General features: G+C 50.5%; 5 protein-coding genes across 11 annotated transcripts in view; 1 reads left to right on the top strand and 4 right to left on the bottom strand.

Annotated features, from left to right (window-relative positions):
* The window catches only part of CIB3 (calcium and integrin binding family member 3), a 5,681-nt gene extending 3,607 nt beyond the window's left edge, over positions 1-2,074 (top strand). For both annotated transcript variants that reach the window (XM_016209329.2, XM_016209328.2), the window contains 2 exons: positions 663-858; positions 2,053-2,074. In XM_016209329.2, coding sequence (XP_016064815.1) covers positions 663-858; positions 2,053-2,074 — 218 coding nt within the window. The remainder of the gene's footprint in view (positions 1-662; positions 859-2,052) is intronic.
* A 1,626-nt stretch (positions 2,075-3,700) lies between these two features.
* Positions 3,701-9,781, bottom strand: HSH2D (hematopoietic SH2 domain containing). 3 transcript variants are annotated; one of them, XM_087816039.1, is made up of 5 exons: positions 9,657-9,781; positions 7,321-7,410; positions 6,175-6,340; positions 5,463-5,621; positions 3,701-4,267 (listed from the first exon to the last, which is right to left on the bottom strand). In XM_087816039.1, the coding sequence occupies exons 1-5, from the start codon at positions 9,779-9,781 to the stop codon at positions 3,701-3,703; spliced, it is 1,107 nt and encodes a 368-aa protein (XP_087672165.1). The 3 variants fall into 3 exon arrangements, with proteins under 3 accessions (XP_087672165.1, XP_016064813.2, XP_087672166.1); XM_016209327.2 differs by having other exon boundaries at positions 5,463-5,597; XM_087816040.1 differs by having other exon boundaries at positions 5,463-5,597; positions 9,732-9,781.
* A 6,838-nt stretch (positions 9,782-16,619) lies between these two features.
* Positions 16,620-35,464, bottom strand: RAB8A (RAB8A, member RAS oncogene family). The gene is made up of 8 exons (XM_016209366.2): positions 35,337-35,464; positions 30,890-30,950; positions 28,784-28,844; positions 24,808-24,885; positions 23,234-23,323; positions 22,662-22,727; positions 21,122-21,172; positions 16,620-18,025 (listed from the first exon to the last, which is right to left on the bottom strand). The coding sequence occupies exons 1-8, from the start codon at positions 35,458-35,460 to the stop codon at positions 17,933-17,935; spliced, it is 624 nt and encodes a 207-aa protein (XP_016064852.1). The 5' UTR covers positions 35,461-35,464; the 3' UTR covers positions 16,620-17,932.
* A 3,046-nt stretch (positions 35,465-38,510) lies between these two features.
* On the bottom strand, positions 38,511-59,627 carry TPM4 (tropomyosin 4). 4 transcript variants are annotated; one of them, XM_016209364.2, is made up of 9 exons: positions 59,514-59,627; positions 54,804-54,929; positions 49,717-49,850; positions 47,435-47,552; positions 46,800-46,870; positions 45,807-45,882; positions 44,008-44,070; positions 43,856-43,925; positions 38,511-39,789 (listed from the first exon to the last, which is right to left on the bottom strand). In XM_016209364.2, the coding sequence occupies exons 1-9, from the start codon at positions 59,625-59,627 to the stop codon at positions 39,707-39,709; spliced, it is 855 nt and encodes a 284-aa protein (XP_016064850.1). In that variant the 3' UTR covers positions 38,511-39,706. The 4 variants fall into 4 exon arrangements, with proteins under 4 accessions (XP_016064850.1, XP_087672907.1, XP_016064851.1 ...); XM_016209365.2 differs by lacking the exon at positions 38,511-39,789 and adding an exon at positions 40,145-42,849; XM_087816781.1 differs by lacking the exons at positions 54,804-54,929; positions 59,514-59,627 and adding an exon at positions 54,274-54,431.
* Positions 59,628-65,822: 6,195 nt separating this feature from the next.
* Positions 65,823-67,079, bottom strand: LOC107534283 (olfactory receptor 1f45-like). Its single transcript, XM_087816177.1, is given in 4 exon segments — positions 65,823-66,596; positions 66,598-66,693; positions 66,695-66,731; positions 66,934-67,079. Coding segments are annotated over 4 exon segments (1,053 nt in total).
* Between the last annotated feature and the right edge of the window lie 2,046 nt (positions 67,080-69,125).

Here is a 69,125-nt window from a genome sequence, read left to right as displayed (position 1 = left end):
CTGTCCCCAGGCCTTTGCCTCTGCTGGGTCTTCGGCCCAAAACACCTTTCTCCTGGCTCCTCCTTATCTTTCGGTCTCAGTCAAAAGTAGTCCCCGCCCCCCAGTCATTCTCCATCCCCATTTTATTTCTCTCCTAGCATGGAATAATGCTGCTAATTTCTTGTTCATCAACCTGTTCACTTCTTATTGACTTTCTCTCTGAGGAGACCCAGGGCAGCAACAGTGTCTGTTTGGTTCACCTCTGTCTCCTGTGCCTGGCACACAGTAGGCACTCAATAAATACTTGAAGAAATGAACATTTATTATGGTGCCTGGCACATAATAGGCACTAAATAAATACTTGTTGAATGAGTGAATGAATAAGTTAGCATGGTGTCTGGTACATAATAAGTGCTCAATAAATACTTGAATGAATGAATGAAAATTTACCACAGTGCCTGGCACATAGGTGCTCAATAAATACTTGTTGAATGTATGAATGAATGAACAAACTTGTCCCTGCCTAATTCAAGCAAGACCCAATTTTTCTCTGAGGGTCTTGGCTTCCTTCCAGTGCCTCAGTTTCCCCCTCTGTAACATGGAAACAAGATATGCCCACACTGGCCTACCTGCCTGCCACCTGCTGTCTGCTCACCCCACGTCCCATCCATTCTGCTGCACAGACTTTAACAACGATGACTACATCTGTATGTGGGACCTGGAGCAGACAGTGACCAAGCTGACACGGGGGGAGCTGAGCACTGAGGAGGTGAGCCTGGTGTGTGAGAAGGTGCTGGATGAGGCTGACGGGGACCATGATGGACGGCTGTCCCTGGAAGACTTCCAGAACATGATCCTGCGGGCGCCCGACTTCCTCAGGTGACAGTCCTTGCCGCCCCACACAACCCATTTCCATGTGGAGAAAGGATCTTATGGAACTAGTTCATAGACTCCATTTGTGAAAGTTTCTTTGTTCATTCATTCGTGAGCTTGGGGAACTTTCCCAACCTCCCTGGCCCCAGTCCCTGCATCTTTAAAGTAGGGATAATTAGGAACCCCATGGGCACCTCCTGTGGGTGCTCACAGCTCTTTGGGTGAGTGGAACACGGATGAAGCTCAGCCCTCACTTGCCTGAACAGTTTTCAGTGAACAGACTGTACAACTGTACTTGGCAACCCTGGGGAGAATCGCCCCCACTGTAGGGTGGATAGCAAGGGTTACATGAGATAGTACAGGAGGTGGCCCATTGCTAGTTTTTATACCTCCAATGAAAGAAGAATAGTTTTTACATTGCATTTTTAAATGGTTGGGGGGCGGGATCAAAGAATAATAATACTCCATGACACATGAGAGTGATAGGAAATTGAAATTTCCAGGTCCATCAATAGTTTTACTGGCACACAGCCATGCCCTTTTGTGTACAGATTGTCTATGGCTGCTTTCAAGTTACAAAGCAGAGTTCAGTCATTGTGCAAAGTTGGAAATATCAACTATTTGGCCCTTTCCAGAAAAAAAGTTTGCTGACCCCAAAGTTAGCACATGGAACAAATTTAGAGCAGGCCTGGCAACACAGTAGGTGCTCAAACCTGTGTGCCGTAGTTGCTGGTGTGGCTGTTATTATTGGTAGTGTCCCTATATGTACAGAGGGCCTCCTTTCTCTACCCTGGATAAGCAAGGCTGGTCTCTTGGCCGATGGAGACCTGAATAATGACAATGCAATGATGGAGCACCTTCTGTGTGCTCCACTCTCAGCCCTCAATACAGCTCTATGAAGGGGGGACAGCTACGATCCTCACTTCAGAGGGGGGTAAACTGAGGCCCAGACAGGGGCAGCCACTCACTCAGAGTCCTACAGCAAGTCTGAATGTAAACTCTGGTTCAAAGAGATGTGCTCCCAACCCCTGGGGAAAGGGGTCAGGAGGGCCACAGCCTAGGACTTCTTGAGGGAGGGGGTCCCTCTTCCTATGTGATGACTGGCCTGCCTAGGGGACTTCCAGTGGGAGTGTTGGGGAGGAAGATGCAGGAGGCCATCCTCTGCCTGATGACACTGACCCTTTTCCTCTTTGCACACAGCACCTTCCACATCCGCATCTGAGGACACCATGGAGGAGGAGCCGGGCTGAGGGCAGGGCAACCCCTCACCCCGCTGTAGAATCTGAACTCGGAATAAACACGTCACTAAGTCACGCCTACCTTAAACCTGGTGGCTGGGAGGGAGGGAGGATCCCTGGGATCGCATCTCTGCTCAACCTGTGTGACCCTGGGTGTGGCTGCACCCTCTCTGGGCTACCATCTCCCTGATTGTACAAGGAAGAGTCTGACTTCTAGATCTCTCCCCCACTGTGAAGGCCGGAAGGGCTTTGCTGTGGGTCTTGGTGAGCAGAGATGAGGTGTGCAGATGAGGCATGTTGTCCTGCCCCAGGGCCCCCCAAAGCCAAACCCTAGTCCCCCTTTCCTTCATCCCTGAATTCCTCAAAGGGACTGAAGGTTTAACTCCTTGCTTATTTATTCAAGCTGCCAGAGGAGGCCCCTGAGGGGGTGGCAGGGATGTCACTCACTGAGATGGGCACTATACTTTAAAGTTTATGAAACACCTGCCCCTCCTCCATCTCATTGGATGCCTGTGACATCCCAGGAGGGCTGGCCAAGGATCAGTCATACTTCATTCAGAGGGAACAGAGTGACTTGCCCAAGACCACACCTCAAGTCATCTACAGAGGCAGACTTGACCCCAGGCCCAGCTCACTCCGGCTCCCAGAACTTTACACTTTGTGGATTTGGGAAACCCTACACCCACTCCACCCCAGGGGCCCCAACTATGGCCCCAGTCAGTCCAAAGAGTGGGGCAACTGAGAGCAGCCCCAGGGACCTTCCCAGGGACCCCCACTGTGTAGCATTTCTAGAGAGCCCACTCCCACCCTAAACTCCTACTGTGCACCAAAAACACCTACTGTGCACAAAGCCCTAGGATTTATACACATCCTACTGCTTCATCCTGAACCAGAGGGCAGTACTGCTCTTCTCCCCATTTTCCAGATGAGGAAATAGGCCCAAAGAGGTCTAGTGACTCGCTAAAGCACACAGCCTTGCAACCCAGGATTCACACCCCCGCAAGAGTCCACTCCAACCACAGGCCTGGGCTGCCTCTCCCTTTTTAAAGCAAAGGACACATTTCCTCCTCCTAAAGCTGACATTGACGTCTGGAGTGCTTACTGTGCACCAAGCCCTCCATAAGTCTCATCTCCTTCATTTGCATGAGAACCCAGGAGGAAGGCCCGTCCAGAACTTAGAGCTGAGCCTGGGTGCAGGGGATGTGGGAGAGAGGACTCCAAATGACACAACTTCCAATGCTGGTACTGGTACCCAGTAGCCTGGCGACTTTGACCATGTGTCTTCTCTCTAAACCTCAGTCTCTTCTTTAAAATGTGCAGAAGGTGCCTACCTGATGGGCCTGCTCAGAGGCATAAAAAAAATGATGACGTGGAGAGTCTTGGTACGGGACTGGCACCCATTAGGTGCTCCAGACCCTTGCTGTAACTGATTAACTGATTATTACTATTCAAAGAACCAGGTCACCCCATTGGCAATTGCAGAACCAGACCTAAGCAACATCTTTATTACATTTCTCAGGTTCCAGAGGGCTGGTGGGTAGAAAAGGAAGGGGTCCAGGTGTGAGCAGCCCCTGGCACCAAGGGTCCCAGAGCCAGGGTGAACCTCTTCTCTAGCAGTACCCAGGGGCAAAGGGTGGCGGTGGGCGGTACTCCTCAGGAAGCCAGTCCTCCGGGGGTTCTTCTGCCAAGTCCCTTTGCTCCAATTTGGATACCTGTGAGGACAGGGCCCTCACTACTGCTTGGTGCCAACCCCTGGTCCTTGGCGTCACCTCGCTCCAGCTGACTGACCTCGAGGCCTTCTTGGAGGAGTTATCTCTGTCTTTTGGAGCCTGAGGCTGTGAGGGGCCTAAGAGTGACACAGCCACAAAGGGGTCTGTGTAGACGTTAGTGTCCCAGGCTGCATCATCGGCTCTTGTGGAGCTGTGAGTCACCTCTGATCGCTCCGAGTCGCGGAGCGACGGCAAGCTCACGGTTGCCAGGTGGGATTTCAACTGCTGCTGGACCCTCTTGCCCGCCTCGGGGAGTGTTTTGAGGTTTCTCCATAGTTTCTGGCAGGCCTCCTCCAGAGGAGCTTTTGGGGGACAGGAGGAAGCAGCTTCTCCCGTGGGCACTCTGTTCATCTCTGCTGATGACTTCCTTTCCTTTCCCCGATGGAGCAGGACTAGCTTTGCGGAGGCCTGAAACCAAGAGCAGGTAAGACCTGTGGCACACCCACCAGAACTCTGGATCTGCCCCAGAAATTGGGATCTGGGTCCCACCCAGATGCCCTAGGGCCAACAAACATCCCCCTAAACCTAACCTGATGCCCAATCCTTTCCATTTTTGTTCCCAGCTTCACTCGCTCCCCAGCAGTCGGCAAACCTTTTCTGAAAAAGGGCCAGAGAACAAATAGTTTCCGCTTTGCAGGCTCTACAGTCTCTCATTACTCAGCTCTGCTGTTGTCAAACACGTGGGCCCGGGTTCCAATAAAACTTCATGGACACGAAAATCTGAGTTTCATCTGATTTTCACGGGCCATGAAATTATTATTTTTCTCAACCATTCAAAAACGTAAGTGTTCCTCCCATAACAAGTTCTGAGGGCCTAGGCTTCACAGGCCATACAGAAGCATGCACTGAACCCAGACATGGCCCTCAGGCCGTAGTTTGCTGACCCCTGACCTACCATGGTTCAGGCCAAGTGGGTGGCATGTGTGGCAGATGCTGATGTTGACCCACCCATATCCTCTTTGCTCCCTTCCCACTCCCAAGTGCCAGCACAGGGGAATCTGCCTGAGGGCCTTCTTTGGCCACCAGTGCCCACTGTGTCCACATGGCAGACCAGAAATGCCAGAGAATCAAAATCTCCCAGGAATAGTGCCTGACCAATGACTGAGGGAATTTGGAAGGTAAATACCCAGGATCCCTTGCCCCTAAGTGGTGATAACTGAAGCGGTAGGCAGACAGGAAACATGAAGACTCATAAGTAAACAAGAATTTTCACATTTTGAGGAGTGGTCTGTTGCAAATAAATAGGGTGATGTGATGGAGAAGGTGGGGGGGGATGGAGATGGGAGGGAGACATTTGGAGAACTGATGGAAGAAGCCAGGCATGGGAGATCTGGGACAGAGCATAGAGCACAACATGTGCAAAGGCCCTGAAGTTAGCTTAATGTGGGACGGCAGAGGGGCTGAGGCTGGGCTGGTGACGGGCAGAAGAAGAAATTGAGGTTGCAGTCAGGATTCTAATCTTGGTTCCTTGGGAAATCACTGAAAGGTTTTAAGCTCAGAGCTACAGGATCTCATCTTCATTCTAGAAAGTCTCTGGCAGCTGTTGGCCACCTCTGCTCCTGACCCTCCCCCAGGCTGGAGGTGCCAGCTTTCTGTCACATACCTCCTTGCGTGCAGCCACAGGATGGGAGGAAGGTTTCTGATGTTCACTAGGGCCAGGGGGGAGGCTGGCAGCTTCCTCAGTCAATGTGTGGTAGTAAAGGAAGAGATCCTCGTAATCCACGTTTGCTGGATCCTCCTGCGGGACAGAGGGGAAGTGCAGCTCAGCCCCAAGGAGGGGGACAGGGATAGGGATGGGGTCCCCAGACCCTGGTAATTGGGGCTCAGCAGCTGCTCCCACCCACAAACCTTGTAATAAAGATGTTCCTCTGACAGCAGCTTCTGAGGGCCTAGGCCCCGCCCACAGCACATTGTGTGGGCCAAGGCCACACCCATAAACCCTTATAAGGAGGCCTGCCCTTCCCACAGCAGCTTCTGAGGGCCTAGGCCCCGCCCACAGCACATTATGTGGGCCAAGGCCACACCCATACATCCTTATAAGGAGGTCTGCCCCTCCCACAGCAGCTTCTGAGGGCCTGCCCACCCAGGCTTATGCTATTCCTATAGATCAGCTAGGGTTATACCTGGCACGTGAAACCTTGTAGAAAATCAGCCTGAGGGGAAATTAGGACCAGGAGGAGCGGGGCCCTGGGAGGACATGGACCATGAGAGGACAGAATCACAAGAGACTGAAGGGGACTGGTAGAAGCAAAATGAGTCTGGGGGTCTTGGCCTCTGGGAAGACAGATACTGCCCACCCAGGTCCCAAACCTCACCTGCGGACAGGGCTGCTTCAGAAGCTCCCCGTGTGGCCGAATCGGCTGCTGCTGGTGAAAGGTGATCAGGGCATCCAGCGAGGCATGGGCCCTCTCCTCCCCAGGGATTATCAAGCTCCCATTGTCCAAAAGCTTCACCATAAAGTGACGGTAGCAGTTTTGGGCTCTGTGGAGACACTGCCAGGGCTGAGACATCCCACTCCCCTCATTCCATCCCCACCCCCCATCACGGCTGAAGTCAGACCACACAGGTTCCTATGTCAGCTTCTCTACTCATTAGGCATGTGACATTTGGTAGGTGACTAACAGCATTGTGCCTCAGTTTCCCAACCTATGACATGGGGCTACAAAGACTGACCTCAGGAGTTCTTGTGAAGATGAAACAAGTTACTGCTGGAAAAGCTTAGCTCGGTGCCTGGCTATGGGTAAATATCAACAGAAATGATAATGAAAATTTGAGTGCCTGGCACTCTGCTCCATTAATGAATGGGTGCATTTATTAATGGCCTACTATGTGCTTGCTATATGTTTTAATCCTCACATAAAGACAATTAATTTTAGCATCCTATGTTAGAGATGAGGACTTTGAAGGAAGCAAGAAAGGTTGAATAACTTGTCCAAGGTCACACAGCGTGTAAGTAGCCTTGTAATGTATGACTTAGGTCCTGAGGTTTTCCCACTGTGGGTAATTCTGTGATGGAACCATTGGATTTTTTTAAATTATTATTATTCCTTTGGCTTGGAATCCTTTCAAAAAGTAGTTTGTTCTGCTGAATCCTCTAACTGGGATGCCAGCTCAGGCTTTGAGGCCTCAAGCAGCTGGACTGCCCTGAGTTTCCAACACATTCTCCTTAGTGGGGTCAGAGTGTTGCCAAGTAGATGGTGGAAGTGAGGTGGACAGTCAGGGAAAGGGCAGTAGCCACTCTCAGGACCCTAGCAGCCCCTGTTCTCAGACACACAGTCTTAGTTACCACCAGACTGAAGTCTGCTTGTTACAGCCAGACCTGCAGCTGCACTCTTCAGCCAGATCTGTCCAGAACTTCATACCAGTTGCTCTCTGAGACCTGTGGTATGAAGCACCCCTTGTACCTCCAAAAAATCCTGGAACCCTCCTGCCCCTGCCCTGTCCCCTAGCCCAGGCCTTACTTGTAGGAGAGTGTGTAGCCCACATGACTGTGACTGACTCTGATGAGAAAGGATCCCAGTGGCTGTGACTCCAGCAAATTCTCCGCATCCCTGGAAGGACACAGACAGGAGGGAGATGGCTGAGGTCCAGCCACCCAGGGTACTGTCCAGACCCTTGATGTAACAGTCATTCCAGGACTGAACCAACAACCTAAAACAGTTGCTTTTCCTGGTTGTTTCAGACTTTGGGATATTCAGGAATAGGATGTTCCCCCAGAAGTGACAGAAAGCCTCTGATGACCTTGACTCCAGCGGACCTCCCATCTCCCACAGCCTCTGCCTGCCTTCCCAATGTCCGGAATCCGCCCAGGAAGACACCTTTGGGTGGATCTGGGTATGACAGGTAACAAAGCAGGAGCTATTCCCAGATGCATTTGAGATCAAAACCCAACTCTCTTGTTCATTCACTGTGTGACCCCTGGAGAGGGCCAGTCCGTTTCTGACCTCAGCTTCTTCAAGGGGACAGAAACCCCTCACTCTCAGGGCCAATGTGAAGACAGACAAAATGTATACAACAGGAAAACTTCTACGTGGTACGTGCTTTCAAAACGTTCACTATTAGTACAGTTGACCCTTGAACAACATGGGTTTGAACTGCCAGGTCCAAGCATATTTTTTTCAATAAATATACAAATCAGCCCTCTGTAGAGTATTTTTGATCTGAGGTTGGGAATCCATGGATGTGGAGGGCTGACTGTATGCACTGACCTACACCATTTTATAGAGGGGACTTGAGCATCCACAGATTTTGGTATCTGTGGGGGGTCCTGGGACCAATCCCATGGATACTGGGAAATGACTGTAGTTAAGTTTTTGAGGAGTCAAAAAAGTTATACAAAGGATCTAGAGTTGGCACCCCATAAACTCTGCATTGTTCAAGGGTCAACTATATTACTATCATTATTACTACTAATTTCTGGGGCACATAGAGAGTAAGGTGGCTTCTATGGGGAGCCTTTGGACCCATGTTGTCCAGTACAGAGGCCATTGCCCACATGTGGCTACTGAGTGCTTAAAATGTGGCTGGTCTGGCTCTGGCCAGTGTTGCTCAGTGGTTAGAGCGTCAGCCTGTGCACTGAAGGGTGCTTTCGATTCCCAGTCAAGGGCATGTATCTGAGTTGGGGGTTCACTCCCCACTTCCAGTGAGGGTGCATGCAGGAGGCAGCTGGTAGTTGTGTCTCTCTCACATCGATGTTTTTTTCTCTCTCTCTCTCCCCCTCCCTCCCTCCCACTCCCTCTCAAAAAGCAAAGGAAAAAATATCTTCAGCTGAGGATTAACAAAAAGAATGGGGGCGCTGAATCAAGATGTGCTTTTAGCATACAATACACATTGGATTTTAAAGACTCAGTACATAAGCATGGAAAATATAGTCAATATTGTAATAACTATATATGGTGTCAGACGGTTACTAAACTTCTTGGGGTGATCACTTCGTAAGTTATATAAATGTCTAATCACTATGTTGCACATCTGAAACTACTATTGTATGTCAAATGTAGTTGAAAAAAAATTTAATTATAAAATATAAAAAAATAAAGGCAGTACAAATAGAGGAATATATATTCTGCCTCATGAATGATTTTTTTAGTATTAATTCCTTGTTAAAATGATAATATGGATATACTGGGTTAAATAAAAGATGTGATTAATTGTCCCTTTTTGCTTCTTTTAATATAGCTACTGAAAAATTTAAAATTGCAATGTATAGCTCATATTAGGTTTTACTGGCATGCCCCAGAACTCAGAAATCATTTCTAGTTCTGCCTCTCTGCGGCTTTTGCAATGTTCTCTCCACTTTCTGATCCCCAAGGGTAGCAATAAATGTCCTGTCTTTCATTTATTTAGAGCCAGACCCTGGGGTGACTAAGTAGGTGAGTCTGTTCATCTCCTCAGAGCTCAGTCTGCTGTAGAAAGCGCATGTTAGCTAGATACCCGACAGACTGAGAGGAGTTGTTTGGGGCCCTGTTAAGAAGGATTCTGAGGCTGCATTCTGCCATCACCGATTGGTGACACCTGACCTAGTGAGGGGCTGGGGCAGGGGGCGGTCTCTGGCAGTTCTGGTCTGGTGGCCGCTTGTATAGAGAAAGCCAAGGTCCAGAAAGGGAAAATAACTTGCCCAAGGGTGCACAGCGAGCCCACAGACGAGATAAGATTCAAGCCCGAAACGCCAAAGCTATTTTCATCCTCTAACACACATAGGTGAGCTGAGCCCAGAATTCCACAGTGAAAACCTGCCCAGGGTGGGGGCAGACAAAGAGGGTGAAAGGCATGGTGGGAAGTGCGGGTGTGTCCTCACTGTCTGGAGATGGCACCATGGAACCACGAAGGGACTTCTCCTTGGGCCAGCTGGCCCACCTGTGTATGCACGAACCAGTCCAGTCGTGGGGGCAGCGGTGGGGGCAGCTTTCTGGCCTCTGTCATGGTTTCCTGAGGGAGAAGGTGTCACCTGGGGGCAGGAAGGAGGAGAGAGTCAGGCCTGGTCCACCTCCTATCTTTATCTTATTCTTGCAGCTCATGGTGCCTCCTCTTCTGAGAAGTCCTCCAGGCTGGACAGAGCAACGGGCTTGAAACTGGCTTGTTTCTTGAGCACCTACTATGTGCTGGCACTTTATGTACATTCACTTATCGATTCCTTCCAAAAATCCTCCAAGGGTAATAAGAATAAAAGGAAATAATGAGAATAAAAGGGAATAATAAGAATATTATTTCCCAGCCAGCATGGCTCAGCAGTTGAGCATCGACCTACGATCCGGGAGATTGGGTTCGATTCCCGGTCAGGGCACAAGCCCAGGTTGCTGCTCGATCCCCAGTAGGGAGCGTGCAGGAGGCAGCCAATCAATGACTCTCTCATCATTGATGTTTCTGTCTCTCTCTCTCTCTCTCTTCCTTCCTCTCTCTGAAATCAATGAGCGTGCAGGAGGCAGCCAATCAATGACTCTCTCATCATTGATGTTTCTATCTCTCTCTCTCTCCCTTCCTCTCTCTGAAATCAATGAAGACATATTTAAAAAAAAAAAAAAAGAATATTATTATTCCATTACTGTGAGAGTTAGAAAGTTCTCTGTATAGATATATGTACTTGAGCTTAAGAATCGAATTTATTTGAATACTAAGTAACTACCTGTCCCTGGTGAGATGTGGAGACGGCAAAATGATAAACAAATGAATGAAATAGTGGACATTCAGTGAGTTGCCACGGTTGCCACGGTTGCCTTAAACACCACAGAGACGTGGCCCAAACAGTTGCTTCTGCACCAATGTTGCCAGGCATGATGGCCACGAGTGGCACACCTATAATGTGTCCGGTGCATGGTTAATTCACACTCATTCTCAACCATTTTAAGCTTAGGTACCACTGGACTTTGTGAGCTAATGACACAGAACAAGAAAATAGAGGGGGAAAAAAAGCACCAATTTGCAAAACAGTATGACGTCAGTGTAAAGCCAGCAAAAGGGTTGTACCCTGCTAAGCTGACCCCTCACAGTCACCCTAATTCTGTCCCCAAACTGGCCCCACTCCCCACACTGGGCAAGTCTAATTTTTCAATACTGCAGAAAGTCATTGTTACCAGGCCGTTTCCACACAGAGGGACCCTGTTGATCAAACCAGTCAATACTGACTTCCTCTTGTGAGAAGACAGATGGCAAGCACACCCTCCAGGGAGGGAACCAAAGGAATTCTGGGGCAAGTGAAATTAATCTATTAAGAAATGTTTAATAAGTCAGGGTGGCAAAGTGGTTAAGAGCCTGCAATCAGAGCCTAGATGCAAACCCCAGCTCTCCCACTTAGCTGCTATGTGATCTTGGGCAAATCAACTTAACCTCTCTGTGCCTGCATTTTTTACTTCAATTTGGAGATAATGATGGTATTTACCTGGTGTAGTGGAAGCCCTGACAGTGTTTTTTTGTTTGTTTGTTTTCTTTTTTGTAATGCGAGTGTAAGCTTTGATTGCTGAGGCATCCATTTCAGCAATGGCAATCTTCAATAAACATTGCCAACCTTATAACTGAAGAACCAAGCTGCCTTCTCCCACTGAGGCTCCTTTGTTTTAGAGATCCTGGTTGATTTGAATAATTGACCATTTGTGCATGCTTGCTCTAACTTTGGCCTTGCTGAGTGGTCCCAGGCATGCTAAATAATTTCCAAGTGCTTAAGTAATAAATAAACCTTTATTTTTTTAACGTTTCCTGATGGCTATTGCTGAAGGGTGTCTTGAAACCATAACAAGAACCACAAGGGCTGGTCCAGTCACAACATTGGTATTGATTGGCAGAGACCAGCACAAAACACTTGTATATATAATAAATACTCGTAAGTCCAGTAGCGACCCAGCATGGGATAATGTTTATAGACTTGTTCTTTTTTTCTACCTGGGAGACCTCCTACTTATCCTTCAAGACCCAGCAAAAATATCCCCTCCTCCATGCAGATTTCCTGCCTCTTCCCCTAGAAGAGGCACCCTTCTTTGTCCCCCAACCTTCCCCACAGTTCTTGCCTCTGGCCTAGCCTTGCCTCATGGAGCTGGAGTGTCTGTGTTTAGTTCTGTCTCCTCCATATTAGGGGCTCCCAGGGTCTGGGCCCAGGGCTAGATTTTTGGAAAAATCCAAAAATCTTTTGGATTTTTCTGGGTCCCCAGCATCAGCTGGAGCTGGGTTGGCACAGAGGAGGGTACAGGGTGTACCCTGGCACTGGGACCCTGGCACTGGGACCTCCCCACCCCCTATCCCCTGTTCCAGCCAGAACAGCATCCTTGCTCTACCCCACACTGATGAAGTTCTCCTTCCCCTCCACACCTTTGCCCATGCTATTCTTTGCCAGGAATGCTCTTTCCCCAACTCCAACTCCAACTCCATTTTCCAATGGTCAACTGCTGGTGCCTCCAGAAAATTGCTCATGTATCTCTGGTCCCCGCCAGCCCAAACCCATCCTCTGGCTCAGCTTGGACCCCATGCTCTGTTTTCTAGAGGACTGGGGCGGGGCTGAGACTCTCAGGGGCCCCAGTTTCACCCAGCACAGGTGGGCATGTGGTTGACTGAGGAGTCCCCACCCGAGGAACATACCTGGGAGACCCCTAGGCGGCCAAGGCCCTCGCTGTGGCTGTGCTTGTGCCCGTGCTTGTGCCCGCGCTTGTGCCAGTGCTTGTGCCCGTGCCTGTAGGAGCCTAGGTTTCGGTTCAGGGTCCGCAAGTCAGCAGGGCGGGGCCCCAGGCAGTTCCTGTTTCCTTAAGCAGGTGAGCCCTGGGGCGGGACCAGGACAACCCCTCTATCTGCACCACCCTTGCTCCACCTAGATCTGGACAAGCCTCTACTGAACATCTGTTGTGTGCCAGATCCTCAGGGGACAGAGGAGACCTCAAGACAGGCACAAGACCCACCCTACACTCTAGTGAGCAATGAAGAAGAGTAAGAAATTATTAATGTTTCAAAGCAAACAGCAGGTCAGAAAGTGGGAACTGGAGTTGCAAGAACCCCCAGAGGGGACCTAACTGATCTGGAGGAAGGGGCACCTGGGGCGAGGTAGGAGTCAACTCGATTAGGGGTGGGGTTGCAGAAAGAGTGCTTTAGGTAGGGGGAGTGGCACAGACAAAGGGCCTGAAGCAGGATGGAGCCTGGATAGGCCAAACCTCGTGTTTTGACTTCTGTAAAAAAACAAAAACAAAAAAACCCAGCTCTGGCTGGTGTGGCTCAGTGGTTAGAGTGTCAGTCTGTGCACTGAAGGAGGGTCGTGGGTTTGATTCCTAGTCAAGGGCATGTACCTGGGTTGCAGGTTCATCCCCAGCCCCCAGCTGGGGTGTGTGAAGGAGGCAACCAATTGATGTGTCTCTCTCACATCCATGTTTCTCTCTCTCCCCCCCCTCCCTCCCAACCTTCCACTCTCTCTAAAAATCGATGGAAAAAATGTCCTCAGGTGAGGATTAACAAGAAGAAAACCCCAAGCCATTTAAAATTGTATTTTATGACTCCATTGGCACCATTACATATTCATTATTATTGTATTAAATAAATTTTTCCTGATTTTTAAAACACTAAAACATTTTGAGGGCCCCTATACACATCGTGGGCCCTGAGTATGAGAACCTGCGCCTAACAAATCAGCCAGCCCCAGATATATGCTGGCTGTCCCCCCTTTCCTGTCCCAGGACACGGGCAAAACCACTTCCTCCTCTTTCAGGCAGAAATGGCCCAGATCCTCCTGGCTGAGCTGGGGGGCAGGGCTCCCCGTGGGCCTATGGCCCTGGCCCAGCTGGTTTAGATAGCCTCATGGCAGGCTCAAGATGGTTGCCTGGAGCCTGTAGTTCAACAGCCCCAAGCAGAAAACACAAGAAACTCATTTCTCACTCACCCACTATGTGGCCTTGGGTGAGTTGCTCAACCTCTCTGGGTCTGTTTCCTCATCTGTGAAGTCACACGGTAAGAACCCTCAGATAGGAGAGACAACTGTCAGGCAGGCAGCAGGGGGCTCAGTTAAGAGTAATGATATCAGGACTCATCGCTGTGACTTAATCTGATGCCTTTGTGGCTGGCTGGGGAGACTGGGGGAGATGCAGGCTTGGGCTCCAGGCCTCCAGGGCTGGACAACCTTGGGCAACTCATTTCGCCACTCTGATTCTCCATGCCCTCCACAGCCCAAAGGGCTGGCTCCTGGCCTTGAGGATGATGAGCAATGCTGTTGGAAGAGGAGTGGAAGTGCCCAAGTGATCCTTGTCTGTTAGAAAGCCTGGCCGTTGGGGTATCATTTGCATGAAGCTGTCTACAGGAACATGGGGCCTTATCAGTCCACCTCCAGCCTGGCCCCCTGAGGCCCTGCCACAGAGGGCTCCACCCTGACTCTCCCAGCCTGCTTGGCGGATGTGGTCTCCCACAAACTAACATCTTACGGAGAATGTTATGACAGAATCACCCCTCACCCTCACCCTTCAGTGACCACGGTCCTGGAAACTAAATGGACAAGTGGTCCCCAGAGGAACGTCTGGAATGGGACCAGCAGGGAGATCTGGGGCTGGGACTCCGAAGCCCCTTCTCCTCGACACTAGGTCTGGACTTTTCACTGGAAGCCTCGCTGGTGATTGAGATTTCCATGGCCCCATGTGGGATGGATTGCCCTCAGGGTAAGTGACCACAATGCCATTTTGCCTTAGATGTCAGGGGTGGGGAAATCAGGTTCATGGTGCTTCCATGATGGGGGGAAGACAAGAGTTGGCCATGAGAAGTGAATTCCCATAGATACTACGACGATGAGACGGGAGAAGAGACGGGAGTGGGGGGGGCCTCTCTGCAGAGGCTGTCCTGGATGGTCACGACCTGCACAAGTGGGCTGTACAGATTTTAGAGGACTGCCAGACCAAGGGTGCAGCAGGTGCAAAGGCACTGGGGCAACAGTGAGCATGGGGTAAAGCAGGAGAGTAAGGCATACAGGGGCTGGGGTGAGGTAAGCCAGGGGACAATGGCAGAGAAAAGGGAAGAGGTGGGCAAGGCCTGGCCAGGCATGGCTCAGTGGTTGAGCATCAACCTAGGATCCAGGAGATCGAGGTTCGATTCCCGGTCAGGGCACATGCCGGGGTTGTAGCCTCAATCCCCAGTCAGGGGCATGCAGGAGGCAGCCGATCAATGATGACTCTCATCAATGATGTTTCAACTCTCTCTCCCACTCCCTTCCTCTCTCTGAAATCAATAAAGATATATATATATATATATATATAAAGAGAAAATTGACTAAAATATTTAAAAAAAAAAAAAAGAGGTGGGCAAGGCCACAGCATGCAAGAGCTCATGGTCCATGGTGGAATGTTATATCTGAGTACAAGGAGTTGGGGTTAACACCATCTGATTTCTATTCTTTTTTTAATATATTTTTATTGATTTCAGAGAGAGGAAAGGAGAGGGATAGAAACATCAATGATGAGAGTGAATCATTGATCAGCTCCCTCTGCATGCTCCCTGCTAGGGATTGAGTCCACAACCCAGGAATGTGCCCTAACTAGGAATCAACCCGGGATCTCCTGGATCTTAGGTCAATGCTCAACCGCTGAGCCACACCAGCTGGGCTGATTTCTATTTCTTAAGCATACTTTGAAAACAGACTGAAGGACAAAGGGAAGTCTGGGACAGAGGTCCAGGAGGCAATGGCTCCAATGTGGAATGGGGGGCTACAGGGCATGATGGAGGACAGAGGCCAAAGTAAGAGCTCTCTCCTGGCTATTGCATTTATGGTGCTGATCAGACATCTGCATTGGAAGACTGCAGGCAGGTGAATATGGGGTCTGGAGCTGATTGGGGTCTGGGCTGAATCTGCAGTGTAGAAGTCACCAACATGTCTAAAGGCCTGCTGGCCATATGCTGGCATTCAGGAACCTGTCTGGTCAAGTTCCCTATGCTGGAATAAGACCTTCCTTACATGAAGAGTGGCTCACAACTATGCCTAAACGTTTGTACAAATAATGTAGTTTATGCTAAATGCCTGCTTTCTTTCCAGGCTGCTGGAGTTTTGGTACATACCAGACGGAGGTGCCTATGTGACCAGCATCAATAAAACCCTGGGTGATGAGTCTCCAAGGAGTGCCCTGCAGATAACAATTCACACAACTTGTCACAGCTTGGTGATGAAAAAGTGTGACCCCACACTGAGAGGACTCCTGGAAGCTTGTGCCTGTTTTTCTCTGGACGTGGCCCCACGAGCCTTTTCCTGAGCCCATTTTCCTGTCCCCTTTGGCTCTAATACATTAGCTATATGCTGAGTCTCAGTGAACTGCTGACCTGGGGGTGGTCTTGGGGACCCCAACGGAGTAGAGGAAACCCAATGGGGCCAGTCTGGAGAAGAGGCAAATGGTGGCTGAGCCATGTGGCAGACACCAGGGGAAGTAGGATCACAGGGATGGGGGGTCGATGCTCCCGAGAGGTGAGAAAGGGGTCTCAGAGCCCTGTGCAATTTGGCAAGTGGATGCCAACAAGAGACCAAGACAAGAATCTGGTGGCATGTGGGGTCTGACATTGACCAAGCAGGTTCAGCATGGGGCATGGTAAACCCAAGTGGTGCTGAGCATAGGGTCCCGTTTTTCTATGGGGTGGGAACAGAGCTGGGTGTGGGTAGGAAGCTTAATTTTCCAAGTGGGGCACGCACCACCTCTACTTTGATCCTGTCCAGACCTGAGGCCCCCTGCTGGCCAGGGGTGTGTTTTAAATAAAGGACATTCTTTGAACCCACCACCCAACACCTGGCCACACCTGTCTACCTACAGATAACTGTGGATATAAAAATCTGTGAACTTTAAAACGAGCTTTAATTTGTTTTCCTTAAGTGCGTTTATTGATGTAAACAGAGCACATTAAGAGATTCCAGGAACAGACTATGGCTGGTACACTGGTTTTAATTCAAAGAAGAAATTACGACGCCAATGGCTTGGATGGACAGCAGCCTGGGGTGAGGGGAAAGAAATAGAAATATAAAGGCTCCCTGGTGACACCCCTTGGACCTGCTCTCAAATGCACACTCCCTATGGGAAGGCAGAGCTGTCAAAACAGAACCAATGACAGCAGTTAAAAACCATCCCAGACAGCTCTGTAGTCAGTCTGTCGCCAGGGACGCTTCATGCTCTCGGCCACACCCAGCCACAGGTGCATACATGTCCCTGGTCACCTGGGTCTGCCACTGGAAATCAAAGATGGAATCACTTCATGGCACTACAGATCTGGAAAAATAAAAATCTCGGCTAGAAAGAATGTCTGATTTGGAGACTGTGGGAGGGCGAAGAGGAGTGGGGGGCTGTTTGGGGGCCGAGAGGCAAACACCCTAATTGCAGGTGAACGGTTTGTGGTTGTCTTTGGGGTCACCCATGGGATGCATGGTGTCCCCTCAGTGATCAGACAGGGCCTGCCAAGGGCCACTGACCATGCTTGAGGCCTGGCTGGACTACAGACCGAAACCTGGCTGTGAACAGGAAAGGTCCCTCTCCTCCTCCTTCCCTCTGAACGCTTTACACAGGATTTCCTTAATTTGTGCTTCCCTTTGGTTTGAAAGTCAAAAAGAAGAGGGAGAAGGGGAAGAGAAACATAATGGTTTTTGTCACTTGTCCAAAACTTAGAGAAAAGGTAAAAATGGGCATCAGACGTGTTGGCGGACGCCTCCTGGGCCTGATGTGGGTCACCTCACTGGGGGTGCGAAGCTCAGCACTCCTGGAACCATCGCTGGCCGCTGGGAACTTTGCTTCTGTGTGGGAGATGTAGACAGGCTTTGCGGTGGAATTTTAGTTATGTCACACCTCAGAGATGGAAGCCCACCATATTGGTCACTGCTGCCAGTCATGTCGTCTCCATCTTTCTCTCCAGGTACACAATGTGTGTGCCAGTTCAGTGGACATCACAGGAAAAATAGCAAATTCTTAACTTACTCCATCTCCAAAGTTGAAAAAGATCAGTTACTAAAATAAACAATTTCTCAATTGTGTTCTGGTGGCCCTGGGCCCAGTGGCCGTGGCAGGGGCGTTGGAGGGGGAAGGGCCCCAGCTGAGTGAGGGGCTCACTCAGGACAGGCACAGTCAGCTTGGCTGAGCAAGGCTCAGAGTAAGGCGGCGTTCCTCACAGAAGAACACATCGGAAAAAGCTGGTCTTCTTCTGCTGGTCTGGTGTGATTTTGACTCCCTGGTTGCTCCCCTGGGGGCTGTTGCCTTCCTGAAGTCACAAGAGGTTTTCTGGGGTTATGGCTGAGCATCAGCACTATGTCTCTTAACCAATCAGCCAGCCAACCAAGGAAACCACCAACCAACCATTCATCTGCAAGTGTACCCATCCCCTCCTGTTTATTATCCCCCATCCATTCCTCCCCTTCCATCCAACCATCCAACTGCAAGTTTATCCATCTCCTACCCATCATCCATCCCTTCAACCATCAATAAATCCATCCCCTTCCAACCAACCACATGCCCATCTATCCATCCTTTCTTCCTCCCTTTCAAACTAACCATTTCTCTTATTCTATCCATCCATCCCCTTCCTATCAACCATGCATCTGTCCATTCCCTTCCATCCATCTATCCATCCAGCCACCCCTTACCATCATCCATCTATCCAATTATCGCTTCCAAATGACAATTCACCTTTTGCAAACCCAGATATAATTTTTTCTACTACCCACCAACCCTTCCAACCACCAATCACTCAATGACTTACCTATTCATCCATCCCTTTCCATTCATCCCCTCAATACCTTTCCATTTATTCTCCCATCTCTTTTCTCTACTTCCTTCTCTCCACCCACCCTTCCCTCCTTTCTACCCCTACCAGTGGGACAACCAAAGGGCAGCAGACTCTGTCCCTTGGAATTTGGGGGTCTGGGGTGCTGAATTCAAGGTCCCAATTCCACTCACACCTGGATGGTCCCCATGTCTCTGTGCTAAGGTTCTGGCTTACCACTTCTCCCCGGTCCACGTTCCACTCTGCTGTGGGTGACATAAACTGGAAACCTTAACCTTGCCCACTCAAGCCTTACTGAAAACACACCAGTGCCCTACACTGTTTTCAGAGGACTGCTCCAAATCTGTCACCCAGCATTTGGAGCCAACTCTGGGAATGTAAATCTTTTCTCCCATATCACCCTGTTTGGAAAGGTTCAGCCCCCCTTTTCTTTGACTAATTCTCACCTTTCAGTTGTTAGGTAAAACCTGAATTTACTTAACAGTAACTCTGAGTGCCTATGCTGAGTCAGACACTTTTGTGGACACTGTGCATGCACTGGTGAGCAAGGGCCCCCACCTTGGGAAGCTCACACTGGAAAAAGAAATTATGTGGGTAAACAAAAAAGTGGGGATTTCCCACCACAGCAAGGAATGACAGAAAAGGCAGAGCAGGAGGTGGAGGTGTGCTTTGATGGCGATGTCAGAGACCTCATGAAGCAAGGCAGTGAGACCTAGGTCAGTCCAGGTGTGTGGTAAGCAAAGTAACTCCCCCAAAGACGTCTGCACCCTAATCCCTGGAACCTATGAGTATGGTACCTGACGTGGCAAGAGGGACGTTGCAGATGTGACTAAGGTGAGACGGGGAGAGCATGTGGATCATCCAGGTCAGCCCTATCTGATCCTGGAATCCTCAAAGGCAGAGAAAACTTCTTAGCTATGGTCCAAGAAAGAGAGGTGATGACAGCAGGGTCCAAGATGGAGGAAGTGGTTCTAAGGCAAGGGATGCAGTGCCTTCTAGAAGCTGACAGGCAAGAAAATGGATTCTTCCCTCGAGCCTCCAAAATTGAATTCAGCCCTGCTGACACTCTGATCTGAGCATGGTGAGGCCCATTCAGACTCCTGACCTCCAGGACATTAAGATAATGAATGTGTGTGGTGTGAACTGTGAAGTTTATTACCAGAATTTGTTGGGGCAGCCCTAGGAAACTAATAAGGGGGGCACCCCAAGTGGAGGGGAAGGAAAGGCGAAATAAATATGGGGTGCTTCAAGAACAAGAAAAGGCCAGCATGGCTGGAGCACAGGAGGTGACACAGAAATAGCAAGGTGACAAGGTGAAGCAGGTGGGAGCAGCCAGTGCACAAGGCCCAGGAAGTGTGGCACAGTATGTGGAATCTGCTTTCAGTGCAATAGGAAGCACTGGGTCCCGCTGAGGGGGAAAGCGCCAGAGGTCTGAGAGTCGGGTGGGCACTAGCAGACCCTGGCTTTCTGTGACACTTTCAAGAGAGAAGAGGGGGTGGGCAGAGATGGCTGTACCAGTGATGAAAAGATAAACATGAACCTGCAACTGGTAGATAAGTCCTGGGGAATCTAATGAAAAGCACTGAAATCAGAGTCAACAATATTGTATTTTAAACTTCAAAGTTGCTAAGAAACTAGACCTTAATCTCAACACAAAAAAGAAACAATGTGACAGTGATAGAGGTGTCAGCTAATGCTACAAGATAATCATATTGCAGTATATTAATGTATCGAGTTAACACTATACCTCAAACCTACACTCTTGTAAACTTACACTAAATATAAACAAAAAGATGGTAGCAAATGGGTAGGAATTTAACTGTTGGTGATTTGCAATTCCCTTAAAAAAAGAGAGAAATCGTAAGAATTATGGCTGTGTACTTGAATGGCATTTTGTGCTAAATGAGCTACACATAGAATGCTGGGGAGCGTCACCTGATTGGGAAAGTGTGGCCACACTCACAACAGCATTTAGGCACTGAACATGCCCCAAGTACAGTCAAGATTTCAGACTCGACCAAGTAAGCACTAATTATGCTGAGTTAAAGACTAGGAAATGCTTGTGTGGTGAGCAAAAAAGTCAGAAATAAATGAAAGGGTGGGTGGGAGGGATTCAAGTAGGACCTCCTAGAGTTCTCAGAGCCCTGGGGTCTACTAAGAAAGATCATAGAGCCATCACAACCTGCAGAATTTGGGGCTGGCAGGGGGAAAAAAGGCTATCAACCTGCTAGACTCATCAGGACAAGTGCTGCTGGGGGCTGTCATCCCCAGAGAAGGATGGAAAAGGCCATGTGTCCCTTACTAGCCACTGCATTCAGCAGGCAGGGCTTTGTCTGCCTGGACACAGCCTGGAGCTGAGCAGCTCTGTTCCACAGAGAATGAACAAAATAGATGAGCATGTCCGGGAGCCGATGCCCCAACTACATCTGCTACCTCTCCCTGGTCCCTAGCCACACCCTACTGGTCTGGCTGGGCCCTGAAACGCAGGATCTGCCCAGGGCTGAGTTACACAACTGAGGCAGAAAACAGCACCATTAGAGAACCATTCAGGGACTAGGAAGGACACACACTCACCAATTTTTTGTCCATTTTTGCTTTGATGTCTCTGGCGAGAGTGAAAAATGCCTGTGGAATAAGGATGTTATTAGTGCCCCAGCAGCAGGAAGCAGATGAGGGCTTGCTGGTTCCTGGGCACCACTACGGAATGGGTATGGTGGGATGGCAGGGCAGTAGCCTCATCTGTCTAGCCCCATTTCCTACCCCCACCTTCCAAGACCACTACTTCCCCTGAGCCAACAACCCTGGGAAATGAATCAGCCTTGATTGGTCAGGGAGAACACTGAAGCCCAGAGGGACCAAGTGACTTGTCCCAAGGCATCCAGAGGTTAACTGACTAATCTGGAAGGATCCAGGAGAACCCATCCATAACTCCTGTGCTCTGCCTGCCCACTTCGTCCCTTTCCTGATGGTCAGGCAGGGCAGAGAGAAAGCCAAGCAGCTCTTTGGCCAAACAAGCTTCATTTTGGGTCCTTGCCTGGCAGAGAGCCTGGAAGGGCTAGAAAGGGTTGTCTTCCAGGGATGGTGAAGGCTCAAGCTGGCTTGACCCCAGGCTGCTGCCTCTGTTGCAGCCTAACCCTTTCTTCCCTTTCCTTGTCTGCTCTTTCCATGAGCACTTATAAGCCACACCCTAGGCCCTGGGCCTCACACAGAGATGACTTGGCCTTAGCACTTGCACATGAGGGGCTCCTTGTTTGGTGGGAGGGGCGGAGTCTCAGCAAACACCTACATGACGTGGAAAGTTCTATTGTGGAGGGGGTACAGGGGTGCTGGTCACCCCAAGTGGTGGGCCTAAGGGTCTACGGATGGTGGAGGCTTACTTGGGGAAGGCCACTTGGGCCAGGCCCTGATGGAAAAGGGGGTATGAGGGAAAGGACCATAAGGAAAGGCTTGGAGGTGTCCTAGGATGAAGAGTGGTGGATGAGGCCTGATCTGTGGGCTGCACACATGGTTGGGGCCTGCTGGGGAGGGCTTCCAAGCCAGGCATGGGGGGATGAGATTGGGAGTGACATGGATGATATGTTTTAGAAAGGTCACTGGGGTGGTGGGAAGAAGGGGAAGGTAGGTCAGCTGCAAGGCTGGCATTGACTGTGGAGAGGAGAGGGTGGCTTGGGCCTAGGCTTAGCCAGGGCCCCCTACTGCATATGGGCTTGTGACAGGGACCTGCCTGTGTGGGTGGCATGGCCCAGAACACCTACCTAATGCTGGGCCTGGGTGCCAGCCAGCTGGGACTCTCAGTTTCCCCATCTGCAAAACCCTGCCTACTTCCCAGGCCTCCGAGAGCCAGTGAGATAATGTCTTAGGTGCCCAGCTGAGGCTTGCACCTGCTGACATCAGAACATGGGGCAGGGAAGAGGCTGGGGGATAGGGGGTAATACTCAGGGCCAGCTGGGCATCTCAAGTAGCTTGGCAAATGGCCCTGCCGGGAAGTGCCTCTTGGCCAGATGGCCGACAGTACAGCCCATAGCCTGTGGCCAGACCCTGCAGCAGAGCTTCCTTGGAGAGTGTAGGTCAACCCTCAGCCAGAAGGGGCTGGTGCTGTGGGCCTGGGACTCACATTCTCCACATTGATGTTGGCCTTTGCACTGGTCTCCATGAACTTGATTCCATAGTCCAGGGCCAGCTGTAAGGGAGACATACATATGCACATGCATCAGCTGCCAGGTGCCCCTGCCCCCCAGGAAGCACCCTAAGGTGGGAACAGTGATGGGTAGAGGAGCCTGGCTCAAACCATGGCTCCATCCTCTGCTCCCTGTGGCCTCGATGGGTTCCCATGAGACACCATGAAGGAACAGGCATAGCACAGCCCAGGAGCCCTCACTGCTTGCAATCTTTAGCCCGAAGCCCAGCTGGGCATGTGTTTCCCACTCTCTCTTCCCATGGCATGTGTCCCACTGGGGCAACCAACTTTGCCCAGCAAAATCCTGTATTCTGGGACCCCCAGTCTTGGACAAGCTGGGATGGTAGGTCATCTTATGCTCATGAAGATTCTGAGGGGTTTAGCGAGCAATCAAGGAGCCCTGTGGGGCACGAAAAGCTGGCCTCCATGCAGGGAACCCTAAAATCCTGAGGTCTCTCTGCCCTGAGGTGCGTGGCAATGCCAGGCCCCAAGCTGGCCACCATGCCTACCTTCTCTCCCCGTTCCTTGGACACTTGTCTCTTGTCGTTCACGTCACACTTGTTTCCAAGTATCATCTTTTCAACATCTGCAGAAGCATGCTGCGGGAGAAGACAGACAGAGGAGGTGAGAGGTGCAGTTAGACTGGCCCACAGGCCAACCTGTGGCCTGATCCACGAAATCAGAGTGGTAGGGTCAGGACTGCTAGGCACACCCTTGTGTGGATGACAAGCTGAAGCCCAGAGAGGCTGAGTAGCCTGTCCCATGTCACAAAGCCAATGCCAGGGTTCTGGCTGCTTCTCTGACCAAGTGCATGCGTTCTAGCTGCTAAGGATGGCTTCTCCAGGGGCTGCAATAACCAGGGTCCTGTGTCTGTCCCTGGGTTCCCGGTGGGGTCTAGGGGAAGTAGCCCTGCTCACCTTCCTCTTTTCCTCCCAGGTTCCTCTGCAGGGGACCCCAGCTGCTATCCTGGGAACTTCTACTCTACTCCAGCTCACTCTGGGCTCTGGAAATGGGTCATGCCTGGGGTGATGGCAGCTCTGGATGTTTTGCCATCACCTGGCATTCCCTTAACTCTGCCCTCGCACCTGAAAATGGCACCTCTGCCCCACCCGCTAACCCCCTCCTCACTGCAGTGGCCCTGGCATCCTCAAGGCCCGAGGCACTGGATGGGACCTTCTTGCTGCAGCTCAGACCTGATCTCACTAAAATGCCCTGCGTGGCTCCCTGCCTAACTTCCTGCCAACTGGAAGGCATTCTCGCCTGATGGCCAGAAAAAGAGCTTCCTCAAAGACCACCATGAGTGTGGGCAGTTCTTCCTCCTCAGCCAGAAACAGCCTACTGACAGCAAGTGCCGAGTCACTGGGGAGCAGTCTCAGTGCAACTGCTCATAACCATTGGGCAGGCAGTGAGTAACCTTCTGCTGTGGCTGTCTAGAAGGGTAAAGTCTTCTGGCCACACCTCAGACCTGACACCCCACCTAGTGAGTCATCAAAAGCTGCAAGCACCTCTGTCCAGGATGGCTTTGGGGTGAGATAAGCAATTTGGGGAGCAGAAAGGTGGTGACACTGGCTTTGGAACGGGGAGTTGGGGCTGGCCACCTTCCCCTCCCTTCATGGTTCAAGGTCTCTCTTCGAGCCAGCTGTGGTCTAAGTGCTGCTGGCCTGAACATGGTGAGCTCACCCCAGCTCACACCCCACTATGCTGTAGCTCAAAGTACACCTGATACAGCTTCTCACCACACCCTCCAAAGACAAGGGTCATACCAATTCTAGAACTTTTCTTTTCTAGAAAGCACCAAATGCTCACTGAGAGCTTGGGTATCACTTCTCTTATGACCAAGATATCACCAAACTGAACAGCTCAGGTGGGGAAATGGGCCACTCTCTGACCAGGCTAGGCCAGCGTGGTCTCTAAGGTCGACCGTCTGGGTTCCAGTCCCTGTTCTATCTATGTCCCTCGCTATGGGGCTCTGGACAAGTTCCTTGTGGGTGTCTCTGTGCCTAGTGATCTCATCTGTAAACCAGGGGGCTTCAGGGTGAGAGCTGAGGAGAGGACAAGGTGGGAAGTTTCCCTCAAGCCTTACCTCCTCAATGTTCCGAATCCAGTTCCGGATGTTGTCAAAGGACTTCTCATTGGTGATGTCATAGACCAGCATGATACCCTGAGCAGAGGAAGAAAAGAGATGCGCTCTGGACAAGCTGCGAGTTCTCTGAGGGGGAAACCCAGGACGCAGGGCAGCAGGGACCCTGACATGACACCTCTCCCCACAACTCTCTCCTCTCCAGCTCTGGGGCTCTTCTTCTGCTGGGCTCCAGCACCAGCCTATTCCTGGTCTCCCAGGCTCCAGTCCTGTGCCCTCAGCCACCAAGGTGACCCTTCATCCCTAGACCAGACCCTAACATATCCATGCTCACAAACGACCTTGCAGGCTCCTCACTGCAGGCAGGGTAAGTACGGCCCACGTGTCCCGGCAGACCCCAAGGTACTGCCAACCTCCCAGCTTCACATCCTGCAGCTCCCCACCCTATACAGTTCCACAGCCCTGGTGCCCACTGTGCTCCCCCATGCCAACCCTCTGCTGTGCCTGGCTTCCTCCACATCCTCACTCATCCCCCTCCTTTGGCCCAAATCACCTCCCGGTTCAGTCAATGCCACCTCCTCGGGGTGCCCCAGCACTGCCCCTCATCTGGCACGTTCTATGTGCCAGGGACTGGAGTGGAGTCTCCCTAAAGCCTCATAGGCCCGGGTCAGATGGTCCTACCATTCCCACTCTGCAGATGGGGAATCTGAGGCTGTGGGGTGACAGGGCTAAGTCCCTGCCTCTGGTTCCACGAGAGTGAAGGACACAACTGAGTTCTGAATCTAGGAGGTCTGATACTGACATCCCTGTGCCTTCCAGTGACCCCACCAGAGCAGGGGCTGGCTTCAAGCATGGGCTGAGCAGCACTGAGGCCCAGTGGTTCTATAACCAATATGTGCATGCCTGTGTACGGTCCATAGGCCCCTAAGAGCCACAGAGTGACCCTGCCTCCACCTGAGCCCATGATTTTACCATCACTGTGACAGGCAAATATCCCCATTTATTAGAGGAGAAACTAAGGTACAGAGAGAAGTGACTTTTAAGATTCAATATCAGCTCAATGGCGCGGCTCAGTGGTTGAGCACTGACCTATGAATCAGGAGGTCACAGTTCAATTCCCAGTCAGGGCACATGCCAGGGTTGCTGGCTTAATCCCCAGTTGGGGTTGTGCAGTAGGCAGCCGATCAATGACTCTCTCATCACTGATGTTTCTATCTCTCTCTCCCTCTTCCTTCCTCTCTCTGAAATCAATAAAAACATATTAAAAAAAAAAAAGATTCAAGCCCAGGTGGGGCTAACCCTGAAGGAGCTGATGACACTGGCTCCTTCAGGAACCTATCTGGGCCCTCCTCAGGACCAAGCACACTCAGGCTACCCTTGGTTGGTCCCCATGTTGCTCCAGACATCTTGAGGGGTACCCACAGAAAACCAGCCTGTAGTGCCATTGCAACTCCCCTGTGCAGCCTAGCATCTGGGCTCCAAGGCACACAGCCTAAAGCTGTCCTGCCCAGGTCTGGCTTGCTCCAATCCCTCATACTACCTGCTCCCAGGGCCCAGCTCTGCATACACAACCTCTGGTGTAACCAAGACCTTGTCTCTGAGGTGGCCTGAGTTTCCAGAGTAAAAATATGAGTGACGTGCCCTGGGCAGGGAACCTTGGGGGTGAGGGAGTGACACCAAGGAAACAGGGCAAGAAAGCCATAGCACTTCCAAATCCCCACTATGACCTTAAGGATATGCAGGGGCCTTATAGCATACCACTGCCCTGGCCATGACCCCTCAAAAATACCATTTGGGGCCCTCATTCCAGGGTCTCCTGGGGAACTATACAGAGACCATTGACAAGAGGCCTCAGAGGAGATTTTAGGGAACTTGGAGTCTACCTCGACCCAGTCAAGGCCAGCATGAGCAGAAGACACTGGTGGGCAGACACTGAGTCAAGTATAGTAAGGGTCTCTGCTCAGCAGCTACACTCTTGCTACCAGGGGCAAGAATGCCACAGGGCTGTGAGGCCTTTACACCTTGACCCAGGGACTGGCCTCTCTGATGGCCTAGGAGTCTCACTGCCACCATGAAGTTGGCACCATGTGCCAAGATTCCAAGGTCCTAGATTTTTACCTATAAGGTAGTGGTAGTGGGGGGAGAGGGGGTGAAGAGGGCAGTGGATAGAGCTCTCTATCAGGAAACAGTAGAAATACCTGGAAAACATGGTGTCACCCTATTCCAGCTTCTCCCTAAAACTCCCCTTGGGGCTCCCAAAGTCCAACTGGGCATAGCTCCCCATAGCTGTTTGTAAGTTCACAATGGGACACTAGACATCCAATGCTCCCATTTTTGAGACCCCATGGTCTAGTACCACACAGACAGAGAGGATGATGGGGCAGCAACAGTGGCAATGTTCTCTGCACTGTCCTGTAAGGTTACTGCTGGGGCACCTGAAATGTGGACGATGAGACTGTGGAGCTGGATTTCCTATTTTAACCACTTTAAATTCAAATAGCCACATGTGGCTAGTGGCTTCTGTATGGGTTAGTGCAGGTCTAGGAGGATTACAAGCCACAATCATCTTGGAGCTGGACAGTGCCTTACAGATGGCTCAGTCCAGCCTGGTCAGGGGTGGGCCGAGAATGTGGGCGCTGAAGAACCTTCTAGAACCAGCCCAGCTATGTACTCTCTGCATGAACTTAAGCCAGGCATGCAATGGTGCCAAACCTCAGCTTCCTCATCTGTAAACAGGAATAACAATGGCATCCACACCCAGGGAAGTCAGGGAATTATGGTCGAGACCTGGGCCCAGTGCCTGACACAGGGTAGGGCTTGAAGGGGGCGGTGTAGGGTGTGCTATTTCAGCCTAGAGAAGGACAAGGCCTACTTGAGGCCACACAGCAGAAGATCCCCTAGGACCCCAGTGCCCTGACATCCGTGCCCCACCAGAACACAGCAAGGTGAGGGGAAAGTTAGTAAATTAATTTTAATGAGGAGAGCTAAAGTTGCAGTCCTTGTGATTGAATTTCTATTATGTTTCAGACGCTGTGTGGGACACACTTAAATACTTAATGCTTCCATTCATTTCTGCAGTTCACCAGCATTTCCTGAGCTCCCACCTCACACTCAGCACAGTCCCAGGCACGGGGCATATGGCAGTGACCAAGACCTGGTTTTGCCCTCATGGAGCTTTTGGCCTAGTGGAGGAAACAGATGTCTAAGCAGTTAAATGATAGGATGCACCATGGAAAGGACAGGGTATGGTAGGATCTTGAAATGGAGAGCTGGTCATCTACCCTCCCAGCTGCCTGGGACATAGTCCTGTTCTCTGTTCCACTTTGCAAGTAAGGAGATGGAACTCAAAGGGTGATCCAGGGTGCTGAGCCAGGTCCCAGGCATCTATGTCTGCTCCCCCTGGCCCCTGAGCACCCGCTTTGTACATACCTCACACATGCATGACCTACTCAGGGCCCTCGTGGGGAGGAACCTGGCCCATTCCAGGTCTCCCCCTGTATCCAGTTCAAGCCTGGCCTGGAGAAGGCTCTCGGTAAAATATTTGAGGGATGACAAACCAGTCTTCTGATCACGTCACCCTGTCTCAGCCACAGCCAACAGCCCAGAGCAAGTCAGCTCATGGACCATCTTCAAGTTTTCGATAGCAAATTCCATAGAGACTGACGCAGGCCGAGTGAACGCTCCTAAGTGTTGGGGCATGCCATCTCCGATTTCACTGACCTCACCTGGAAGAACCGGCTTCCTGTGTCTTCTTTCATTCCCAAAGAATTAGGTTTCCTTAAAACCTGCATTGTCTCTGAAGCCAGAAGGGGATGTACGTATATGGGGGAAGGGCACAAAGCCTTTTCCTAAAGCCAACCCCCCAAGAGCCAGATGATGGGGGTCCTCACAAACGGCCAGGTTTTGGCATCCAAGCAGTGACTTTCACTTTTACTTAAAAATAAACAACCAACAAAAAAACCCCAACACAAATCCATACCATTGCACCCCTATAGTAGGCTGTTGTGATCGTCCGAAACCGTTCCTGGCCGGCTGTGTCCCTAAAGACAAGAAGAAGGGATATTAATGATGCTGCCACAGTGAGAACGAGGGGCATTTACCCGGGATGGATACCTGGCTTGCTTCCTTTTAAAAAAAAAATCTTCACCCAAGGATATTTTTTCCATTGCTTTTCGGGAGGGGGGGGAGAGAAACATCAACATGAGAGAGATACATCGACTGGCTGCCTCCTACACAAGCCCCAACCAGGGCTGGGGATTGAGTCTGCAACTGAGGCACGTGCCCTTGGCCAGAATTGAACCTGGGACCCTTCAGTCCGCAGGCCAACACTAACCACTGAGCCAGACCCGTTAGGACTGGATGCCTGGCTTTCTTATGGGTCAACTCTGATTCACTCTCCTGCTATGAGCAATATCCCTTATTCTCCCTATTCTCAGAGAGAAGGAAACTGTGGCTTAGAAGGGTTAAGAACCTACTGAGGTCTCCCAGCTTGGGACACAACAAAGCCACCTCCTCTGTTTTCTGGGAATTCACCCTGGAGTTCCTGTGTCACAGAAGAGCCACGGTTGGATGTTATTATTTGTGAAGATCTGGGACCACAAGTGTGGAAGGGGCTGATCATGTGGCTTTGGAACATAGCCCTCATTGGTGGGCTAAGCCGGGTGACCTCAGTGGGGACTCAGGATGCACTTTCACACCATCTCAGTGGAGGCCAGGGAGAAAGTCCTCCCTCAATGACAGGCCTGTGCCCAGCCCAGCTCCTTGCATGGAAGGTATTCCGTGCTTGGCTTAAAGGTGACTTAACAGATCGGTGCAGAGCCAGGGCCATGTCTTTTGTCTCTGGACCCAGGGCTCCTCCTATAACTCTGTACCCCACCATCTCCCAACCCTGGGAGGGATCTGCATGCCTAGACTTAGCCTCATGTGGAACTAAGCAGAGCTTCTGATGCCAATAGCAGGTGACATTTGTGGTTAATCAATTTATTTTCAATCATGGCCTAGAAGTTTTAAGAAAGTCATTGAGATTGCTAACAGCAGAAGCAGGAAGACAGGAGGGAAGGAAAGTAAAACTCTGCTTGCTGGTAGTGTCACTTTGGACTTGGGCACCAAGGCTGCTGGGCAGCATAAGTTGGAAGTGGAGGAACTTGTATGGCTTATAACTTACAAAGCAGCCAAAGCTGACAGACTAGGAGCTCTGTAGGATGGGCAAGGCTTTAGGCCTCATCCAGATATTGGTTCTGAAATCGGATTCAGATGAGAACACCGCTGAAGTTGGTGGTGACTGTGAAGCAAGCTGGGACGATGCTCATGCTGAAATTTGAGGATGGGGGGTTCGAGCTGCAGGGGGAAGGGGGTAGCTTTATAGCCTATCTCACAGCACTCCCTCCCACCCACAGGCGCTCTCCTGGACTGAAAGGATGGTGCCACCCTACAAAAAAATAACTTTTATTTTGCTCAGGGATCTTGCTTCCTTGCAAGTGATGTGGCTGCAAGACAAGGCTCCCCTACATCTCTCTGACCACCTGAGCTCAGCCCAAAGCCATAGCTCCCAGACCAGCATCAGTGCCAGGGACTCACACTTCTCTAATTTTATGTGGCATAGAAGTCAGCCCCAGGTGAGGCCTGGCCTCAGCTTATTTTTGGCTCTGGGGTTTCAGATCTGCCTGTTAGGAAGTGAGGCCTGGGTTGCCCCAGAGAGAAAAGAGGAAGCAACATAGGCCTTCCTCTGTGAGCTGATAGGCTCAGAAGGAAATGCCGGCCAGGGCATCTTGCCCTCCTGGCAGCCTCTACCACCGCCAGGCACAGAGGGCTCTCTCCAAGTTCAACAGGAGCAGGCCACTCTGAAGCCAGAACCAGGCTGTGCACACTGAAACACTGAGTTAGTGGGGACCTGTAGCTATGTCCCCAGAAGGTGCTAACACAGACTTTAGCCTCAACAGCCAGCAGAGCACAGTTCATGAAGCTTCTGAAGAAAGTGTTTAGGCTGGGCACAAAGAGATGGAGGCAGCAGTCTCGGGGAGTGGGAGAGGACACCAGGGGCTTCTGCTTGAAGTATTCTCCAGGTGAAGAAGGGAATGACTCTTACCATATCTGTAGTTTAATTCTCTTGCCATCGAGCTCTATGGTCCTAATTTTAAAGTCAATTCCTGATAAAAAAGAAAAAAAAAAGCACATCACTGTCAGCCCATTTCCCAAGCTGCGTCTGAGGTGGGCACCTCCAACCTGTGCAGGCAACAGCTGCCATGGCTAGGACTGGGCACATAGGATTTTAGAATCCTCACAACAAATCAGGAAGCACCTGGAGAACTTTCTCCTCTCAGGAAAGGGGAAGCTGAGGCTCAGAGAGCAGACAGAAGATACCCAGAGTGAATCTGGCAACTAGAAGAGCTGGTGGGCAAACCTAGGTAGCTAGGTGCCAAAGCCTTGTTCTCTTACCTCCCTCAACAGACAGCCTTAAGGAATGTGCCCAGGAGGGCCCTTTGGAGGCCAGAGACTCACACTTCCCACCATCTCACCCCTGGCCCTCCAAGCACCCAGGGCAATAGGTCCCAAAATACCCGATACAGGTAGGCTCAAGCTTTTGTACATACTCTGTTCCTTCTCTGTGGTGGTCCCCACCCTGCCCACCTATCGGCCTGGCAAACTTCCCTCTCCTTTAAGAACCAGTTTAAGGTCACCTCCAAGAAGCCTTCCAGATCCTGCCCTCTTCTCTCCCATCCACCTGGGCTTCAGCCCCTTTACCCAGCACCAGGGTGACCTCTCAACATCCTCAGCTGCCCTCCAGACTCCCACCGTTGCTCCCTTAGTCCCTTCCCTAGCTTCTAAAAACACAAACTCAACCACATCACAAACCTAACCTGCTCCAAACCCTCCAGTGGGTTTACCAGTAGATCAATGGATAACCAAAATGTGGTCTATGCACATTATGGAATACTACTCAGCCATGAAAAGAAACGAAGCACTGACACACACTACAACATTGATAAATCTTTAAAACACCATGCTGAGTGGAAGAAGTCAGACACAAAAGGCCATACAGTGTACGATTCTATTTATATGAAATGTTTAGAACAGGCAAATCCAGAGAAACAGAAAGGAGATTAGCAGTTGCCAGGGGCTATGAGAGGAGATGGTGTCCCATGGGTAGGGGGTAGGGTGGTGGTGTGACTAAGGGGTTTGGGTCTTCTTTTTGTCACAATAAAAATGTCCTAGAGTCAATGGTGGTAGTTGCACAACTCTGTGAATAGAGTAAAAGCCACCAAATTATACACTTTAAATGGGTGAGGTGTAGGGTTTGTGAATTATAGCTCAATAAAGCTGTTGCAAAAACCCAAAACACATTCCCATCACTTCGCACCACACCTTTTGCCGCAGAATGAAGTGAAAACAGTTGCCTAACCTAGTCACCTTTCAGCATCCACAGCTATGCCCTCCTCTTCAGCCACATCTTGGCCACACTGCCCACATGGCTGTTTCCTAAGCATCCTAAGCATACTCTGGCCTCAGGCTTTTACTCTTGCTCTTCTCTCCCTTGGAATAGTCTTTCCTTCCATGGTCAACTGGCTTCCTCCTCTCCCTTCAAAGTCCCTGCTCAAGTCACCTCCCCTGGGGAACCTTCCTAACCATCCTTATTCTCTCCCCTACCTGCTTTTTTTTCTTCATGCACTTATCCCTGACATTGTCTATTTGTTTCCATGAACATTAGAAGCAAAATCTGCCGATTTGAACGGCCTGTGTGAAGGGAAACAACAAAACCCAGCCCTTGCCTCTGTGAGTTTGTTCTAAATCTCTGCCTGTGAAGCCTTGAGGCTCAGGCCTGACTTGAACCCTCAGAACCCATGACAGCAATGCTAATTCCATCCCTGCCTATCTCAGGATCTATCATGGGGACCAAATAGAATATAGGCCTGCACCTGAACTGTGCCCACTAGACCATAAACTCCAGGAGGCAGGGGCTCAAAAGTTTTATAGCCACAGTGTGGAGGCGAATGAATATGTACTTTCTAGAAGCCAACTATCCAGTCCTACACACACACCTTGACTATAGGCCTTGTTATAGTTCTGTTTCCCTCTGATTCATTCAAGTCATCTCTCCAGCCCCCATACCAAGGTGGATGCCTGGCATGCAGCAAGCATCAGGGAAAGATGACTGAATGAAAGAATTAAGAGCAATGGGTGCTGCATGGTTTACACAGAACTTTCCCCTGTCATCTGTCTCCCTGAATAAATGAATGGAGTCCCAGGGGAGGGGGCTGAGCCACGCTGGGGAGAATCAATTCCAGTAGCCACAGGGCGAAGTTCACAACACAATCGATGGAGTTTACAAGAAGAGCCTTTGGCAAAACATAATCTGGGCAGAAAATGAACAGCCACTTAATCCCTGATCTATAAAGAAAACCCAGAGGTACACTCACTGCCAATGGAAAATCCCCTTTATGCATTAAGTTGCATTTCAGGAGTAAGCAGCCCAGTGACATCCCATCCTAAACACCTCTCCACCCCCATTGCACCCCCCGGGACCTATGAAATCAAGAAGCACCATTCAGTCGGCAGAGTACCACAGCTCTCTGTCCTTTTCTCCTCCTGGGTTTTATTAGCACACCAAATTTAATTAGGAAGTGTAAACTTTACAAGGCCTAAGAATTATGAGGCTATAACTTCAAGATCAGAGTAAATTAAACTTTCCTAGAAGACACAGGCCTGCAGGAAGGCTTCAAGTGTCATGAGGCAAAAACAGAGTGGGAGAGTGAGATCCTGGGTTCAAGTGACACCTCTACCTTCCTAGGTGACCTCTTCTGCAAGTGGAGACCAACCTCCTCAGAACCCTAAAGTGCCAGCCTGGATTTTCTGGTCAAGAATCAGAAACCAAACAACAAACCCACCCTTGAACTGATCTTACTAGCGCTTGTGTTGAACAGGAAGTTTCTGATATAGTACTGGGAAACTGAGATCTGAGTTGAGTGACCCACAGCTTGCCAGGTGTTAACATCACTTCCTGATTGGTGGGGGCACAAGGGTTATACCAAAGTTTGACCTTGGAGTAGGAATCAGAAACATCTTTGCTCTGGGGAGGACTGCTATCACTACAGGAACCATTCTACTTCCAGGCAGTGGAGACAATTCATGGTATAGTTCTGATCCTCAACCACCCAGGGCACAAGCAAAGAGATCATCACTCCTAAACAGGGCTAGGAAAGGTGAAGTGATTGTTCAATAGTGAACAAAAGCTAGAAATCAGGCATGAAGATTTCCTTTACTTTGCACCTGGCACCTAAGTATTTTGCAAAGTGCAGCTCCTGGAGGAGGGAAATCAGCAGCTTATTGTAGGGTTCAGGAGGTAACCTGATTGGGTTAAAATTACACAGGAGTAAGGCAGGGCCTGTTCCCTACGTTTTCTCCATTCAGTAACAATTCCTGGGCTTGGTAAGTGTTCTTCCACTTCCCCACTGCAGAGTAAAGCTGCATAGATGGGTGTTACTCCCAGGTCAAAACTTCTTACATGAGCAATAGCTATTTTTGTGGCATGGGGAGAAGTCAGCTCCACTTTTGTGGCTATCAGAACTGAAAAGCATCAAGTCAATTCTGTTCAACCACAATGTGGGCTGGCCGTGCAGAAAACGCCGTTCTGCAAAGTGACAACCGGTGTCCTGGGCCTAATGATAGGGAAGTTAGAGCTGTCTGTGGCAGCGGCTGATTTTGGTTTCTCACTGAAGCTTTTATCTAGCATTTCCTCGGGGATGACAGGTCCAGGGAAGGCAGCTGTCACTTGCCATTGCTGTGACCCTTAAGTGGGATAGCAGGCAAAGCAGGGAAAGACTGTGAACTCTCACCATTCCTTCTAGAAGAAATTCACCCATGGGGCAGAGGGGTCTTAAATCCTGAATATTCCAGAGGAAAGAGCTGAAGAGATCTGGGTTACAGTCCTGGCTCCAAGGTGGATCAGCTGTGCCTTGAGTTTTGGGTTCAGACACACATGGACTCAAATCCCATCTCTGTCACTTGCAGACTATGACCTTGGGCGAGTCCCACACCTCCCTGAGCCTCAAATTCCTCATCTGTGAGATGGGCTCATAACAGACCTAACACAGAGGACTGGAGAGTGTGATAATGAACATACAGCGCCTGGACACAATAAATTCTTAATCAGGTTAGATGTCACGGGTCTTTTCCCACGGCCAACTCCCTATGCCTCAGTTTCACTTCTGCAAGATGAGGACCCTAAAAGAACAGCTTCAAGGGCTGCTGTGAGGACCCAACGAGATGACGGGCGCCAAGACCACAGCCTAGGACATATATTCCCTGAAAAGGGGGCTGAGGGTTGTGGCCTCAGTTTCCGCATCTGCAAAATGGGCACTTGATCCCCTGCAAGGGCCAGGAACCCCCGAACAGCAGCGGAGACGGCTGCTCTTCTCCGCTCCGAACCCCTCAGATCCCTGTGGCCGTCCAGCCCAGTCGCTCCCTCAGCCCCAGCCTCTCAGGGGCGCGCCCAACCCGGGCCTCCGGCGACCCCGGCCGCTCCCTCGCCCCTCTACCTATGGTGGAGATGAAAGTGGAGTTGAAGGCGTCCTCGGAGAAGCGGAACAGGACACAGGTCTTCCCCACCCCCGAGTCCCCGATCAGCAGAAGCTTGAACAGGTAATCGTAGGTCTTCGCCATATTACACTCTCTCCCCGACGGGAAGTGCGGCCAGCGCCTCGCCACTGGCCGCTGGCCCCGTCCATCAACGCCCAGTCCGCCTCCCATTGGCTCCCAGCCTATTGCACGTCACCGTGACCGATGCCCGCCCCGCGCCCCGCCCGTCGCGGGGAGACCTGGGGAAGGGGCGAGCTGGGCGCGGAGCCGGAAGCGGCCCGAGAGCCTCGGTCATTGGCCAACGCTCGGGACAGGGCGAACTACGATTGGCCAGCGGTGAGGAGTCTAGGGGCTTCAAAAGAAGACCAAGGCAAGGGGCGTGGCATCCTGTGTCCCCGCTTTCTTCCATGACTTTAGGGAAGCCCCGCCTCACCCCGCGAGGAGGGGGAGCGCTGGGAGCAGCGCCAACGGCTCTGCGCCCCCGCAACCCGGGGCGGGGCCTGGGGAGCTTGCGCAGACGCTCCAGGGAAACCGTTAGGCGCCAGCAGAGGGAGCACGCGCGTAGGGTCTCTGGCTCCCGCCTTCTCGGCTCGCGCAAGCTCAGTAGGCGCCGGGAAGAGCGCGGGAAGGCGCGACGGCTTTGGCGGTGTCATCTGGAGGTCTCCGCTTCGGGCCAGGGGAATCCGAAGAGGAAAGGAGAGTAGGGGCCTCGTCACAGTCGAAGCGAGGCGTCCCCTCCCCCCCCCCCCCCGCCCCGAGGCATACTCCGGAATCTCAGCGCTGGACAGGAGGCCTATTTAAAAATACCCAGGCCTGCACCTGAGCTCGCGGGGACAATTCAGGACTGCCTTCGGACCTAATTAGAGGTTAGCCAGGACATTCTCTGCCTCCAGTTTTACTCTGGAGCTTAACCTGCCCCAACCTAGTCAGTCCTCTGGGGCTCAGAACCCGCCCAGTAGATTAGGATAGTGAGAATTACATTTACTATTTAGGAACGTTGGTTGTGTGCCCGCCAGTGGTGGAAACAGTTACTTAAAAAAACAAAAACGTTTAATCCCCACTGCAACCCACTGTTTAACCACGTTTTATGGTGGGAAAACAGGCCAGAGAGGCTTCAGTGACTTTCCCAGGCCCCAAAGTGGGAAGTTGGATTTTGAATTCAGACACAAAAGCTGCAGAAGCCGAGATCTTGATCACTAGGGTTTCCTGCTTCGCAGAGACAGGCCCTGCTCCCTGCATGGCCTCACCGCTTTGCGTCACTCTGGGCCATCAGAGTGGCCAGATCTTCCAAGAGTTGGCCTCGGGTTCTCCTCCCTTGCACTTCAGCCCATTCTGTTAATCTTGTTTAGGAAAAGCTTCAGCCAGAGCCATAAACCACTTTGTAGGTTTCAGTCCCCGTGGTATTTGATACTGTTGACCACCTACTCTGGCAATTCCTTTTCTTGGCACTTTCCCATTTTATTGGCCTGTTTCTTCACCTGCTACCCACATCTCCCTTTCTTGGGATGCTGCTTGTCTCCCTGTGTTCCACCCACACTTCATGGGACTGGGGGTTCCCTTGCAGTCTTTAAGGGGGTTTCTACTTGTCCCCTAGATGTCCATGTGCCCCATGGTTTTCTTCCTATCTGTTTGCACTTTCTGGGTGATCTCACTCACTCCCCCTGTAGCTTCTAGTATCTCTCCACACTGGTGATTCTTACTTCTTAGAGAATCCAGTGCCCAGGCATCTCTCCATGTCCAACTGCTTTCTCAGCATCTGCCTTTGGATTTGTCAAAAATCCTTCAAATTCGGCATGTCCACAACTGACCTCATCTTCTACTCATGGTAGCTTGCCCTTAAGTACCTTCTAGCTGAAACGTAAGTTGTCTTAGATACTTTTCTTTCATCCCGTACATCCTGGTTCTCAAGGATGTTCTAAGTAGCTCTTGAACCTTGCTCTTCTGTTTCCATGGCCCCTCAGATCATCACATCTCCCACTGGTCTCCCCGATCATTCTCTAATCCAGATTCCACCCTGCAGGGTGCTCATTCTAAAACACCTAATATCCACCCATGGTCTATGGGCAGGATAAAGTCCTCACAACCTGGTCCTAACCTCACCCTGTGTTCCACCCACACTTCATGGGACTGGGGACTCCCTAAGAGCTGAGACAGTTCAGTATAATAAACATTGAACATCTGTATTAAGTGCTGAAGCACAAGGATGACTAAAACAGTATTCTGAGATTAGATTATAGCCAAAGGGGGTGGGAAGGAGGGAGAAGGAACTTCAATCTAGTAATGGTAGGGCATTTAGAGGAGGGGATTATATTTTGATATTCTCATCTACCATCTAAAGTAAAATAGTTCAGTGTCAGCTCAGTGTTGAATAGCAGGAAATGTTTTCAATTGTACTTGGTAACAAAACATGGTTTGCATACTGCACCAATGTTTTAAAGGCTTTCATTTCTCTTTTTGATTCCCTAGCTCGCTTCCCCAAGATTAGATCTTGAGGCAGATACCAAAGCAATTCAGGTAAACTGCAGTCATCTTTGACACTTAAGTTCCCTGCTATCCAGTCAGCTAAATCTTAAGATTACTTCCTTCAATCACTTCTTCCTTCTTATCCCATGGCAAGTACTACCCTGGATAAACTGAAACATCTTTCTAACTGGTCTTCCTTCCTTCCTTCCTGAAAATGAATGCTAAGTGGATTTTCCTAATGTCAGTGGCTCTCCACTCCTTATCAAATTATTTCAGGCTCTCATCAAGGTGGATTAGCCTACCTTCCAGCTCTCCTATTTCTTTCCTTTATATATGTCAAGTACAGAAAACCTTTCCCAGGCAGGCCTGTGGTTTCCTAACTGAAGCAACAGGGACCATCTTTCTTGCTCCTATTTCATGTATTAATATCCTGCTCATTCTTCACAGTCCGGCTCAGGATTGGGGATAACAAAGGACAGAAGCCTTTGAGTTACTGAGGCAAAGTACTCTCACCATAATAAAGAGATCATAATCCTCACATCATGAAGTCATGATATAAAGCCAATAAATAAAATTTGCTAAGTTCATGGCACAATTATCTCTCCATCCCATTAACATTCGTTGAACCAAAATGCCTTATATGTCCCCACACATTCTAAAATTCACACAAGTTGTAGTTTATGTAAAAATTTATTTGGCCAAAATGTAGAAAAAGTGATACTATTACATATGATACAGTTGCAAGAATCTAAATGAAAAGTGTGGGTTTTATTCAATTGCACAATTTGCTAGTGTATCTCCTGGGTAGTGTGATGTGTAATAAATAGGAGTGAGGGCAGAGGGGTCCGAGAAGCTAGAAGCAGGGTGATTTTTAGTCAGAACTGTAAACTTGAGTTGTCCCCTCACTGCTGGGGAATATGGAATGTTTCAGCTGAGATGTCAACCAAGAAAGCAAAAGTATTAACAAAGCCAAAATGTGCAGCCCTGTCTAAAAAATACTCCATATCCAGTTGAATCAGGAGTTTCCTGGTCTTTTATTAACTTGGTCCTGACGAAGGAATTAAAGTCCTAGATAAGTAAATCTTCAATTTACCATTCCCGAAGTAAAGAAGAGATGAAGTTAGGCCAGTTACTTTATCTCTGCTGCCAGAGAGGACGCTTCTGCCCAATATTTAATAGAAAAATGCTCTTGCTCAATTATTGAAGGCTAGCAGTCATTTTGATATGGCTTTCTGAACAGGACTGAATTCTGTAATATTCATTCCTGCTGAGTGGATGGCAAGAACAGCTATTTCCCAAGCATTCTCATGCTGACTGCTCAAAGGATATTCTGCATGTTAGAGTGTGGAAAAGATCCATAATCTACCTATGGCTTATGCCTTCTCACAATAGCCTCCCCCCCCCCCCACCTTTTTTGCTCTGGATGGAAAATCCCTACCCATTTTAATGTAATGGTCCCTGGCCTCCTGTAGTGTGCCCAGTGGTGGCCCAGTGATTCTATTCTTCAACCTTTTAAATTGACCACTGACTAGATATTAGAGTCTGTATTTTTAAAGGGTGGGGTTGTTTAATCTCCCAGAAACCAAATGCCCTCAATCTTAAGAGACTAATGTTCAATAGGAAACACCCTGCCTAGCTTAGGAATAAATGCAATTTAAGGATAAAAATAGAGCTAAAAAACCTGGTGCCAGTTGGGAAAAAAGGGAAGGAATTAGATTTAACTGATGCTCAAAGCTTCTCTGATACAAAATATTTGGTCACATATTCATAATTTGCGCAGATACAGTAACAAAAGAAACTTCTTACAAGAGAGGAGAAAGACACGGAAATCTGAAGCTTCTGTTGGAACAAGACTCTTCTGTTTTGGTTATATACAGTTAAGTTCATTTAGTGTCTGATCCAGTGTCTGATGTAAGCCCACGTTCTCTTCTTTGGCCTGGGCAAGTTTTTCTGGTGAGGATTAAGAGTGGGAGAAAAATAAATTAATAAGCATCTTTGTTAAAGAGGGGTGGAAGTGTGTGTGTGTGTGTGTGGGGGGAGTATCCTAAAATCCATACTGCCAGAGCGGAAACCATAGCAAAGAAAGTACTTTGCATTTTTAATTATAATGAAACACCATGGGATAATAGAGATGAAGTACCAAATCTGGGAGTCAGATCACATTGCAGGATAAAATACAGTGTGTTCTGTTAAATTTGAATTTCAGGTATAAACAAATTTTTCAGTATAAGTATATCCCAAATGTTGCATGAGATATACATATGCCAAAAAATTATTCATTGCCTATCTGAAATTCAAATTTAACTGGGCGTCCTGCATTTTAATCTGCTATATCTGGTAATCCTAAAGTCAGAACACCTGGATTTAAGTCCCAGCTCTGCCACTGAAGTAAGCCATTTAACCATTCTAGGTCTGTTTTCCCATCTGTCAAATGGGGATAACAATACCACTGTATGGGGGTTATTATGAGAATGAGAAATGCTTCAGAACGTATGAAGTGCTACACAAACGTAAGATTTTAGTTCTAGATATGAGCAACTTAATACACCTTAATACATCTCCCACCTAAGTGCCATTTAATTAGTCCTTGAGCTTTTGGAGGAAAATATAACCCTGTAGCCCATCTTTCTTTTGGAGCTTCTGGGAATGGCTATTGAAATTCCATGCATAATTGTATTATTGTGTCTACGTGTCCATAGCAATGTAGTCAAACCCAGGTAAATGCAACATGATTGAAATTTAAGCCAGACTACGGGTATGTTATTAAGTGATTGAGCTGATGAAACAATTTTTTTTTTTTAAAGTAAGATGCCATTTAGGGCTACACATGACAGAACACGAAGGAGAACTGGTTTGCCATGAGTAATGGCTGATAAGGGACTAGGCCAAAGCTCATTAAAATACTGAAGGGAAGCAAAATGTCTCATAAAATGTGATAGGATCAACTTGGAAATTTTCAGAAAGAAAAAAGTGCACAAGATGGCAGCCTTTCAAATACAACTACAGAACTTTTCATTTGACAAGGCACTTAAAAACCAAGCCACTCTAATCTTGGAGGCTTCCATCAAAGAGAGAACAGTGTACCCAGGCCTATCCAGTCTGGAAGGACACATGGTAATTGAGTGCTACTAGTGTGTGAGCTAATTTCTCTATGATCTCATTTAATCCTCACAATAACTAAGATACCACCTTTATTTTGCAGGAAAGCTAAGTAGCTTGTTCACGGTCACACAGCTAATGTGGTAGGGTTAGAATCTAAACCCAGATATCCCAACTACAAATCCTGATCTCACTTCATCTTGCCACTGGATTCCTGGCATCTACTTTGTTATTAGGTCTGAGATAAAATAACTTTCCCTGAAAGTGTTAATTGCCCCTGAGGATCATGACTGACCCATAGACTGTCAACAGGTGGTAGTAGATCTCCATAGACCCAATCCCTGTCAAGAAAGTTCCACTTAGGTGCTTAGTTAGGCAGAATGACTAGAGGCAAGGCTGCAGCTATTTCAAAGGGTGGAGGCTACAAATGTCTGGAAAAACCCCAGGAACAAATACACAGAGAGAGCAAACAGAACGCACCCACTTCCACACAGTCTGTAACTTTTCCAGGGTGGATGTATGGCAGTGTGTGAGGGGAGTGGCATATGCAGAAGTTCCCGGTGGATGGCAGTTAGAAACGGAGATGCTGGGGGTGGAAGGGGCTGGGTTGTTCAGGGGAGATGTATTTTGGAGCAATGAATATAAAGAATGATTGGGACAGAGAATAACAGGCCATAGGGCCCCCAAACTGATGCTAACTGGAGATTTTCATGCCATTGTCAGGTTTAAGGGGCAGTCTGGAAGATGTGGCTTGGACACCAACATGTCAGAGTTACCGGGACAATCTGAGGTGGTGGTGGAGTACACGGGAGGGCTGAAGAGACCTTGAAATTTGGATTCTACTGGAAAAATGTATGAGCTTTTGGTCACTATAAACATGACCTTTTAATACTCATAGACTAACTTTGTGAGTTCTTCCTCAAACAAAGCAAGGTTCCTGGTTCTAGTTAAGTATGCGGGGAGGTAGATGTTAGCATCTCAGGCAACTCTGTTTGGAACTCAGGAAAGGATCACCTTGTTTCCTTTCTTTGGTATTGAAGCAGTGTCCACTCTCTTTCCCTGCTAATGGGATGCTCTTTAATTTCCTGTAGGGTAGTTTTCTAAGGACAAGGTATAGAGGTGAGTTTCATGGGTGAGCTTCTTCCCAGGACCGGGAGCTGGATAGATGTTCCATGAACAATGAAAACATAGGGAGCCCCAGGCACCATTCTCAGAGTGTAACAGAGTAGCAAATGCAAAGATGACTAAAGAGACCAAAATGCCATTGCCACTGTTTGAATCCGCAGAGCAAACCCCATTCAAGGGTAGCCTCTTTTTAGACACAAGTCTGGTGGTTTCTACAAGATCTGCTGACTCCATGAAACTGATTAAGAGAGTGGATGAATCTCCACTCAAAATCATTTCTGTTTAAGGAAAAACAGCTACTGGCATGCAGATACAGGTAGCTAACCCCGAGTCTGAGAGCTCATGCCAAATTGGCTTTTGTTTTCACGTCATCAGAAAAGAATCACATGGGCATAATTTTCTTTCTGAAATGAGCTCTTCATTTGAACCATCCACTTTCTGTTGCAGCCACGGTCAAGGGCATCACAGTGACTACGGCTCAAAAGTGGCAAGTGGAGAAAATGAAAATAAGAGGGCATGAAAACGAGGACCGCCTGTCTTTATTTCGGTCAGTCACAGACACAGCAGAAGGCGGTCACACAGTCACAGACACAGCAGAAGGTGGCTTAAAGGATCAAACCAGGAGACAGGAAATGGAAGTGTAGGCACCACAGTGAGAAGGCAGACTTCAGTATTGCTAGGACAGAGGGCAGCACCCGCTGACTCAGAGAGAGGTCATGTCGTTGAGAGCATGGTCCAGCTCCTCGCTGATTGCCTTGTACTTGAGCTTCTGAGCATATAGCTCATCTAGAGGGTGGATGTCCCCAGGGAGAGAGTTCAGAAGAAGAGGTACAGGGGACAGACGCAAGAGTTGGAATGGTGAGCCACAGATGAGCAATGAGAGGAAAAAAAGTGAGAAAACAAAGCATGAACTAGGAGGAAGTTGTGTCCTATGGAAAAAAAACAAGAAGACAAAAGAGCGACAGAGTGATTTCTAAATAGTTTGAGGTTCTGCAGGGGATTAGTCACAATGAACCTTTAAAAGAGTGGTGACCAGAAATGCACAGATCACCAGTCTCCTGCCCTGGGTTGTTTCTGACTTTCAATGATGTCACCTGGTTCAAAGGTCACACTTTGAAAGGAGGGCATTCCCCTTATATGGAAACCTCACTTCCCAAACCAAACTCGGGACACATGGTCTGAGGAATGAGTTTTGCACCCCTTCTGGGTGAAAGAGGCAGCTTGGGAGATTCTGTCTGAACCCCAAGATCTGGAATTACTGAATTATTTCATGAAGAACACAGGACAGAATTTTTTAAAAAGTTGGAACTCTTCAAGAAATTCTGGGATCTGTGGGCACTAGGCTTGCAGACTGGAGTCTTTATTTAGTCTCTACATTCTCTTATATTTCCGTTTTCTCATATAGTGATAAGCTCTGATCTCTCTGGGAGAGAGCTTCTGTAAAAATGCAAGGCATCTGAAAAATGCAAGGCATCTCTCAGAAATGAGGAAATGTAAGAAAATTCTAAAGACACTTTTCTTTAAAAATCAGCCATATTTGGGTCTTTGTATTCACACGTGGAGCTAATTAACCAGATATATTTTATTTCTCAAAAAATGGCGACCCAAGTCTGAATTTGAGTTGCACTATCTGATTCCCGTCCTCCAGACTTCCAGATGTGACATCACCCTACACTTCACTATCCTAAATTGAATGCAGCCCAATTCAGCCCCTGCACAGACTTTCCCCAGCTCTCTGGATGTGTCAGGTAGGGGGAGACAGAGCACACATAATTAGATGGTAATTTCATACCTTCCAGGTCATCAATTGTCTTTTCCAGTTTTGCAACTGTTCTCTCTGCAAATTCAGCACGCGTCTCCGCCTAAAGAAAAAGACAGGAGTCACTGTGACTGCTTCAAGGCCAGCGCCAGGAAAAACTTGACCAGCTGGGTGTGACCACTCACCTCTTTCAGTTTGTCAGACAGAAGTTTAATTTCCTCTTCATATTTATCTTCCTTTTCAGAATACTGTGGGAGAAACCAAAACACTGCTTTTTAAAAAAGGAGAGAAAAATGGCATAAAGAGCGCTGGTTCCCGGCTCTTTGGAATAAAGTGTGCGCTTGAACATGCCTAAAAGTAAAGTAGAGGCAGGCACCTTTCCAGGCAGAAGAAAGGTGTGCAAAACTCAGAATCTGTGGGAGACCCCTCAGGGATGGTACTTAGCTAACTTGAGCTAAAAGTGTGATGAAGGTGGGACCAATGATTGAGTGGAAAGACATGCTACTCAAGGCCCTTCACATCTATAGTTCTAACTCCATTTCCCACCAACTTCCCTATAGTGCGTCTGCTTCTCAACAGATTTTGTATACTCTCTGGTCTCCCAGCTCTGGCTATGATGGAGCCCCAAGGACAGAATGTTCCTTTCCTCATTACAATGTTAGAAATCGTGTGTCTTTCAAGGCTCAACTCAGATTAATATTAGCTAATATTCATCAACTGCTTGCTATGCTAGCCTCAATCCCATTTTACAGATGAGTAAAGAGGTAATTTGTCTAGGGTCACATGGCTATCAAGTGAACAAGCCATGACTAGAACCTGACTGGAATTTGAGCTCCTGGCCCTCATTATGTTCTGCGGCCTTTTTTAAGGTCACTTCCTCATGACCTTTCCCAATTCTCCAAGGTCCCTCTGCTGAAGTCCCAAAGCACCTTGTTTTCTTGTCAGTCTCTTCCACTCAACTGAACTCTGAGCTCTCACAGAAGCAGAGAAGCAGAGGCCACACTGTCACTGTAACATCTATCCCCATGGCCTCAGGCAGCAATTGGCATGCACACCTAGACTATATCTATTCCTCAAATATCCATATCAAATATATGTCAAGCATAAGGCTAGACTAATGATATAGCTCTAAACAAGTCAGATATGGCCTCTGTCCTTAAAGTTTACAATCTAGTAAGGAAGGCATACAATTAATTGAGTAATTTTGATAAATGAGATCAACCATCATGACAGGAAAAGATATAGATGGAGCTATGAGGCCAAAAAATGCCTAACCTAGATGAGCAATCGGGGCAGGCTTCTCAGAAGAAGTGCTGTTTAAGCAGAGGCCTAAAGGATGAATAGGAGGTTATCAAGCAAGAAGAAAAGGAAAGGTCACTCCTAGCTGAATGGACAGCAGGTTCAAAGAACTAGAGGTGACGGGAGAACATGGAATGTTTGTGAAACTGAAGTTCAGTGCTATGGGAGGATAGTAGGAAGGGGGGCGAGGAAGCGATGAGGATGGGAATTAGCGGGGTGAGCCAAGGAAGACTACGCATTGTTCCTAATGTGATTCTATCCTGTAGTGGCCGCTCTGGGTACTATTTCAACCTAAAAAGCCCAATTCCACCTCTGATATCTGCTGCTCAATCTTCAAGAACGTGTTTCTGGAAGAACCAAGGAATTCAAGTGAGAGTGGGACTCTGTATTTATAGGATTGTGCTCAGATCTCTCCAGATGGAGCCTGACCAGGCATCAATCTCACATTCCATCTCCACCCCATAAGAAGTGGAGATAAAAGATGGTGCTAAGACCCCAAGGAAGAGGAAGATCCGGCCACCGGCCACCTGTTTCTGTGAGGGGGGAAAACCCAGCTGCTGGGCACTAAGCTGCTGTTAGCAAACACAGATCAGATCCCTGATACACTGGCATGCCCCTGAGTACCTTGGGGGAAGGAAAGAAGAAAGTCCAGCCAATCACCCTCCAACGAAAGCCAACCACCAACCTTTTCAGAGGCAGCCTCCAGCGACTTCAGGTTGTTAGTGACATTCTTAAGTTCTTCTTCCAGGTCACCACATTTTCTGCACAAAGACAAAGGATTTTTATGTCTTACCCTCCCTTAAAGCAGGCAATTCCCCTATAAGCAGTTTTCCTAAGGAGGAATCCACACTGCCTGGAGCCCCCACAAGGAATGCAGGGGAAAAGGTTAATGGCCTTTTCTGAGCTGGAGTACTGTGTATTTATCAAAACCCTATCATGCCAGGCGAAGGCGTGGCAGGCAGCCTGAGGAGTATTTGGAAGGTTTATAGAGTGCTCCTGGGCTCCTGCCAAGGTTGAGGCAACAAGGACTTGTGGAATCTATGATTGATGAGGCTGACTCCGGAAGGTGTAAGAATGAAATGGAGAGCAGAAGGCTGGGAGGCAGCAATCAGAGTTTACATTGGACACTACAGGAAGCAAGCCCAGAATGGATTTGCAAAACCAGACCCCTCTCAGCGCTGCCTGATGCTCTGTGGAGCTGGAGGGCCCAGGGGAGGGGATTTTTATACTTCGGAGCTTTCAGGATTCTGGACAAGCTTCTCACCCCCTCCCCCACCTGCCCCGGAATGTATCATGGCCAAATAATGACTTCAGAAGCAAAGCATTTAAACACTGGGGCGGGAGGGGGGAGGGGCTGCCTTCTATAGGTCAGCTTTCTGTTAAGAAGACACGCCTACTGAGATAGTCTCTCAGGAAGAATGAGACTTCTGGGCTTCTCTGCTACCAGCTGTCTTACTCCTACTACCTAATACCTTTGTGGGAAGAGTCAGGACGTGGGCAGCAAGGACAAACAGTTGCACCTCTCCTTGTCAGCCACAGAAGCAAAGAGGAGCTACTGAGCAATGAGTCCCAGATACCCATCCACTTGACCAGAGGCCCTGATTGGTGTCAACCAACTCCCTCCAGCTCTGACCTAAAAGCTGAGCTAGGCCCTACTCAGTCCTGCTCTGCCACTCACAGTTCAGACACCTCGGCACGCTCCTCTGCCCTCTCCAGCTCGCCCTCCAGGATGACCAACTTACGAGCTACCTGCAGAGAGAGAAAGGATAGTCGGAGACTGAACCCCAACAGCCACATCTAGTAGGATGCCCCCCACCCCGTGCAGTCAGCGAGGCTGTGCCCAGACCATGTACCAACGTGGGTCTTACTGCTGCTGCTTTAACTCAGTCCTGGAGAACATCAAAATTCTCTCCCTTGGGTCCCAAGAGTGAGGCGGAGAGGAAGGAAGGACTGAGACAATGGAGGCAGACAGAATGGGGACTGAGCTTTTACTGTCTGAAGACCCATGACCAGGGACCACGATTCCTAATTTTAGCCAAACTGTGCTGAAATAACCAGCTACGAGACAAAGAGTGATCTGGTCAGCTGGTTTCCCCACCAAGTCAGACAAGCGTCACAGGATTCCCCAGAACCTTTTGGCATTGTGGAAGATACAGTTCCCAGCCAAGTGGTGTCTCTGGAAAAACAGATGTGGATAGAGATGGACAGCTGACCTAACTGAGAGCTTCCTTTGGGCGGCCCCAGGGTCTCCCTATCACACATCCATTTCCTCCCCGCTTCCTGCTGCTGCCGACATCTGCCAGCTCCACTCACCTCCTCGTATTTGCGGTCAGCCTCCTCTGCAATGTGCTTGGCCTCTTTGAGCTGCAACTCCTGAATCTCCATCTTCTCTTCATCTTTCATGGCCCGGTTTTCTATCACCTTCATTCCTCTGCAAGGAGCAACCTTGTCATTACCACCACACACACAGTACCGCCTCATCACACATCTGCTCATCTAAGCACTTCTCAAACATCAGCCAAGAACCAGACTCCAATTAGGAATTTATGGAGCTGCTCATATGCACTTTTCACCTTTACTGAACGCTGGGCACTGCTCTAAGTGCCTTAAACTTCAAACCGCCCCATGAAGTAGTAGGTACATAAGCAGAGCTGGGACTCAAACATGGTGGTCTGGCTCCAGAGTCTATGTTCCCACTCTAAATCACCTAGTAACAGGGTGTACTTGTACTCCAACTGTTACTACAATGTGATTAGAGGCCTGGGCCGCTTGGCACCAGGAAAGATGAATTCTGCTGCAGTGGAGGAGGTGATGTGCACGTGTCACAGAAGACTTTCCAGTAGAGAGTCCACAAGTGAATGAGGAGAGAAAAGTTATTCTTCAGTGAGGGAGCTGCATGAGGAAGCCCCAAAGAAATGTCGCAACACAGCAGGAGGTGAGGGCGGCTGGACCATAGGCTGGGCACTTGAAGGCTACAAAAACAGGAGTGAGTGGAAACCAGAATGATGGATGGATTGCAGTGGAAACAGCTGGGTACCAACAAGGCGAGGAGTGAGGATACCTCCTGGGGATAGCTAGAAATCTCCCATGATTCAGTTGGCTAACCGTGAAATGAGCTCACTCTGGCCTGCACTGCTTTGAGTGATCCAGGTAAGATTAGCACCTCCCAAGAGGCTGACCCAGGATAACATAGCGATGTGTGTAGTGCCTGCCAGGAGCAGAGGAGCACGTACTTCTGCTAATAAGTACTTCCATTTGGGCTGCCACTACCATTCTCAGCTGACTGTCACAACACCCTGCACACCTGTACAAGGCCTCAAGATGGGCAGGTGAGCAAGCTTGTAAAACCCTCTAAAGTCCTGAAGAGATCAAAGTGACCAGCCCTAGGCCAAGAAGCAAGTGGCAGCAGGACTTCAACCTAAAGTCTCCAGCTCCTGCGTATAGAATTCCTGTTACCAAACGACATCAGTCTCCAACAACAGTGTCACCAAAGGCTTCTGGTGACATGATACAAGTGAGAAGGAATCCCAGGCTTTCTGGGTTTGCCCTGGGGACATCTTGAAAATGAAATATCCAGCCAGGCTGGTCTGACAGCGCACACGGACAACAGCTAACCCAGACCCCAGGCACAACCATGAGCACCAGTGACGAGATCCTTCATATGTCCCATGGCTGCCCCTCCCCCCACTCTAAGTGGCTGAGGCAGAGCCTGCCCTGGAGTCTCACCCTCAGCACGGGCTGTTCCACTACACAGGAAGAAATTTCCTGCTTGGGCAATTCCCAGAATCGATCTCCAAGATTCCCCAGTTGCCCCCCGCCCAGTTGGTTTTTTATCTCCAGTTTATGGTCACAACAGCACAACCAGGAATACGTCCTTTGGAGGAGTTCACTCTGGAACACCACAGTGGATGGGGTCAAGTGGGAATTCTGGTGGGATCGTGTGGTAGACATGCAACGAACATCAGCCTGGCCCACACCATTGCCACCCAAGGAACCCATATACACCACAGAGACAGCTGCTTCTGTGAATGACACAATCTGAGGGAATTGGGCCAGAAAACTGTCGTGCTCCAGAAGATGGAGCACCCCGCTAGACGCCCAAATGCAGTGCTCATGCCACCGAGGTGAGAAGCACTGTCAGTTGCAAGTTTGTGCGTGTCCCTGACATGTTGTTATAGCCATCCAGTAGCCCAAAGCCTGCCCAACAGCATTGTTAACAATCAACTATGCATGGCTCGTTCCAAGTTTTCACCTGCCCCCTTCTCACATCACCCCGGAAACTGATGTCTTCAGAACATGGATGAGATACACAGCGGCTTTCAGGCTCTGCAAACTGATCACCATTGCAGTCATACTTGCAGTCCTAACTGCCCTTTTTTTCTCCTTCCTCTGCCTAGTGGGAATATTGCTCTGTCACCACCACCATGACAAATCCTCTGTACACTGTGAGGGTTTTCAAGGCACTGTCATGCATTGTACACATGTTCATATCATGTGATCGCACTCACACCCCAGTTCTGTGAGGTCAGTCATCCATTCAGATCTCCATTTCCCAGAAGCCATCACCAGTATCACTGGATTCAAAGCAACTTTACCTCTCGCTCTCATCGGCAGCCTTTTCTGCTTCTTCTAGCTTCTGCAGGGCCGTGGCCAGTCGTTCTTGAGCCCTGTCCAACTCCTCCTCAACGAGCTGGATGCGTCGATTGAGAGCTGCCACATCCCCTTCAGCCTGGGGAGGTCAGAGGTGCAGCCAGGTTAGGAGGTAACAGGCCAGCAGCAGGAAGCACCCCACTCACACAGTGGCCTTCCCTCAGCTAACACAATTCCCCCCTGCCAGAGCACATCCAGGAATCGACGCAGTAAGTAGGGAATTCACACTCTTTTCCAGAGAATGTGAATTTTCTGTATGATCTTCCCTGAAAACATGAGGGAACACCAGCCATTCAATGATGAGGGTGTGTGTCCCAGTATAAGATGGGTAGTCAAGTTAACACAAAAGATAAACAAGTATTCCATATGCTGGGAGAGGACAATGCTGGCCTCTCCACGCATGGGATTCCTAGAGAACAAGGCCACCAGGGACCCGGCTCACCCCGTCACATAATCAGGTCTGCTCCCAGTCACCTCAACGGCAAGATAAATGCAAGAATATGGAGCCCTCAGTTAAATCCTGGCCATACACTGGGGGGGAAGAAGGCAGCCCAGTCGGAACACCATCCTTAACTACATTTGGCCAAGATATGACAGGTCAAAATACAGAAGGAAAGAAATCTTGGTTACAGGCATGGAAGAGATGTCTGAACAGTGCTACTGTCTTTTCAAGGTGTTTTCCCCCACAAGGAAGGTACCGTGGTGGAGTGTGCATAAAAGAAAGAACTCCAGGAACAAAAGTGTTGGCTCGCTTTGCCACGTAGACATGTGGCATCAGGCTGGTTGCTTCACGGCTCGGAGCCTCCCTATCCTGTCCCTCCCCACCTTGTTACTTTACACTGCTGTGAGGGCTGTCACTGAAGGGCAAGGCTTTGTACCTGGCATGTGGTTAAGTCTCACTGAAGGGCAGCTCTTACAGCCATGATTTTACCTCATTTAATCCTCGAGTATCTCACCCATTTTACAGATGGGAAAACAGAGAGGCCCAGCTAGGTGAAGTAGTTCTGGTCAGAGTCACAGAATTGGTAAGGAATGGCCTCTTGTGCACCAGTCCAGGGCTCTTCCCTTGCTGAGACTACACCCTGAACCTCGAAGTCCTGTGGAGGTGTCAAGGCCAGTCACACTCAGGGATATTGAGAGTGGGTGAAAATGGGGCTAAACCAAGGGAAAAACATGAAGGCCCAGGTAAAGCCACACTGGCATCTTCATATAAAGAAAAATAAATCTCTGAATTGGGGTATAAAAGTGGTGGGTGGCCGACATGGCTTAGAGGTTGAGCATCGAACTATGATCCAGGAGATCAAGGTTCGATTCCTGGTCAGGGCACATGTCTGGGTTGCAGGCTTGATCCCCAGTCGGGGGCGTGCAGGAGGCAGCCGATCAATGACTCTCTCTCATCATTGACGTTTCTCTCTCTCTCCCTCTCTCTGAAATAAATTTAAAAATTTAAAAAAAAAAAAAAGAGTGGGGAAAAACTCCCTCCTTTGCCCCTTTAAACAGCAAAAATAGCCCAGCCGGGCGTGGCTCAGCGGTTGAGCATTGACCTAGGATCCAGGTGATCGGGGTTTGATTCCCGGTCAGGGCACATACCCGGTTGCGGCTTGATCAATGACTCTCTCGTCATTGATGTTTCTACCTCTCTCTCTCCCTCTCCTTTCCTCTCTCTGAAATCAATAAAGTTATATTTAAAATAAAAATTAAAAAAGTAAATAGCAAAAATATGGAGTAACAGAACGAGGCCAGAGTTGCCGCAAAACACAGAGAGAATCAGGCAACTTTTCTCAGCTCTGGGGTTCTAGCAGCAAGATGGAGGGGAAGCTCCCACAGGTGTTTCTGATGGCAGCCTCCTCTGAAATACCAGTTTGGAGAATATATTAAAAACCACTGACAAGCTATTTTAAGAAATGTTGCCCACTCCTTCCAATGAGTGCCTTTCATTCTTTTTAAATTACATGGGTCTTTTTTTTTTTTTATTAAATATATCTTTATTGATTTCAGAGAGAGGAAGGGAGAGGGAGAGATAGAAACATCAATGATGAGAGAGTCATTGATCGGCTCCAGCCCGCAACCCGGGCATGTGCCCTGGCCAGGAATCGAACCCTGATCGCCTGGATCCTAAGTCGATGCTCAACCGCTGAGCCACGCCTGGCTGGGCAAACTACATGGGGTCTTAACTCTTTCAGCCACTGGGGCAGGAACTGAATACCCCCCCACTCTTTTTTAAGTACATTCACAAAATTGCACGACCAACACCACAACCTAATTCCAGAACATTTTCATCACCCCAACAAGAAATCCTATACCCATCAGCAGTCAAGGAATTGATCATACAGAGGTGCTTGATTTAGGAGTTGTCTTTAAAAAAAAAAAAGTGAGTGGTTCCTTATGTTGGGGATTCTGAATCCTGACAACCAGGCTTTGGGCACATTTTCAACTATCTAGAATTGAAAGGTTTCTGAGATGCACTCATTTTATATGGATGCATACATATATATGTATTTTTGAAAAACTGCTAGTCACTGCTAGTCATTTGGAGCTCCACCCCTTCCTTCAATCAAAGCTTCTACACTCTACAAAGGATTTCCCTTATAAGGTAAAAGAGGCTTGCTAGATACATGTGGCCAAGGAACAGGAAGATGTCGGTTAATCACACAAAAATCTAAATGAAACCAGCTGTTGGAGGCAGCCCCAGAAGTCTGCCACACGCCGGCTCTTGGCTTTCTCTACAGGCGACTGAGAAAGAGTTCTTTTTTTCCCCCTCTGGGCCCCATTCCTTTGCCCAGGAACCTTCTTCAGGCTTTCCCCCTCCTGACCAAGAGAATCGGACTTTGAAAAGTGAACTTTTAAAGATGTCTGCAACTTTCCAAAAACATATCTCCTCCCAAATGCACGTCCCACTCCTGTCCTGGCTCAAGGCTGAGGGCCATTTTTAAGCAGAAGTAATTGTCCTCCAGTGAGATGACTTGGGATGAGATCAGAGGAAGGATTACGCCAGTTCCGTGTGCGAAAGAGGCCAAACTAGCTACTGTTGTAGGCTTACAGGATTAAAGGCTGCAACTCAGGCCAATGCTGAAGCAGTCTGGGGCGCAATACCCACGGCAATTCCACCTGGCAGGGCATCTTCTCCACTTCTGGGAAGCCCACTCTGAGTCCCAGCAGTCAAGCTTTCAGGGTCCCTCAGCTTCCACCCTCTCCCCCAACTTTTCTGCCTTTGAGTCTTTACACAACCAGGTGTCCTGTCCCAGAAAATTCTGTGCATTTTCTGCTCAACCTCCATTTTGAAGCCCCCTGGACGGCCTCTTCCCTGCCATGCTCCCATAAGGGAACTGAGACCCCTGGAATGCAAATCGGCTTCATGATCCTGTCCCCCTTGCCCCCACGAGGCTGTGAGCTCTTCTGGCGATATTGGGAGGGGAGGAAAAAGCAGCACAGGGATGGAGCACCTCCTCTGTGCTAGAGGCACGAAGGGAGGTTTTACTCCTGGGACCTTCCCAACACCCTAGGGAGGCGCCATTATCATCACCCTTCCTTTACATGGGTACACTCTCCTAGGGGTTAAGTACCTAGCGGTAGGAGACGGCATTAGAATCCAGATCTCTCACTAGCCCCAGGAGTTGCCACCATCTGGCCCATCCCGAGGGGCAGTCGGGCACGGAGAGAGGGCGGCAACCCCTCCTCACTCAGCCCCGCCACGCGCAGCGGAGGCGTACAGACCGCCCGCCCCCAGCTCACGCTCCGAGGGTCCCCCGGAGGAAGGCGGGGTCCCTCCCGCTGCCCGGGATCCCGCAGCGGCCAGCTCGGGGCTGAACTTCCACCCCTTGCGGGGACAGATACGTCGCCGCCGCGCCTCTGGGAACAGCTGGGAAAGTTCTGCGGGGGACGGAAAGCCTCGGAAGCGGCGACAGAGCGCGACGCAGCCGTCCCCCACCCCGGTCCGAGGCGGCCAGCCTCAGCCCAGACAATGGAAAGCTCGTTTCCACTCTCACTTCCCGCTCCTAGGGGCGGCCACGGGTCGCCCCCACACCCCCTCCGGGTCCCCGCGCCAGCCCGAGTGGGATGGCTGCTCGGCGCCCCCACCCCACTCCGGGATCGCACGAGCCCTCCGCCCCATCCCCCCATTTCCCGCTCGGCCGGCTCCTCCCAACGCCGCCGCGGCGCCCCCTCTCAGTCCCAGGCCCGGGAAGGCGGACGGCGGCGGAGGAAGGGGTCTCAGCCACCAGCCCCAGGCGGGGGAGGGGGGCGTTTGCGGGTCCACGATCCCGAGCGGCCGGCCGGAGGGCGCGAAGGCGGGCTAATGGGGTGGGGTGGGGTGGGGTGGGGTGGGGGTGGGGGGCAGCAGCTCGGGCGGCTGGCGGGCGGGCGCGCGGGAAGCGAGAGGCACCGCGAGACGGGAAGAAAGGAGGGCGCGCGGGGCAAGCGGGGGAGCGCGGGAGCGGGGAGTACGCCGGGCCGGGGGTGGGGGGCGCGGGGCGCCGGGCCGGGGGCCAGGGAGCCGCTCTCACTTTCTCGCGCCGCTCGCGCTCGCCGTCCAGCTCCCGCTGCAGGCCCTGCGCGCGGTCCTCCGCTTCGTCCGCCTGCTGCTGCAGCGCCTGGATCTTGCGTTTCACCGCCTCCAGGGAGTTGAGGCCGGCCATGGCAAGGAGGCGCGGGGGCGCACGCAGCGGGCGCTCGACTTGGCTAGACTAGGCTTCGGTGAAAGCTGCAGCAGCCGCGCCCCAGCCCCCGAGCCTCTGCCTGCGCCAGCGCCGCCCCCGCCCCTCCCAGCCCCGGGCCCGGCCGCCGTCGGGGCGATGAGGTCACCCAGCTCGGCCGCCGACGTCAGCACCGCTGGGGGAGGGCCTGACGTCGGCACCGCTGGCCGCAGCTGCTGGAAAGGGCCCCTTTTCGGGACTTATTTGGAGAAAGCGCAGGGAAGCACCGCCTCCTCTTCCTCCTCCTCCTCCTCCTCCTCCTCCTCTCCTCCTCTTCCTCCCTCCCTGCCCCGGGCTCCAGCCCGGCCCCGCCGCGGGCGGCCGCATTCCTGCGCACGTACGTCCGAGGCCTTCTTCTCTGTCAGCTCCAGCTTCTCTTGTGCGTCCTTCAGGTTCTCGGAGTACTTGTCCAGCTCATCCTCGGTCCCCTTCAGTTTCTTCTGGAGATGCGTCAGCTCCTCCTCCACCTGGGGACAGAGTGGGGAACGTGTCAGCCTGCGGGCCACGTCCCCGTGGTGCAGGGACTTCCCCCACATTCACAGAAGTCCTCAGTCTCTGGGCCTCTTTCCACATCTGTAAAACGGGATAACGATACTGTGCGCCACTCAATAAATGCTACCTGTGAACTTGATTTTCACATCCTTTCCTTGACCTGGGACCAGCAGTGCTTATTACCTTTTTGAGGGTCCCCCAGTACTCTTGGGTAATCGAGTACAGCTTTGGAGAAACTTGGGTCCTGACCCGTTTCCCAGAAACACACATTCAGTTTTGCATCCCAGTTGCAGGGGTGCAGCCTCCCTGTGATCTGGGTTAAACCGAAAGGGGAAGTCTCATGGACCGTCCCTACCTCCAGCGGATGGCCCTCTAGTTCTGCACCATCACCCGAGCCAGAAAACCTTTCTAAGTGTGTTTGTCCTCCCCCTGCCTAGAACCTGCCATGGATCCCCATTGCCCAAGAGAGCAGTTCCCACACCGTCTCACAAAAATAACCTGAAAGGTTTAAGGGCTCAGATGCCCCCCACTCCTGGATTTTGGGGGTTTGGCTAGAAGAGAGCTATCCTTTGAAGACCACTTTTTTCTGAGGCTCAGATTAAATCTTTTAAATTCTTGCACATCTCACTTGTGTTCATTTTAATAAAAATATTCTCTACATTCCCAAATTTTGAGTCATCTTTGTTTACCCTGAGGGTCTTGGCCCTCTCCCTACACCCCCAGTTTGAGAAGCTCAGTTCTATGACATACAAACTATACACTCCTTCACCTCTCCATCTCTATTGCCCCCAGCACATCATCAGTCAAGGGTCAGCTCAGGAAGACTTCTCAGGAAAACCCCAGGTTGCTCCTCCCCCTAATTCTGGGCTGAGGTGATCAGTCTAACTCATGCTTTAATCAGACTTATGTTGTCGGTAGTTTCACTCCCTCTGATCCTGTCCATGCTCCCAGCAGCCACCTTGGGCTCCCCCTTCATCATCCTGCTTCCTCTTCACAGCAGGAAGCCCAAAGCAATAGAGTAACTTTCCCCAGGTCACGCAGCACAGGAAGTGAACCCACTTCTAAACAGGTCCTCATGCCAGGCCTGCTTTCCTGCACCCCCCTCTGGCTTCCTTCTCTTCCTTCCTGAAGAGGGTACGTTAAAATCTGCTGTTCCTGCAGCTTTTAGATCAAGCTGGGAATCTGATCTGGGTTACATGGTCACCCTTGAGATGTGCAAAGTGTGTGAATGTGTGTGTGTGTGCGTGCAAATTCTTAAAAAGGGCCCTGTCCCAAGGTGACATCACCTAGCCTCCCATCTGGGGACCCCTGAGTGTCCCATGCTGAACTGGGAAATGGGGAAGGGGTTAGAAGATCAGAGGAGGGAGAGGGTGGCAGCAGCTCAGGCCTAAATCAGGGTCTATGGGGCCTGACCTTGACCTCTAGGTACAGAGCCCAGAAGCCTGACTCCAAGCCCCAGCTGTATGACTCAATCCCCTTTTCTAACCTTAGTTTCCTCTTCTGCAAAATGGAAGCATTGACGTGGTGGTCTCTGAGTGCTCCATCTAGCTACAAAGGTGATTGGGTTTTGACAACCTTTTCCAGCAAAGTTTGGACAACGGGTGGGGACTGGGATAAAGTGGGCAGAGGGCTAGGAAGCAATTAGATTGTGCCAGGCCCGTTACTGAAGGCCCATGTTATAGAAAGGTAAACTGAGACCCCAAATGAGGAAGGGACTTGCCCCAGTCCATACAGATAGGGGACTTGAACCCTTGTCAAACTGACTCCAAGTTGGTTTGCTCCTAGAGAGGCTATGCTTTGCTCAGTGCCCAACACACTTTCCTCCCACTGACCTTCCACACCCAGCACCAAAGCCCCTCCACTGGGCAGTTAGCCCTGCTATTCTGGGCTGAGCTCTTGTTACCCCCTGGGACCCTCAAGTCCCTGTTCCTCCCTGGCCTACCCCTACCCTGGAGGCAGGGGGCATCCCTCTATGTTTGGCTCCATCTCCCCCAGCCTGGGGCTCCTTGGATGTCAGGCTGGGGCTGAGGTCATTCTGGGCCCCAGCATCACCCAGCACTGGCTGGGCGCTCACCACAGAACATGGAAAAAGTTCTCAGAATAAACGACACAACCCCAAACCCTTTAATGGTTGGAGTTGCTTTGAAAAATACATAAGACTGACACGAATTGGTTCCTTTCCCTCTGAATTCCACACATAAAGTATGTGCTAGTGTGTAGCACCTTGCTGGGTGGGCGGAGCCTTGCCCTGGCTCTGGCAGGTCTAGGACAAGTCACAGCCTTCTCTTGGCTTCAAGTTCCCTGCCTGTAAAACAGCTGGGAGGGTCATGGGCTACACACCTTAGTCCCCATAAATGGGGGCTTCAGCCAGGACTGAGGCAGGATGTGGGGTCAAAGGTGAGTTGTGGCGGATGTCACTGCCCTGGGAGAGGAGCGGGCAGGAAGCAGGCAGGATAGGCCTCTTTGTCCCATTCCCACACTCAACAGACAAGGAGTGGGGTGAGGTGAGAAGGGCCTGGAATCAGGGCTTTGCTGCAGGGTCCCTGAGGGTCAAGCTGGTTCTTAGACCCACGCTTTCTGGACTCCTCTGAAGCATAAGGCACTCTGGGTAAGTTGAGTCCCTTGTGGGTCTCCTGCCTCTGTTCCCAGGTAGGACTGATTATTGATTCCATGGGGCTCTGGCTTTTGCTTTAGACCTCTGGGGTCTTGGGTTTCATGCCCTGCCATTGGAAGCATCATTTGGCCCATTTCTCAGATGAGAACACTAAGGGCTCAGAGGGTGGCAGCAACATGCCCTGAGTCACAAAGCTAGATAACCCAGTCTGGAGTTGAGCACAAGTCCACAAGAGTGGGAGCCTTTGGGGGGCGGGAGGGAGGAACATAATGAAAATCCAGCTGGAGGCCAGAGAACCTGTCCCTGCCTTCTTGGCCACACAATTGCCTGGAGGCTTTGAGGAGCCTTCCCTTTTGAACTTGTGTCTGCCTTGGTAGAGTATACTATATCAGTCACTCACACCTTAGTGAAAGTTAGAGCTATCAGGCAGCTTTTCTCTGCTAAGCCCCTCATGGTGAGGGCTGAATAATAGGTGGAAGAAGGCAGCCAGGGCCAGCACCGGATGGGATGGGCGGCAGTGTTTGTCAAGGAGGGGCAAAGGGAGGGAGGAGGGGTATTTGTGGCAGGGAGGGCTGAGGTGGAGCTGACCTATACAGATGTGTCACAGCCCTAGGAAGTTGGGAGGGGCAGGAAACAACCCTGCATTTATTGAGCGTTTACTTCATGCCAGGTGCGATGACCTGCATAGTCACCTCTAATCCTCTCATGGCTTCAACGGAGGTACCACTGTCACTTCCCCATTTCACACAAGAGGCCACCAAGGCACAGAGAGAGGTAAAGGCATTTGCTCCAGGGTGCTCAGTGACCAAGCTGTGAACAGGGCCAGCCTGAGCTTAGAGCCTATGCTTTTACCTGCCAAGCTGGCCTGGTGCCCTGGCTGGGCAGCCTTGGGCAGCTCTTGGGGCTTATTTGAGACCCTGATGCTCCTGAAGGCTTGGCAATTGACTCAGGGGATGTAGATGAGTTCTGGGGGGGGCAGAGTAGGACACTATGGAAGGGGCAAGACCCCCTTCCCTCCTCCCACTGGCTGCTCTGGCTACCTAGACCCCAATAACTGATTTCTGCTCTGCCCCAAGTCATGGCCTTGGGACTGCCCAGACCTCTGCCATTGCTGCTCCATTAGCTTCCTGATATACCCTTTCTGCCAGAGCCTCCTGGGACTCTTGTCCCCAAAGCTCTGGGTCCAGGGCCTCTGCCTGCCACAGGCAGCCCTGCCTTGCCCTGCCAGCTTCACAGTAAAGACAGCAGGGGCACCCCAGATAAGCAAATCCTCATGGAGAGTCTCAAATCTCCACTCACTCCGTCCGGTCTCCAGACCTTCCCAACCACAGGTGGGGAAGTTGACCTATGGGGACTTGGGTTCCATGCCCGGCCATCGGAAGGCACCCTTTGCCTCACCCAGCTGCCCCTGCAGTCAGTCACAGCTGGCCCCACCACACACCCACACTTGGCCACCCTCCCAGGGCAGTCGCCAATGTGGACCCACAGGCTCACAGTCACATGGGCACAGGGTCACCCCCCCCATCCCACAGCTTTGCATTGCCACCTCAACACACACACGCACACGCACACGCATACGTGCACACACACAGTGTCCCCCAACCACCCCATCTAGTACACATACACCCGCACTGATACACTCACCCCAATGCACCTACACACACTCTCACATTTACTGCCCAGCACACACAAATGCCTCTTCTTACTCACTTGGCTCCCACTGGCCCTGTTGGGTGGGTCCTGCCACCCCTCTCTCTCCCAGCCCAGGGACCCTTCCTGGGAAGACAATGATCCCCTCACTCTTTCTTGGCTGGAGCATCACCCTTTGTCCCCTTGCTAATCTCCAGGTACCAAGGTTTCTGAGAACCCCACCCTCAGCCCGGAGCTTCGACAGCCCAGAGAGGTCACTGGGCAGCCTGGTGCGGCCCAGCAGCCGGCCCCTCACCTGCTTGCACTTCTCCTCAGCAGCCTTCTTATCTGACTCGGCCTGCTCAGCTCGGTCAATGGCATTCTCCTTGTCCAGTTTGAGCATCTGCATCTTCTTCTTGATGGCCTCCATGGCTGGGTGGAGAGGGGCACAGGTGGCGGCGTCTGTGGGGGGATCTGGAGCTGGGGCTGAGTGAACAGCAGGGTGGAGTGGAGGCCCTTATAGCCTCCCAGGGCGTGCCGCCCTGCTTGGGCGAGTCTTGGAGGAGGCCCAAGCCCAGGCTGCTGGGCCAGCCACCACTCGCTCAGGAGAACTTGGCCAGCTCACCAGCCACCCGCAGCCAGTACCTTATTTGGGCCTTGGATTTTCTCAAAGGAAAAAAAATAGGCCTGACCAGGTTCCATTTTTAACCTGGTGACACAGGTCCCGTCTGAGCCTGGGGGCATGGTGCTGGCCCAGGGAGATCCCCTGTGGCCTGCTGGTTGGCCTCGATTTCCCCATCTGTGGTTGGACGGGCTGAGGAGGACTTGTGGGTGGGTGCAGAGTGGGCTAGGGAGGCTCCTTGCTCCCTTCTCCCCTCTCAGTGCTGCCTCCAGGAATTAGGGACAAGCCCCCATCCCACCTCGTGCTACCACCCCAGGGGGTCCTCCCTGGGTCACTCCCACCTCTTTCTGGAGGATCTTTGTCTCTTCAACTTCTCCCTCTGTCTCTGTTTTGGTGACTCTCTGTTTCTCTCCATCTCTCTGTCTCTGTCTTTCTCTATCTCTCTTTTAGTCTCTGTGTCTATCTCCATTTCCCTCCATCTCCCAATCTCTTTATCTCTCTGATTCTCTCTGTATCTCTTTGTCTCTCTCCCTCTCTCTCTTTCTGTCTCTTTTTCTCTGTCATCTCCCCTGCCCCCCATGGATCTGGCTCACAGGGTGAGATTGACCTGGGCTGTCCTTCTCTTATGAACTCTCAGAGGCCAAGGCAGGCCCAGACCAGACCGTGATGCCCTTTCTCCCCAGCTCAGAATCCGGCTGTGGCTCTACCACACCCTCAGGAACAGGGGGCCTTAGCCCCTCAGCCTCTCATTCAAGGCTCTTGCCCCCCCCCCCCCCACCTATACCCAACTCTCCCAAACTCAGAGCTCAGAGCTCCCAGGCAGGGCTGCCATTTCCGACTTCCAGGCCCTCGTACCTGTAGTCCCCTCTGCTCATTTTGCCTTCTCTCTCTCCTCCATCAACTGGGGTAGGATTCGCTGCCTTTAGAAAGATTTGTTTGTTCATTCATTCACTTGACAAACACAGAGTGCTCTCAAAGATTGAGCCCTAGAAGCACATGCTCAGGATGTGGGAGCTATTACTCTTATTGTTATTATTCGATCATCATTTTCAGACTGAGCTACTCTGGGGCAGGCCTGTGCCTTGCTCTTATCTGTGGGCCCCTGAGTGTCTGGTACCCAGATGATCAAAAAATCCTTGTTAATTAAAGTGAAAAATCCCCTCTGTACACTCACACACACTCTCAGACACACTTCTTTAACTAGGAAACGTCTACTCATCCTTCGAAACCCAGATTAGATGGCTCCTTTTCCAAGAAGCCTTCCTGAACAGAGCCTTGAACCCCCAGCCCAGTATCAAGACTTCCGTGTGGGATAGAGGCTTCTGTGTTTTCTGCCCAAGGCCACAGAGGGAGTGGGATAAAGAGAGAGACTGGGCAGTAGTCAGCACCACTGGGGAGCTTGGGGGCGGGGCAGGCACAGGCCAAGATCCAGAGTTCTCAGCTCCCCTTTGCCCCACCCTGATTCTTTCACTACCCCTTAAGCTATTATTCCTTCTCTTTGTCATGGTTAGAACTCCCTCCACTCAAAAGTATTGGGGCCAAAATGGTAGCAAACAGAACATTCTGGAACCTCTTTCATGCTCTGAGGATATTGATTTCTTCCCATGTTGGAGAGCCAACGAGGCCATCCCAGACCTTTCCCCAACTCTGTTCTCCACCCGCATCCCCCACCACGTCCTGGCTGTGCAGAGTACAGAGGTAGGTCATGGAATACTGTTCACTGAGTCCCACCATGTGCCGAACACAGTTCTGAGCACTTGACTTGCAGCATCTCACTTCAGCCTCCCTGACCCCTGAGGCAGGGGGCTGCTTTTATTCTCATTTTATAGAGTAGGAAGCTGAGGTCCGGAGTGGCCCACCCAAGGTCGCCCAACTTGTACGTGGCAGAGCTGGATTCCTGACCTAGCTGACTCTAGGACAGAGCTGGAGAGAGAGGCCCTAACACCCCCTCCACCTACTCCCTCACTGTCTCAAGCTGAGTCATTAGAGGTCAGCTCCTTCTACCCCTGCTGCCCCTGGGAGACCCTGAGACTGGCCTCACCACAGGTGGGGTGGCTAATTCCAGGTCTGACACCACCAGCTTGAAAAGAGATCTCTCCCCTAGGAGGTGTCTGCTTGCTCCATGGCCTTGTAGGGAAGACCCTTGTCCCTGTACTGGCCTCTTGCTCTGGGAGCTCCCAGAAGTGGAATCTGATGCCTGGGAGGGGAGAGGGGACCTAGGAATGGCCTTAGAGCCCAGCTGTGCCATCCCCACTCCCTCCCTGCAGTCTTGGGACTGGAGTTATGTCCTCTCCGTGTACCTGCCTCATGGACATCCCGGGACTCCTGGTCAGGCCTGAAGGGTCATCTGGGGTTCCTGGCTCCGGGGGGCCCTGGACACCAGGCAGGTGGGGGCTGTCATTTATAGATTGGAAGGAGTAAGCTCTCCTCCTGCAGGGTAACTCTCCAACTGGGGGCTTCTGAGGACCCGAGTCAGGGCAGAGTTTCCCGTTACCATCCTGGCCTCCCGAGCTAGGAGACTTGGGGTCATTTATTGAGCATCTACTACATGCCAGACACTGGGTAGGCTTTGAAGACACAAGGGTGGGCATGACTCAGGCCAGTGGGGAGAGACACCCCAAACTTGCAAACAATTACGAACTTCATTAGGGTAGGGCAAACTGCTCTCTGAGGTTGGGCTCCCCCAGAAGCAGACCCTGAGACAAGAATTCGGAGGCAAGCAATTTATTTGGGAGGTAGCCCAAGGAGACAAGGGTAGGGCTGGAAAGGGAGACAGAGAAGGGAAGGCGCAGTGACGGAGGTGGTGAAGCCAGTCGTCACCACTCCGGGCCACGGGGGCGCGGTCCTGCCGCGGTGGTCGGAGCCAGGGGTGTGCGAGCCGAGCTATTTGCCCACCAATCCCCGTCCTCGGTCCTCGAAGGCCGCTCCCCGGTTGGGCGGCTGGCGAGCGGTGGCTGCTGATTCGCCAGCAGTCCTGGCCCCGCCTTCGCATGGGCCCCGCCAGCTTCCGCGGCTGGAGAAAGCCCGCCACCCGAAACGTGCAGTTGCTGGAAGAAGGAATCCCTGGGTAGGGGGCAGTGGGAGAGTGTCGAGTAAAAATGCTACTGGAATATCTAACAGGAGACCTGCTGAGCCTTGAGGGGAAGTCAGGGAAGTCTGAGGAGGCTGCAATTGAGGTGAGATCTGGAGGAGGGCTGATGGGGTGGGGTGGGGGTGGGGGTTTCATAGTCCAAGACCACAGGTGGGAGGGGCTGAGTGTACCTTGGCTGAGGCTGCGAGGATCAGACGAGCGAGGAGAGTATGGGGGTGCCCTTCGCCCCCCTCTCACCCCCACGTCTCTCCTGGAGCTTGAGGCGTAGGGGGAGACGGTGGGGCCCTAGTGAATTTACTGAGTACTGGAGGGAAAGAGCAAAGATGCTCTCAGCTTGCTCCCTACGGAGTCTCGCTCATTGAATAATAATATGATAATCAAAATGGCACTGGCTGAGGATGACCCAGAGTGTGTGCCGAGCAGGTCCCATGGGGTGAGTGCTGGTGGGAGGAATGGGGGATTCACTGTCCCTTCATCCAGACCCTTGTGCAGTAAGAAGCATTTGGAGGTCCCCAGCTGGGAAGTTGCTGGCCAAGATCACACAGCTGGCACATGGCAAAGGCAGAATTTGAACCTGAGTCCATTTGATTCCCTGGAACCTAAAACCACCACCTCTCCAGCCCATTTATTATGTCAGGATGGGGAGGAGGGAGCAAAGATCCCTGCTGTCCTCCCCAAATTCTCTGAGACAGATTCCAAGGGAACTGTGTGGGTTACACAGCTTGCCTACAAATGTGGAAAAACAGGCATGACCACAAGCTTTGCAGCATCGTCATGATAATTAATAATAATTGCAGTTAACACTGACACGGCCCTCCATCTGCCTGTGCTGTTCGGAGTGCCTTGCATATATAAGCTCGTATATTAATTTTCACAATAACCCTGTGAGATTGGGGCTATTATTATTCTCATTTTACAGGAGAACCTGGAGCAGAGAGGTCAAGTAACTTGCTCAAGGTCACACAGTTATAAAGTGGCAGAATCAGGACTTCAACCCAGGCTGTCTGACTCCACAGTCTACCCACTGAACCACTACACTATACCCTGAACAGCCTCGTGTGCTTGACTTCCAACCCAAATTACCCTCACAGAAGACTGCTACTGCCCATTGGATGTCAGTGCTACCACTAATGGGAGACAATTCTTCCTGAGCTTCTGGTATTTTCACGTAACTCACAAGCAGGGGTGTGGGCAGCTTTTTGTTCTGGCTACATTTTCAAGGATGTTTGTATAGCAAACAGCCTTGAAGGCAGAGAGAGTTTCTTCCTGTGGAGCAGAGCGCAGGCTTGTTTGCTGTCCATATAATGAAGATTAATGCCTCCTCTGAGATAAAAGGAGAGTGGGTTTGCTTGCGTCTACTTGAAAAGACTGGGCTTGCTAAGCTCGGAGTTCCTCGGCTGTGATGCAAACCCAGTGTCCATCCAATGCCAATCTGGGTTCACTGCTTCGGCCCCGTAGGACTCAGGAGGAACAGGCAAACCCAAAGTTCCTGCCGCCTGGTGGGCGGCGAGTAATTAAGTCCTTTGTCTCTGACCCTGGAGTGTTGTATTTTCTGCCAGCATCAGTGAAACCATGACAGGTGAAATTAACAGCTTGAAAGTAGGGAAACTCCCACACTCTTTATAGTTCTTGATACCTATCTGCTCTCTCTGTGATGCCACCTGCCACCAAGGTGTCTCTTTTCGGACTTGGGATTTAGCCTGTTTAGGTCCCACCTCGGCTGCTGCCTTTCTGACCTGGTGCAGATTTGGGTGGTGAAGCATTACACTGCAGTCTAAAGAACATGCCATGGTCAGAAGGAAGTGCTCTGGAAACCGGACACCAGGATCCAAGCCCCATTTTGGGATAAGGTTCAGGTTAAGCTCTTATAACAAAAAGACCCAAAATACAAAGGCTCAAAAGTCATATGATTTTGCAAGCTGCACTCACTATTTCTCCAGCAATACAGTTCCTTTGAAAAGCTTAGTAAGCATCTGGCCTAGGTGCCTCTAGTTAGTTTCATTGCTGGAAACCACACCCAATGCTCTTTTCTAGCCAGAGTTCTTGTGTCTATTTAATTTGCAGCACTTGCTTCCTTAAACTACCCACATCTTTGTCACTCTCGGTTAATGGGCATCTGAAACAATAGCCTTGGGTGAGAGGCAATATTTCTATTTATACTCTTTTGGGGAATAGGAAGCTGTTGGCTCTTTCAATCTTGAGATGTGTCTGACTCTGAAATGTGGCCAATTCTTGTCTAAGATCATCTCATTTTTGCAATTCCTTGCTAGAAGCAGCAAGGAGCAGCTGACTTACAGTGACATTCTAGCTCTTTCCAATCACTTTTAGAGACACAGGCTCCATAGACATATGATCTACCTCTCAGGTTATCTCAGGTGATGGTATTACCAAATGCTCTTTGGCATAACAGCAGTCACCAGCCTTCCAGCCTGCAATGTATGTGTCCTTACCACCAGACCAACAAGTTGAGGCAACTGATTTTTCATTTTTGTGATGGCAGCACCCGCTTCTGGTTCTAATTTCTGTACCAGGATAAATAGCTTACTTGCTGTATTAGTTTCCTAGGGCTTCTGTAACAAGCTACCACCAACTGGGTGGCTTAAATAATGGAAATGTATTCTCCCACCCTTCTGGAGACCAGAAGTCTGGATTCAAAGTGCTGGCAGGTTGGTTTCTTCTGAGGCTGTTTGTTCCCGCTGAGGCAGGGATTTTGTTTCCTGCTGTACCCTTGGCCCTTAAAAGAGTGCCTAAGAGGTACTAGATGCTCACTAAGCACAGCTGGAAGGATGAAGTAATAAACAAATGAACCAAGAACGTTATGAAGAAAATATCTAAGATTGGGACTGGGCAGGGAAATTCAGGACAGATGGACACTCTGCGTACACACTCAGACGGATGTCCCAGTGCTGTGGTCAGTAAATAAAAACTGGCTCCCTGCTGACAAGGGTCCCCAAGGTACCCTTCGTGTTGCTGTTGCGTAGGCTGCAGATGAAGGGATTCAGCATGGGGGTGACCACAGTGTACATCACTGCAGTGGCTGTGTCCTTCTGGGTCGTGTGGGAGAACATGGGGCCGAAATAAACCCCAACGAGCATCCCATAGGACAGTGATACCACGGAGAGTTGAGAGCCACAGGTGGAGAAAGCTGCCTGCTTGCCTTTTGGGGATGGGATCTTCATGGCTGGCAGCAAAGATGCACACTTAGGAGACCAGCATGCCCACTGAGGGGCGATGATGGGCGGGGCGCCCACGGGGGACACCATTGCATTGTTGAGAAAGGTGTCGGAGCAGGCCGGCTTCAGCAAAGGGCTGAGGTCACAGAAGAAGTGGGGGACTCGATTGTGGGTGCAGAATGAGAGGAGGATTAGCAATACTGTGTGGGTCAGGACATTCCTGAAGGCTGCGGTGCAAGATGCTGCCACCAGGAGGCCACAGAGCTGTGGTGTTACAGATGTGGCACAGTGCAGAGGGTGACAGATGGCCCAATAGCGGTTGCAGGCCATGGCAGTCAGCAGGATACTGTCAATGCCGGCAAACCAGATGAAGAGCATTTGGGTCAGGCAGCCAGAGTAGGGAATCCCTTTGTGTCCTGACACGTGGTTGGCCAGCGTTTTGGGGGTGATGGTGGAGGTGGTACCCACAAAGGCCAGGCTGGCCAGGGGGAGGACATGGGCGTGTGTGGGGGGCGTCAGTGGTGATGGCCAGGACCATGAGCAGGTTCCCCAGCCCCATGCCAAGGCGCATGCTCGGGAACAGCATAAGCAGCAGCTGCTGTTGCTTGGGGGTCTTCAGAGAGGCCCAGGGGAAGGAACTCAAGAGACCTGGGTGAGGTTTACCCTTCCACGGCCATCCTGGATCCCAGAGGAAATGGAGGAGCTGTCCGTGGTCCTGGCCCAGGCCACCCTCTCCATTGCACCCTGGATCTCATCCCCTCTCATTAGTTCATTCATAAATTCTTCCCACTTTCTCCTGCAACAGGATCCCCCCACCCATTTGCTGCATTATTTCCATCAGTGAACACACCATTCATTGTTCACAGTCACCTGCAGGATGTCACCGGCGACTTCGTGCATGGCTTCCAGGTACACTGACCATTTCTCACCTCCACCACCAGTATCTCTATGCCCTAGAGATTTATCTGGCCACAAGAACAGGCTCAGCTCACACATGGGGTAACAAGGAAGAGCTGGGAGTTGACACCCCCGGGAGTGATGTTGGGACAGCAAGGAATAGGGCTTATTGGGTGAACTCCTGGCTTCATCACTCCTAAGTGAGGCAGTTCTGGGGTGTGTTCTACAGTCTCTCAGAGATCCCTAGAAGGATCACCCCTCTGTTGACCAGAGCAGAAACCTGCTCATTCACGCCTTTGTTTCCCAAATGTTCATCGGGTCTCCTGGGATTATCTTCTAAATAAACTATTTGCATTCAAGTCCTCGACTCAGAACCTGCTTTGGGGGGAACCCAAACTAAGACAAAAGGATTCCAAACTTTCTCCCATCTGTGAGAGAATCCCTTCATCCCAAATACTCCTCCTGCCACTGCCCCCTTATTCTGCTCCATTGGACCCCAACACTCCTCAAAACATTGCCTGTCCTTGCCTGTCACGAACAACCATGACCTTCTATTGTTAACTCAAGGCTAGTATACAGACAGTATGCTCCAGTACAATTGTTCCATTGCTAAAATCTGGAAATACCCAGAGTTGGAACCTCTTAGCAGGGCTTACATACACAGGGCATTTCCCGCTTTATTTTGTTTTCATTATAGAGACAAACGAACTGAGCCCCAGAGAGGCAAAATGACTTCCCTACAGTCACACGGCAAACTTGCTAATTTCTTCCCCTGACTCCCTCTGTTCCCACTCGTCTGTGGGAGGTGTCCTTTCTGGCTGTGAAGTGAGCTCTTGCTGGGAAAGCATCCTGGGCTATGACGGAGGTTGGTGCCCCCACAGGAGGGAGCACAAGGACCTGGCAAAGCCCAGTTTACCATCCATCCTTGCAGCTCAGGTTCAGTCCTTTGTGGCTTGTTAGGACATCTGCCAATTGTCCACTCCACACTCTGTCCTGCTGGGCCTGCATCTTTGGGAAGGAGGCCATGGCAGCTTGTTCTGGGTTCTTCCTTCTACTCCTGAGCCAGGGGTGGTGGGAGCTCCAGACTTCTTTGGGGGACCCCCATGCGGGGCCTGGGCCCAGTGCTGTTCTCTCAGTTCTGCCAACCACTGGGTTATGCCTGAGGCTCCTCACTGCTGGAACAATGGCCTCCTAACATTCATTATTTTAATTGTGAGATTCACACAACAATTAATCATTTAAAAGTGAGCCACTTAGTAGCATTTAGCACATTTAAATGATGTGCAACCATCACCTCTATCTAGTTCCAAAACATTTTCATCACCCAAAAATAAAACTCTCCCCATTATCAGTCACTCCACATTTCCTCTCTTCCCCCAGCCCCTGGCAGCTACCAGTCTGCTGTCTATCTCTGCGGATTTGCCTATTCTGGACATTTCATGTAAATGGGATAATACACTAAGTAACCTTTTGTGCCTGACTTCTTTCACTCAGTGTAGTGTTTTCAAGATTCATCCACATTGTAGCCTGGGTCAGAGCTTCATTCCTTTCCATGGCTGAGTAATATTCTATTGTATGGATGGACCACATTTTGTTTATCCATTCGCTCTTTGATAGACACTTGGGTTGTTTCCACCTCTGGGTGATCATGAATGGTGCTGCTATGAACGTTGGTGTACAAGCTTCTGTTTGAGTCCCTGTCTGTAGTTCTTTTTGGTGTATCTCTAGGAGCAGAATTGCTGCGTCATGTAGCAATCCTACGTTTAGCTTTTTGAGGCACTGCCAAACTTCCCCACAGTGGCTGCACCATTACGTTCCCACCGTTAATGCGCAGGGTTTCAACTTCTCCACATCCTCATCAGTGCTTGTTACTGTTTCTTTTTCTATTATAGCCACCCTAGTGGGTGTGAAGTGGTATCTCATTGTGCTTTTTCTTCACATTTTAAAATTGTGTTAAAATACATATAACATAACATTTACATCTTAACCATTTCTAAGTGCACAGTTCAGTGGCATTATGTCCATTCACGCTGCTATACAGCCATCTCCAGAACTTGTCCATCCTGTAGAGCTGGAACTCTGTTCCCATTAAACACTAACCCCCAGTTACCCTTCCCCCCACCCCTGGCAACCTCCATTTTACTT

This window comes from Miniopterus natalensis, chromosome 4 (assembly GCF_054644295.1).
Source record: "Miniopterus natalensis isolate mMinNat1 chromosome 4, mMinNat1.hap1, whole genome shotgun sequence".
Lineage (NCBI taxonomy): Eukaryota > Metazoa > Chordata > Mammalia > Chiroptera > Miniopteridae > Miniopterus > Miniopterus natalensis.
The sequence above is the reverse complement of the archived record's forward strand: the minus strand, read 5'-3'. Positions and strand labels throughout refer to the sequence as shown.

Bases quoted from the DNA above. Each gene is read 5' to 3' on its own strand.
- HSH2D (XM_087816039.1), bottom strand. From the start codon at position 9,781: ATGACAGAGGCCAGAAAGCTGCCCCCACCGCTGCCCCCACGACTGGAC. The intron at 7,411-9,656 runs GTGAGGACACAC...GTGTCCTTCCAG, and splicing joins CATGGTGCCATCTCCAGACA to GGATGCGGAGAATTTGCTGG. The intron at 5,622-6,174 runs GTGAGGTTTGGG...CTTGGGGCTGAG, and splicing joins TGAAGCAGCCCTGTCCGCAG to CTGCACTTCCCCTCTGTCCC.
- TPM4 (XM_016209364.2), bottom strand. From the start codon at position 59,627: ATGGAGGCCATCAAGAAGAAGATGCAGATGCTCAAACTGGACAAGGAG. The intron at 46,871-47,434 runs GTGAGTGGAGCT...CTCTCTCTGCAG, and splicing joins CTGACCGCAAATACGAGGAG to GTAGCTCGTAAGTTGGTCAT. The intron at 43,926-44,007 runs GTGAGTGGTCAC...CTTTTTCTTTAG, and splicing joins TGTCTGACAAACTGAAAGAG to GCGGAGACGCGTGCTGAATT.
- RAB8A (XM_016209366.2), bottom strand. From the start codon at position 35,460: ATGGCGAAGACCTACGATTACCTGTTCAAGCTTCTGCTGATCGGGGAC. The intron at 28,845-30,889 runs GTAAGAGTCATT...TCTTGTCTTTAG, and splicing joins AGAATTAAACTACAGATATG to GGACACAGCCGGCCAGGAAC. The intron at 24,886-28,783 runs GTATGGATTTGT...TCCTCTGCTCAG, and splicing joins CCTACTATAGGGGTGCAATG to GGTATCATGCTGGTCTATGA.